General features: G+C 41.0%; 1 protein-coding gene across 1 annotated transcript; it reads right to left on the bottom strand.

Annotated features, from left to right (window-relative positions):
- Positions 1 to 933: 933 nt before the first annotated feature.
- On the bottom strand, positions 934 to 47,467 carry TMEM38B (transmembrane protein 38B; the record flags this gene model as incomplete). The annotated part of the gene is made up of 6 exons (XM_080708650.1): positions 934 to 1,149; positions 13,585 to 13,702; positions 19,276 to 19,363; positions 21,035 to 21,219; positions 29,997 to 30,153; positions 47,356 to 47,467. 6 exons carry the CDS (start codon positions 47,465 to 47,467, stop codon positions 934 to 936), a joined length of 876 nt encoding a protein of 291 aa, XP_080564776.1.
- Positions 47,468 to 72,089: the final 24,622 nt, after the last annotated feature.

Raw genomic sequence — 72,089 nt, forward strand, 5'->3', positions numbered from 1 at the left:
ACTGAAACAAATGTGTTTTAACAAGGGGGGGGGGAATTAAGCTAAGGTCTAAAATTAAAGTTATAAAATATAAGACTACTAGTTTATTACAATTTGTACCCCTGATTTTCTTTTGAGAAAAAAAGAGATTTTTAAACATGAGCATAATAAGACTTCAGATAGAGACTCACATTAATAATACTATGTCTAACTGAAAAATACCACTAAAGATAAAGTTACATTTCAGGTATTTTCCATTTAATATAAGTACAATTATATTTATATATCAAATATAAATTAGTAATTTATTTTCATATATACTATAAAGTATTTTAAGAAAAGTTTACCGTTTATCTGGCAAAAATATGTTAGAGATGTTTAGATTTGCTCGAGAAATCAGACTAGTGCCAAAAATAGATTTGGGGGAGAACTTTAAAGTCTAGAATAGTTCAAAACATTCCAGAAATTTACAAGTCAATTATTTTATATCATAAATATAAAACAAATCAAATCTCAGTACTCAAAATTTAAAAAGGAACTGTTTTTCCATACCTAGGGATTATAATGGTAATGTAAAAAGTCTAATTTTGCTAAACTAAAGCTCAAACAGATTACAATTTTTTATTTAAAGTTTTGAATTTTTGTGATTTTTCAATGAGTTTATTTTATCTAATATATGAAAATCATCTTTTATCAAAATAAAACTATTCAAATAATTACAAGAGAATATTTTATACCAGAAAAATAAAATCACATGATAAACTCATGGCACTCAAGAATTACAATTAAAAAAAACAAAAACTGGTGGTCTCCCTGAAACAGAAAGAATTTCTTTCTTCTTGTCACCTCCTTTCCTTACATATAATCTTTATTTCACATCATTTACATAGCAATATTTATCACAATCTGATAGGTAGAAAAGAAAATCGTTTGCCTTCTAGAGCTCAAGTAAGTTTACTCAGTCTTCTTAGTATGTTTCTTTTTAATGTTATCTGAAGCTTCAGCCATGGGTTTTGAGGCTGATGAACCGGTTCCATTGGAAGAGGGTTTTGTTTCATTTTTCTTTTCACAAGTTGAAAACTGTTGCTGCCAGCCAAACAGCATCCGACTCAAGGTATCCTCAAAAGGAGCAAAGGTGACAGTCGAAGACTCTGTGATCATCATGGATATCTAGAAGAAACAGTTCAATTTTGAATTTATAAATGCTTTGTCTCTCAAAACTGTGAGGGAAAAGTAAACAAAAAAGAAAAAGATGATTCAAAATACATTCCTAATTTGCAATAGAAACAAACCAAACTAAATTCTCTATGGATAAAAACAGGATTCACTAAAAATAATACAAAGTACCATATTTTAGAGTGCCAAATGAGTAGTATAACCATTTCCACAAAAAGAGTACTCAAAGGAAAAAGATAATAGTCTATATCAACAAACAATACTCCTAGGTACTGTGCCAGAATGTGAAAAACACTTGCCATTCTTATTCCCTTTCAACTTAATCCAACAACTAACTACTCGTATTGCCTTCACCGTAGACATTTATTTTTATTTATTTATTTTTTATTTTTTGGTGGTACTGGGTGTGGAACCCAGAGGCTTTCTACCTCCGGGCTATACTCCCAGACCTTTTTTATATATTATTTGGAAACAGGGTCTCACTAAGTTGCTGAGAGCCTCACTAAGTAGCTGGGGCTGGCCTCGAACCTGTGCGCTCCTCCTGTCTCCGCCTCCCAAGCGCGGGGATTACAAGCGTGCGCCACCACGCCCGGCTTCACCGTAGAGATTTAGAGCAAGGCGCTGAGAAGTTAATTTGCCCAAAATCACAAAGCTAATAGAGTTTGTAAAACTCAGATTTTAAGTTTAATGACTAAATATACTATCACTATCAAACGTCACAGACTTTTAGTGAATTGCAGAATACTGATCCTAAGAGGGACTGTAGAAAGCTTCTACTATTCCATTCTCTCTCTCTCTCTCTCTCTCTCTCTCTCTCTCTCTCTCTCTCTCTCTCTCTCTCTGTGTGTGTGTGTGTGTGTGTGTGTGTGTGTGTGTGTGTGTGTGTCCATCCCCAAGACAGAGTGGAGAGTGCTTCTAATCTTATCTGGCAAAAATGTAGTATTCGGAGATGTCTAGATCCTCCAGAAAGTATGCTGGTGACAAAACAGATCTGGTAAAAGAACTTTAAGGTCTAGAATAGTTCCAAAATGGCCAGGAATTTACAGAAGCCAATTACTCCAGATTACAAAAATGAATCAAACTAGTAATTTTTGAAATCGTATTTCACCAAAAGGCCCCTACATCATCCACTTATTTGAAGGAAAAGCCATCAAGAATCAATTCTTGCTGGGTATGGTGGCACATGCCCATAATCCCAGTACTTGGAAGGCTGAGACAAGAGGATCTCAGACTTGAGATCAGCCAGCCTCAACAATTTAGTGAGATCCTGTTTCAAAATAACAAATGAAATATTGCTGGGAACATAGCTTAAAGGTAAAATGTCCCTACGTTCAAGCCCTAATACTATAATAAATAAGTAAATTAATAAACAAATAAGTAAAATTCATATTGTCTGCAACTTAATCTAGGGCATGGGAAGTTGCAAAAATAGATTTCCATCACAAAAGGAATTTATATGAAATACATACTATGCAACAGTTAAAAGTAATAAAAATAATGGAAAATTCTTATATTTATCATGGCAAAGTTAGGTAGAATAAAATTATACTATGTACACTATCATTTATATAAATTAAAAACTCTTTCATATACAACATTGTAAATATACTAAATACCACTGGAATGGATACTTTGAAATAGCTAATTTCATTATAAGAATTTGATACCAATAAAAATAGCAGTTTTGTGGGGGGGTTACTGGGGATTGAATCCAGGGACATTCTACCTTTGAACTACACCCCCAGCCCTATTTTTTTTTTTTTTTTGGAAACAGGGTCACACTAAGTTAATGAGAGTCTCACTACTTGCTGAGGCTGTCCTCAAACCCACCATCCTCCTGTCTCAGCCTCCCAAGTACCGAGATTACAGGAATGCACCACCACACTCAGAAAAAGTAAGCAATTTTTTAAATGCATGTACATGAATTTCAGGCCAGCTATGACTACATACCTTATGCCAGAATTAGTTTCTCACCAAAATCAATATAAAAGACAGAAATGCATAAAACAACAGCTAAAGGCACTTGAAGAGAATTCACAAACCTAGCAGGGCACAACTGCTGAGAAGCCAGGACTGAGCAGACCTTTCAGCAGCCAAGCTACCTGATGCTGGGAAGGCAGGGTGGAGTTCAAGGTCAGCTAGGGCGCACTGTCCAGAAATACACCTCAAGCTTAAATTGATACCCTCAAAGGTTATATTCTGGAAAAGCAAACCTGAAATTGAATAGCACTAACAAGGTCTAAAACCAAGCATCAATGGGATTAAAATAATTCATTTGTGCATTACACCTGGCTGCCAGAAGACTGCTGAATGTCATCTCTGTCCTCAAGGACCTTATAGACCAATCAGAGAAGGCAAGTAAGTCAGTACCTAGAAAACCATAAAGAATAAGTGCAGTAATAGAAGTTTACCCAGAAACATTTTAAGGATAGAGATGTGGAAGCCACTACCATAGAAGTAAAAGTTAAAAGCATAAATATAAATGTGCTTACTTGGAGAGAATATACAACGAAAGGAGTCTAAATACAATGCCAGCAGCCAAGTTTATGCTACTGTTGAGTAAAATCCAAGAACTTTCTTATGCTAAATTATTCTTTATTAGAATAAATGGCTATAATGAGATATATTAACATAGTACGTTGGTCATAGCTTGGCTTAATGGACTGCTAATAAAAGGTAATAGAATTCAGATCAAAAACAAATGTTAGGAAAATAGCAATGTCTTTTTATAAAATCCAAAAGAGGAAAGTGTCAGGATTTAAAGTATTTCCTGAGAACATAAACTAATAAGTATTTTTCAAAGTCGGGTGTTTTTTTAATAGAATTTCTGCTCCCTATAGACTCATTGCTCAGCTAAGAAGTATTGCTAGCACCAGAAATTACTGCTGAGATAGACTTATGAAGTTCAAGGACAGACTTCTGTGAATTCAGCCTCTTATCGAGCCTCGTTTGGCAAGGTAATGGAAATAAAATCGTGACAAACATAATCTTTTACAAATAAATGACAAAACTGTCTCCTAACTTCGTAAACTATTTTTTAAAAATTCTACCTAACTAAATAGCCGTTGTCTTTGTGGTCTCTTGTTCAAAAAAGAAAAGAAACAAAAGCAAAATAATCCCTAAAGACAATTTGGCATTCTCAACAGATGATAAAATATAAGTAATTTCAGGTAAAAAAAAAATTGTTTAAAGCTATCTGCCATGTTCTTTATATAATATCTCAAGTTTTATCATTTCAAACTGCCCAGAAAAAATGTGATATAAAATATAACTTTTCTTAAAGCACAACTGGTACATAAGTCCACTGACTGGATAAAAGTAACACAAGAGTAAGTCAAAGATGGATACAATATATGTATATAAGTGACATTTGCATAAGTAATCTTCTCCACCCAAAACACATTTCTTTCCATCTCTGCCTGCCCAAATCCAAACAATCCTTTGTAGAGTAAGTCAAGGGTTACCAGGGGTCTACTCCACTACACTTTCAGTGATGTTTTCCAATGAGTCAGCTCCAATGAAAGTCACCCAGACAGTATGTGGCAGAGAGTCGACGAGATTTTCTGATTATTCTATGCTTTTTCCATAGGTAATGTCATTCACTCAGACATCAATCATTATTAAGCTGAATAACTAGAATAAATTCTTAGTGTTTATACATTTATACATGCCCTTTTTAAGAAACTGAGTAAATAAACTGTTCATTTCTCATGTATATCCTCAGCCTGCAATCCCAGTATGTAGACGGCTGAGACAGAAGAAATCACAAGTTTGAGAACAAGCTCAGCAACATAAGGAGACGCTCAGCAACCCAGAGAAACCCTGTTTCTAAACAAAAATAAATAAATAAAAAGGGGCTAGAGTGTAGATTAGAGGTAGAATGCTTCTGAGTTTAAGCTCTAGTATTACAATAACAGAAAAAAAAAACAAACAAGAAAGAAAATAGTTGTAGTGTAACAGAGAGGTAGAATACTCCTGGGTTCAATCCCCCAGTACCACCAAAACCAAATCAAAACAACAACAAAGAGAGACAGAGAGAGAGAGACCTGTGAAAGAGCACTTTGGTCATGTATCAATGAGTCGAGCCAGGCATGGTGGCTCACACTTGTAATCCCAATACTTGGGAGGCTGAGACAGGAGGATCGCAGATTTGCAGCCAGTCTCAGCTCCTTAGTGAAGCCCTCTTCAACTCAGCGAGATCCCGTTTCAAAATAAAGAATAAAAATAGGGTTGGGGTTGTAGCTTGGAGGCAGAATGCCCATTCAATCCCCACACAAAAAAAGGACTACATGTGCCAGTACTGCTAGAGGCGCAGTAATGAATAAAAAATAAAAAATAAAAAAATAAAAAAATAAGCTTAGTTCTTATTCTCATAAAGTTTAAACAAAGAGTACACGTGTTTCATTATTTCTTTTTAGACTAGCACCATAAAGGCACGGTTGGATTTTATCCGCAAAAGAGCCTAAGCACAGTGCCCCACATGTACTCAACAGCTGGTGTCTGAGCACACCTCGCAATGGCACTCAGCACAACTGACAGACCACGCTTCTGAGCACCATCTCCTCATTTTCCTTCAAGTTTCCCATTCTAAACCATCCTTCTCTAAACAGTAGAGATTTCATGGCTCTATCCTTATTCCTGCTTTTCTCCCTACATAACTGCTCCTCAAATTAATTTACAAGTTTTTATGGAATTAAATGAATTACTATTAAAGTTCACCTCAATACACAAGAATAACTAAAAACAAAATGAGAAATAAAAACAAACATTTAAGAAACCCAGAAAACACTAAAAAATAAAAATCATCATACTTAATGGTAGAAAGCTAAACGTTTTCTCACTGAGCTCAACAGCAAGACAAAGGTATTCATTCTGACTACTTCTATTCAGCACTGCATGAGAAGTTGAAGCCAATATAAGAAGCCAAGAAAAAGAAGAAATGTCATCCATATTAAAAAGGGAAAAGGCTGAGGCAGGAGGATTGCAGGTTTGCAACCAACCTCAGCAACTTACTTAGGGAAGCCCCAGTAGCTTAGTGAGACCTTATTTCAAAATTATAAAATAGCTGGACGTGGTAGTGCATACTTGTAATCCCAGCACTTGGGAGGCTGAGACAGGAGGATCGCACAGGTTCAAAGCCAACCTCAGCTACTTAGTAAGGATCACAGCAATTTAGTGAGACCCTGTTTCCAAATAAAATATAAAAGTGGTCTGGGAATGTAGCCCGGAGGTAGAAAGCCCCTGGATTCCATGCCCAGTACTACCAAAAAAAAAATTTTTTTAGATAAAAATAGGACTGATTTTTATTTTTATTCTCCCTGTATACACAATGGAATTTTACTCAGCCATAAAGAACAAAATTACATCATTTGCAGAGAAATGAATAGAACTGGAGAACATTATGCTAACTGAGATTATTCAGTCACAAAAAGTAAAGAGTCAGATGTTCTCCATTAATATGAGGAAGCTAGGGAGAAAAACGGTCATAAAAAGGTCATAGGAGGAACTCTAGACAAAGAAGGAAAAACCACAGAAGACCAAATAAGGCAATCTAACTGGAGGGGATGAGAGAGGGAAATTCCGTAATGTATATGATATACATTCACAAACATCAATCACTAAGCCAAACATGATGAGGGAGGAGGAAAGGAATGGGGTGGGAATTAAGGAAGGGCTAAATGAGTGATGTGTGCATGCATGCCTCTACCTGCCATCTTGTACCCCATTAAGACATATGACTATAATGCACCAATAAAAATAAAATGAAAATTAAAAATGTTTATAAAGCTCAGAGGTATAATGTCCCTGGATTCAATCCCCAGTACCAAAAGAAAAGGAGAGAAAAGAAAAACTATCTTTATCATAAACAAGATCATATATGTAGACATGCTAAGGAATCTATACAAAAGCTGCCAGAACCACATAGTGAACGTAACAAAGAACCAGGATAGAAAAACAATGTACAAGAATCAACTGTATATTTACATATAAGCAATATAAAAATTTAAACGGAAATTTTAAAAAGTAGTATTTATAAGGCATTCAAAAATATGAACTACTATAGGATAAATTTAAATTTAATAAGACATATGTACAACAATAAAAACCACAAAACACTACTCTAAAAACTAAAGAAAACCTAAATAAAGAGATATACTTTGCTCATGGACCAACAGACTAAATATTAAGATGCCATTTCTCCCTCAATAGGTTTATCTATGGATATAACAAGATTTAAGTCAAAATTCCAAAATACTCACACACACATTTTTTTTTTTTTTTTTTTTTTTTTTTTTTTTTGGTGGTACTGGGGATGGAACCCTTCTACCTCCGGGCTACACTCCCAGCCTATTTTATATTTTATTTGGAAACAGGGTCTCTTAAGCCAGCAAGGCTGGCTTCGAACCTGTGCAATCCTCCTGTCTCCGCTCCCAAGCACGGGTATTACAAGCGTGCACCACCATGCCTGGCCCACCCCCCTTTTTTTTATGACAGAATCTCTCTATCCTCAGATTCTTGGACTAAACGGCTCTTTATAAATGAGCCTCTGGAGTAGCTGGGACAACAGGCATCTGCCACTGCACACACTGGGCTTACCGCTAGAGCACCCAAGTGACAGACCACCAAGGCTTACCACAGACCCACTTCAACTGACTGAGGGTGACACAGAGCTGCTAGAGGCTGAGCAATGCGGGGAGACATTTGTTTTCTGTTTCTCCTATAGGAATTACTATTTTTATAAACATTAGCTGTCTGTATACATGTCATACTTGAGGTAGATAATCTCTTTGAGAATTTATTATCATCTGTGTACATACCAAAACACTGATTATTATCCAAAACAAACATTCAGTACAAATTTTCTGACTATATAAATAATACAGGAAAAGAAAGAGCAAATTGAAGTTTTTTCTGTATATTCCTGTTGCAGACACACACACACACACACACACACACACACACACACACACACACGAAATGAGACACTATAGGAGCTCATCAGATAAACTTAAATGATTAACTGATAACCCTTTGTTTTCAGTGTTGGGGACTGAACACAGAGACTTTCTACCTCTAAGCTACATCCCCCAGCCCTACATTATTTTTATTTTGAAACAGGATCTCTGTTATAGTCAGATATAAAATGTCCCCTCAAGAGCTAATTTGTTAATGTTTGAAGCTGATGTAATTGGGCCATGGTGACCCAAGCCGGTAGGTGTGAGTGGAAGTGGGGCCCTGGCGGGTGCAGCCTTGAGGATTATATAAGTGATTCCTCCTCCCAGCACCCTCTCTCTCTTGTTTCCATCCTCCCTAATGTGATCACAGCCCTCTATCCACTTCCTGCTGCTGCCATGCCCTGAGACCGGTGGTCCCAGCCTCACATGGACTAAACCCCAAACCGTTAAGAAAATAAATCTTTTTTCCTCTAAGTTACATGGTCAGTCTTTTAGATTATAGCTGTAAGAATGCTTACCAAAACAAAAAATGGAACCAGGGAAGTAAAATTGCTGCTATATCTAAGTGTGGCCATGTGGATAATGACTCTGGAAGTGGTTTGGGAGAGAAAATTGGAAGGGCCAGAATGTGGATAAAAAGGCAGACAGTAGAGACTGTGCTAAGATTTTGTAGGGAAAGGAAGACTCCATGGGAAAATGGAGTAGAGGCCATGTGTGTTACACTTTGGCAGAGAATTTATCCATATTTTGCCCATGTCCTAAAACTTGGTATGGGCTGAATAAACAGGTGGAGGAAATATCAAAACTGCAAAATATTCAAACTGTATTGTGGATTTGATATTCACATTCAATAAACTGTACACCAAATTTCAGGACCAGAAAGTAAAGCAGAGAAACTTTATAGATTTGCAGTTTGGCTGGAAAGGCATATTTAGAGCTAAGACTCAGAGATGATATCATGGAAGGAAGTAGGATGGCTCAAAGGAAGCAGGAAGTGGTGACCATGCTAGAGACAGAGCCAACAAGGATGAGGCAGGAGATGGGCTTGGAGCCAGGGTGGCCCAGGTGATCTGTGGGGCCTGTGATGGCCTGGATGAGGCAGGCTCAGCAACTGTGATTAAATAGGCCCCAGTGGCAACAATTAAGGAGGGCATCACTACCTTTTCTACTGGCAGCCCATCTCAGAGCCCACATAATGCTGGTTTTGCTAGGAAAGGGAGGCCATGGAGGCTTCTCCCAGATTTTAAAGGGAGGCCTGGCAAGCCAGGCAATGTGTGGCAGGGTCAGGATCTCAGCAAGCAGGCCCAAATGGGGCACTATGTGAAGCTATAGGGTGAAGCCAAAGTTACAAGAAAAAAATTCAAGATTTAGAAATACCACAAACATGGAACAACCACAAGGAAGGGCTGCTAGCCATGAGCTATGGAGCCAGGATGGTAGAGGCAGTAAACCACCCAATGCAATCATCAGATGGAGTTGGGGCCAGGGGTGTTGGAGATCACATCCCACCGCCAAGAGCCCTGGAGGCCACAATGGAGCTGCAGGATCAAATAACTGCTCTGTCACATTGTGTTACTGCTTTGGTCCCATCCCTTCTTTCTGGGGCCCCATTCCTCCCTTTGGGAATGCAAATGTTTACTCTTTGTCTTTATATGTTAGATGCATGTAACTTGCTTTTTAGTTTAATCTTCACTTTTACAGGAGCTCACAAGAGTTCATCTTGAGTCTCCAAGGAGACCTTAAACTTGGAGACATTTTAGCAATGCTGGAATTCTTAAGACTGTAAGAACTCTTGGAGAAGACTACATGCATTTTGCATTCTGAGCTGGGCATGAACTCATTAGGGGCCAGGAGCAGAATGTTACATTTAAAATAAAAAATGTCCCGCGGAGCATGGTGGCGCATGTTTGTAATCCCCATGCTTAGGAGGCTGAGACAGGAGGATCGCGCAGGTTCAAAGCCAGCCTCAGCTACTTAGTGAGGCTCTCAGAAACTTAGTGAGACCCTGTTTCCAAATAAAATATAAAATAGGCCTGGGAGTGTAGCCCAGAGGTAGAAAGCCTCTGGGTTCCACCCCCAGTACCACCAAAAATAAATAAATAAATAAAAAATAAAAATGTCCCCTAAAGAGCCAATTTTTTTAGTCTTTAGAGCTGATGTAATTGAGTCATGAGGGTGATAATCCAACAGTTGTCCATTAAATCCATTTTAATGGATTTATCTGGATGGTGATCCAGGCCAGTAGGGTGTGGCTGGAAGTGGGGCCCTGGAGGGAGTGCAGCCTTGGGGATTATATAAGAAGTTTCTCCTCATTCCATTCTCTCTCTTGCTTCCAGCCTCCATAACAAAATAAATATTTCTTTCCTCTAAGTTACGTGGTCAATCTTTTAAATTAGAGCTGCAAGAATGCTAACCAAAACAGTCTTGCTAGGTTGCTGAGGCTAGCCTCAAACCTTCAATCCTCTTGTTTTACCCTCCTGAATACTTGGATTACAGTTGTAGACCATTGTAGCAGCAAACACAGAAATGTCAGTCAAAAACACAATAAGATGCCACTTCCCACCCACTAGGAGGACTATAATAAAAGCCAGATGTTACACATACTAGTGGGGATATGTGAAATTAGACTCATATCCTGCATATGGGAATATAAAATAATGACACTACTTTGGAAAACAGCCTGTCCATTCCTCAGAAAGTTAAACATAGAATTACAATCTGATCTAACAATTCTATTACTAGATGATATACCCAAGAGAAATGCGTTTCCACACAAAAACTTGTATGTGAATGTTCATAGCTCATTATACCTACTAGTGAAAAAGAGAAACCACCAAAATGTCCAGCAACTGATGAACGGGTAAATAAAATGGCCTACAGTTGAAAGTGCTGGGTAAAATATAAAATAACTGCTACTAGTTTCTTGTTGGAGTGAAACAATGTTCTAATAATGATTATGATGATAACTGAACAACTCGGGGAATATACTAAAAACCATTCAACTTATACTTTTCAGGGACTTTCTACCTCCGGGCTATGCTCCCAGACCTATTCTATATTTTATTTGGAAACAGGGTCTAACTAAGTTACTGAGAGCCTAAGTAGCTGAGGCTGGCTTCGAACCTGTGTGATCCTCCTGTCTCAGCCTTCCAAGCGCTGGAATTATAAGCATGCGTCACTATGCCCGGCTCAAATTATACTTTATTTTTATTATTATTATTTTTTTTTTTTTTTTTGGTGGTACTGGGGGTGGAACCCAGGGGCTTTTCTACCTCCAGCTATATTCCCAGACCTATTTTATACTTTATTTGGAAACAGGGTCTCACTAAGTTGCTGAGAGCCTCACTAAGTAGCTGAGGCTGGTGATCCTCCTGTCTCAGCCTCCCAAGCGCTGGAATTACAAGCATGTGCCACCACGCCCAGCCTTCAACTTATACTTTAATTGTATAAATTCTCTGATATAGAAGTCATATGCTATAAAGTTGTTAAAAGCTTTATAGTTCAAAATTTGAGGACCAAAAGACACAAGTACATGTTAAAAAATTCTGTCTCCAATATTTAACTATTACTTATAACCACAGACCATTCTCCCATCGCAGAAATAATGAAACAAAAATAAATTATCCCTTTAATGACTTGGTTCTAAGATACTAATATATATAATTTTTTATGGTAACAGGAATTGAACCCAGGGGTATTCTACCTCCAAGCTACCCCCTCCAAGCCCTTTTCTTTTATTTTAAAACAAGGTTTTTGGCTGGGCGTGATGGTGCAGGCTTGTAATCCCAGCACTTGGGAGGCTGAGACAGGAGGATCGCACAGATTCAAAGCCAGCCTCAGCTACTTAGTGAGGCTCTCAGCAACTTAAGTGTGACCCTGTTTCCAAATGAAGTATAAAAAAGGTCTAGGAGTATAGCGGGAGGTAGAAAAGCCCCTGTGTTCCACTCCAGTACCAAAAACAAACCAAAAAAAAGGGTATTATTGGGTTAATGAGAGTTTCACTACTAGCTGAGGCTGTCCTTGAATCTAAGGTCCCTATGTTTCAGCCTCCCAACTACTAGGCTTACAGATGTGTATACCCCATCATGCCTGGCCAAATTTATATATTATATACTATCTTCCTTTTGAGAATCCTGTAGGTAAGTTTTTAACCAAAAATATCTAGTCTGGAATGGAGCTAGCCATATGACTTCTCTAGGCTAAATAGTAATGTTATTCTAAAATCAACTGTCTATTTGTGAACAGGAAACAACAGACAATAATGGTAAGATAATAATAATAAAGAATACTAGGAATACAGCTCAGTGGTGGGACAGCTGCCCAACATGTGTGAGCCCTGGGTTCAATCCCCAGAAGGAGGGGAGAAAGGGGAGAAAGCAGAACAATCAAAGCTGGGCGCAGTAGCACAGGCCTGTGATCCCAGTACTTGGGGGCTGAGACAGGAGTATCACAGGTTAGAAGCCAGCTTTAGCTTAGCAATCTGCCTACTTAGTTGCTAAGCAATTTAGTGAAACCCTGTTTCCCAATAAAAAGTAAAACAGGGCTGGTGGTACAGCTTAGAGGCAGAATGTCTCTGGTTCCAATCCCCAGCACCAAAAAATTAAATTAAATAATCAGAATTAGCTTCATCATGCCAGCAATGTTGGTGCACACTTGGAATCCCAGTACTTGGAAGGCAGAGACAAGAGGTTCATAGGCTCGCGGCCAGCCTCAGTAACCTAGGCCCTCTGAAACTCAGTGAGACCCTGTTTCAAAATTTAAAAAATAAAATAAAATGAGGCTGAGGATGTAGCTCTGAGCTGGAATGCCCCTGGGTTCAATCCTAGCAACACAAACCTGTGTCAGACACAGTGACAGAATGACATGTATCATCTTCAATCCTCTCAACAAGGGCACAGTGAAGAGGAGGAAACAGATCCAGAGACATCAGGCAATCTGCCTACTTAGGGGTTAGAAGGCAACTCTAAAATTTGAACACTAGGCTGTCTGTCTCTAAAACCTATAATCTTATACCACGCTACCTCCTATCTTCAAGAAGGACAAAGCTATTAACCAGGCAATAAAAATAGAAGAGAATGACCATAAACCTATCCTAATATAAAATCTTGAGATTTTAGAGCTTAAAGAAACTCAGAGAACACCTACTGCAAGCACCTCATTTATACATGAGGAAGGACTGTCTTTGTGGTCTCTAATCAGCTGTGGCTATCCCCTACTCTCCAGCTTCCAATATATTAACAGAATCTCTGCAGTGTTTCCTGATAGCCTTGGCATAAAGCAAATGAGGAATCACAGAAAAGCTATGTTTTAGAAAGTCATATATGTGCTGAATAAACTCCTGCAAATGCACCTTTTTATATTTCAGAACAATGAAAATTAAATGTTCTTGTTCCTGGCTCGGTATGTAGAATTCTACGATGGACAGGTTACACAGGATTTGTAATACTAATTTGTAGGTCCTTGGAACTCTTACCTTTGTGGTCACAATAAAGATGGTATAAAGAAACATAAGGTTATGCTTCGATATTGCCAGATGCTTAGTGTGCTGGAATGTGAAGATAACTGATCCCAGCAAGGTTACCTTGGAAGGGCTGGAAATAAAATATATTTTGTCAGTAAGGGTAAACATTTTATCTTTCTCAAAAAGTATACTGTAGAGTACTCATTTAATGGAATAATGGATATTAAGATAAAAATGAGTTTTATAAATATAAAATATTGGAAATGTTAAGTTATACCAAGTTAAATCTCTTTCTTTACAACATAAGTATTAGAGATTTTAGAATGATTGTATATATCATGATTCTGACAAAGTATGTTTCTATAATGCAATATTTCTAAAACATATTTGTCCATATTAATACTTTTTTAAAAAGGTCCTGAAAGGGCCAGTGTGGCCGGGATCGGAGCCTGCTGTGAGGCAAGGCCAATGCTGGGGCCGACGGCCAGCATCGGAGCCTTCCATGAGGCAAGGCCATTATTGAGGCCTCCGAGGCCAGGATCAGAGCATGCCAAGGGGTTAGACCGGTGCTGGGGCCAGCGAGGCCAGGATCGGAGCCTGCCAGCAAGGCAAGACCAATACTGGGGCCTCCAAGGCTGGGATCAGAGCCTGCTGAGGGGCTAGGCCGGTGCCGGGGCCACTGGCCAGCATCGGAGCCTTCCGTGAGGCAAGGCCGCTACTGAGGCCTCTGAGGCCTGGATCGAAGCCTGCCGAGGGGTTAGGCCAATGCTGGGGCCATCGGCTAACATCAGAGCCTGCCTTGAGGAAGGCCGGTGCTGGGGCCTCCGAGGCCGGGATCAGAGCCAGCTGAGGGGTTAGGCCAGTGTCGGGGCCAGCAAGGCCAGAACCGGGGCCTCCCATGAGGCAAGGCCGCTGTTTGAGCCAGCAAGGTCTGGATCAGTCCACCAGGTAGCCAGGCCACAACTGGGGCCGTCAAGAGTGGGATCGGTATTTGCAACTCGGCATGCACCGAGAAATATCGCAGAAAATTAAAATCAGATGCTTCCCCTAATCAGCAATAACTAGGAGGAAATGGGCAACAGGAACTGGTCGAGCTATAGAAAGGGCCCTATAGTGAAGCAATTAAGGTGACCAATCAGAGGGTATGGAACAGGGGAGGATGAAGCCTCTTTAAAAAGCAGGAGGTAGCCGGGCGTGGTGGCGCACGCTTGTAATCCCCGCGCTTGGGAGGCAGAGACAGGAGGATCGCGCAGGTTCGAAGCCAGTCACGAGCGCTGGCTTAGGAGACCCTGTTTCCAAATAAAAATGTAAAAATAGGTCTGGGAGTGTAGCCCGGAGGTAGAAGGGCTTCCAGGAACCCCAGTACCACCAAAAAAAAAAAAAAAAAAAAAGCAGGAAGTACATAAACATATGTATCAAAGTTAATCACCAAACAAGCATGGGATCCAGGGAGGGGAAGGGAATGGGATGGGGACTGGATGAGGGCTAATTGGATGATGTGTGCTTGTATATCCTCTCAAGTCTTATATTCCAATGTGATGTATGATTACAATGCACCAATAAAAATTAAAAAAAACAAAGGTCCTGAAAATCTCATGTTTTACAGCATAATTAGAATTAGTCTTAATAAACTTTCAGCATTAGGTGTCCATCAAGAGAGGAATAAACTTTAAACAATGGAATTTTACTCAAAAAAGAGGAGAAATTCCAGAGACTGGTGAGGTCTAGGGAAGAACGGGTAAACAATTCTAATAATTCTATGTATGTAGATGGAATTATCAATGCCAACCTCAACAGCCTGTATGGGAAGGGCGTGGGGAGCGAGGTGAAATCCAGAGGGAAACACACCAAGTGCTGTGTGCATACATGTCCCAGTCACTCCGAACCTCATTTTGGTGTATAATTACAATGCACCAATAAAATATTTTCTTAAAAAATCCTTCGGTGGAGCCGGTTGTGGTGGCGCAAGCTTGTAATCCCCACACTTGGGAGGTGAAGACAGGAGGATCACGCAGGTTCGTAGCCAGCCTCGCTGGCTTAAGACACCCTGTTTCCAAATAAAAATATAAAAATAGGTCTGGGAGTGTAGCCCATAAAAGGGTTTCCAGGAACCCTAGTACCACCAAAAAAAAAAAGAAATCCTTCAGTGCTAAATAAGCTCTCAGGGTGAGTAAGAGAAAAATACAGACCTGATTTATAGCACTTTGCCATTTCCATGATGTAAATATTCCCATCGTGGCAAATTTCAGACTGCTACATGGAATGGAGAAAGATACACACATTGGCTCTCATGCGCGCGCGCGCACACACACACACACACACACACACACACACACACACACACACACAACCAGTATGAGCCTACTCCAGCACATCACTTAGCAAGCTCCAGCGAAGCCTATTGGATTTTCTAACATCTTAATATATTTTAATGCTGAAATTACAAAGTCTATAATAAAATGCTAATATACCAAATAAGAATGATTACTTCCATGTTATATACTGCCACATATTTAAAATATACCTCAGTAATAGATCATTGTCTAGCTTCTCTATGTGTACCAGTAAAGAAAGATAATCTCAGAATGCCATATTACAATATGAAAATATATAATTTTTGTGTGTGGTACTAGGTATTGAACTTAGGGGATGGGGAACTCTGAGCTATACCTGAGTGTCTGTCTGTCTGTCTGTCTGTCTCTCTCTCGTGTGTGTGTGTGTGTGTGTGTGTGTGTGTGTGTGTGTAATATATATATATATATATTTTTTTTTTTTTGGGGGGGTGGTGGTGGTACTGGGGGTGGAACCCAGAGGCTTTCTTCCCTCCAGGCTATACTCCCAGACTTTGAAAACCGGGTCTCATTAAGTTGCTGAGAGCCTCACTAAGAAGCTGAGGCTGGCTTCAAACCTGTGCAATCCTCCTGTCTCAGCCTTCCAAGTGCAGGGATTACAATCATGCGCCACCACGTCTGGATATATATACATATATATATATATATATATATGTATGTATGTATATGTATATATATATATATATATATAATTTTTTTAAACACGGTCTCACTAAGCTGCTAAAGATCTTAATAAGTTGCTGAGGTTGGCCGCAAATCTATAATATCTCAGCCTCTCAAGTACTAAGATTACAGATGTGTGCCACTATTCCCAGATGCAATAAGACAAATGTAAAACTCCCTATAAGCCATTTTATTGATTGTTTATTTAATTATTATAATAAATAGGGTTAGGCAAGAGGGGTTTGAACTTTCCTTAACATAATTCAGTAACATTCATGTTTTAGAATAGTGATCTCTAAAATTGTTATTATACATCCCTACTCGTTTTTTAAATGTTTTAAAATATTCCCTATTACATGTTATCAATTTATATTTATATATATAATTATAAAATCAAATTTTTAGAAAGAGATAAAAACAGCATTAGATTTCTCTTGACGTTTTGCTGCTCTGCTAGTTTGAATTCTGCACTGCGGTGCTCACTAGAGGTATGTCTTGGCATACACATCTTCCACTTTAAGTCTTGTTCTCTTAAAGGTTGACTCTGAAGAATAAGGCTTTGTAGATAATATATGAGAGCACGATATTAGAGAATGGCTGGGATTTAGGAAAAATTAAGTGTTAATCAGAGTGTGAGATGTTAGAATATTGGGGTGCATTAGGAATTTCTAGTACTTATATTCATTTCCTATGAAACTAGAAGACAAGTTATCTGCTTCCAAATGGTAGAAAGGCACTAGATAACAGGTAACAGGCATTCCCAGGCTGAGACAGGAGGATCTCGGGTTTGTAGCCAGCCCCACCTACTTAGTGAGGCCCTCCTCAACTTAGTGAGACCCTGTTTCAAAATAAAGAATAAAAATAGAGCTGGGGTATAGCTTGGAGGTAGAATGCTCTTGGGTTCAATCCCCAGTACTGCAAAAATACATACATACATACATACATACATACATACATAGGCATTCCCATTCCAAAAAGGAGAAAATAAAAGGAAGAAGATCACTGGACTCAGACAATTTCAAAATCTACCAGGGCAAACCCCGTGAGATTTCAAGGTCTTGGACTAATCCTCTGTGGCTCCAGGCTCCATCTTGACTCTGGAGCTTCAATCTCTACACTTATGTCTTTGGCTTCTGCACCTGACTCCAGAATGTGGTGCTAGCCTCAGTCCTCAAGGACTATAGCTCCCACCATGAACTTATTACACCTTTACCTTGAAGGGTAGCACACACTTGCAGCTGAGCAGTTTTATTTATATAATTAAATATTCCCCTATTTTATCTGGGGAATCTGACAGCCTGAAATGAAATCTTTCATATCATTCTGTCTCCAGTTTTTCAGTTCAAGTTAGCAGTATTTCCACTGATTTAACATTTTCAAAGCCCTTCTGGAGCCGGGTGTGGTGGCACACGCTTCCCAGCATCCGGGAGGCTGAGACCGGGGGATAGGAGGTCCACAGACAGCCTCAGCTATTTAGTGAGGCCCTTTGCAACTCAGTGAGACCCAGTTTCAAAAATAAAAAGACTAAAAAGTGGGTTGGGAGCCGGGCGTGGTGGCGCACGCTTGTAATCCCCGCGCTTGGGAGGCGGAGACAGGAGGATCGCGCAGGTTCGAAGCCAGCCATGCTGGTGTAAGAGACCCTGTTTCAAAAATATAAAATAGGTCTGGGAGTGTAGCCCGGAGGAAGAAGGGCTTCCAGGAACCCCAGTACCACCAAAAAAAAAAAAAAAGTGGGTTGGGAGTGTAGCTCAGAGGTAAGTGGGTTGGGAGAGTAGCTCAGAGGTAGAATGCCCCTGGGGTTCCATCCTCTGTACCACAAAAAAAAAAAAAAAAAAAAAAACCTTCCAGATCTTCTGGGATCCATGCCATTAGCCAAGACAGTACCTTCCAGATCTTTCATGAATCTCTATTCCTAACTTTTATTATGATGTTTGAATGAATCTATGAGTCTCCTGCCTAATCCCTTCAACATCATCAAGACTGTGTCGTTATCCATTGACCTTTGCTCTAGAACAAACCTTTCCTAAACATGAATCTAATTTTATTATCTTTTATAAAGTGCACAAGCTGAGAGTATCCCAAATCCTCAAGCCTGTGAGCCCAATACTTGGGAGGCTGACAGAGAATTGAGGTAAGCCAGATGCAATGGCACACACCTGTGAGCCCAATACTTGGGAGGCTGAGACAGGAGGATCATAGATTCAAAACCAGCCTTTGTAACAAGACCCTCAACAACGTAGTGAGACCCTGTTTCAAAAGTTAAAAATAATAATAATGATGATGATGATAAGCCGGGCATGGTGGCGCACGCTTGTAATCCCAGCATTTGGGAGGCTGAGACATGGAGGATCGCGGTTTGCAGATAGCCTCAACTACTTAGTGAGGCCCTCTGCAACTCAGTGAGAACCTGTTTCAAAATAAAGTATAAAAAATTGGGAAGGGTCTGTAGCTCAGAGGTCAAATGCCTCTGGGTTCCAACCCCAAACCCGCAAAAAAGTAAATTAATAATAATAATAATAATAATAATAATAATAATAATAATAATAATAATAATAAACTAGAATGCAGGTGTAGTTCAGAGGTAGAAAGCCCCTGGCTTCAATCCCCAGCACCAAAAAAAAAAAAGAAAGAAGTTGAATAAGATCTAATGATAAAAACCCAGATCTCAGTATAATATATAGCAACTTACTAGGACATCTTCATCCATTCATCACCTTCTGGTTTCCAATCTCCTTTTACCAACTGCTCAAAATTTGTGATAATAGTACCACCTGCACCTAAAAATAAGAAAATAAAATTAAATATTTAGCCAATTTTCCTAGGAAAATATTTAAGGGGAGCCATAATTATAACACCTGACTTAAAATCTAAGAGGACTCCCAAAATGGAATTCTTGAAAAAAAGGGCAAAGTTGGCTTGTATATTTAGGGTACTGAAATAACTCTAATTCTCCCCTTTGACCATTATGGTTATTGCCTATTTTACTGTTATTGAAATTAAAATCAAGGCCTCAGCCAGGCATGGTGGCACACGCTTATAATCCCCGTGCTTAGAAGCTGAGACAGGAGGATCACACAGGTTCAAAGCCAGCCTCAGCTACTTAGTGAGGCTCTCAGAAACTTAGTGAGACCCTGTTTCCAAATAAAATATAAAATAGGTCTGGGAGTATAGCCTGGAGGTATAAAGGCCATGGGTTCTATCTTCAGTACCACTAAAATTAATTAATTAATTAAAAAATTAAAATCAGGGCCTCAGCCAGGCATGGTGACACACACCTGTGATTCCAGTACTTGGGAGGCTGAGAAAGGAGGATTCAAGGCCAGTCTCAGGAAGCGAGATTCTGTTTAAAAATAATAAAAAGGACGGGGGGGGGGGGGGTGTAGCCTGAAGGTTGAATGCCCCTTAGTTCCAGTCTCAGCATATATATATTGTGTATATATATATACATACACATACACACATATATATATTGGAGTTGGGTGTGCTGGCACATGTCTTTAATACCAGTACTTGGGGGGCTGAGGCAAGAGTATTGCAGTTTTGAGGCCAACATCAGCAATTTAGCAAACCCCTCAGCAACTTACTGACACACTGTTTCAAACTAAAAACTCTTAAAATGCTGAGGTGTATCTCAGGGGTAAAATACCCCTGGATTCAATCCCCAGTACCAAAAAATATATAAAAAATAAAAATAGCCGGGTGTCTGACGCATACTTATAATCCCGGCATTTGGGAGGCTGAGACAGGAAGATTGCCGTTTGCAGACAGCCTCAGCTACTTAATGAGGCCCTTTGCAACTCAGTGAGACCGTGTTTCAAAAGAAAAAAAGAAAAAATAAGGGTGGGGGGCGGGTAACTCAGAGGTAGAAAGCCCTTGGGTTCAATCCCCAGTACCGCAAAAATAAATAAATAAATAAATAAAAAATAAATAAATACTGTTTTATCATTTCTTTTCCTGACAGGATTAGTTTAAGGTTCATTATACTATAACAAGAGATTAGAGAAATTTGTTTAATACCTACATGTGAAAGAATAAAAGCAATTGATAAAATTGAACCCAAATCAATCACATTTACTCTTACAAGTAGTTCAGATTAAATGGAAAAACAAAAAATAGAGCAATGTCTTTTAATTTTAATTAAATAATTAGTATATAATTTCTTACATAAACTTAGTTTACTTATGGTTAAATCAGTATACATCACCCTGGTTCAGAAACCGATCATAAAAATTTTAGGTCATAAGGCAGTCAGGCCCAAAATAATGGATGAGGGCCAGTACTAATAAAAAGTATTAGTTTTTAACTTTGTAGCCAGTGAAGACAAGGTTTCCACTTTTCCAAAAGACTCTTGTTAAAGTATGTGATCTACATTAGTGTAACTAGAGAATTATTCAGAGTTATATTACATCAATAACAGAATATTTATGAACACATATTGTTGATATTACCTCGGGCCCATCCAATAACTATCATGACTAGCCAGCCATTTCTGTAATAGCTATTAGCATGTGTGACTCCACCTATTATTTTCCAAGTTCTGGTCACTTCCTTCATTCCCGCAGCCAGGAGTTGAACAGGTAAGAATGAATAGCCCTGGGAAACTAGGTCATATGGGCAAAAAAATATAATATACCTGAAATTAAAATTTAAACATTTTAATATGAATAGAATCAGAAGGACAAAAACAAAATCTAACCTATCAGTACTACAAAAAACAACAAATGAAATTATCCATATAAACTTGGAATAGGAAATCAAGAAACACAGAGATTGGGTGGTAGGAAAGTAACCTTTTTTTTTTTTTTTTTTTTTTTTTGCAGTACTTGGGATAGAACCCAGGAACATTCAACCTCCAAGCTGCACCCCCAGCCCTATTTTTTATTCTTTATTTTGAAACAGGATCTCACTGAGTTGCAAAGGGCCCCACTAAGTAGTAGCTGAGGCTGTCCTCAAACTGCAATCCTCCTGTCTCAGCCTCCCAAATGCTGGGATTCCAAGCATGTGCCACCACGCCCGGCTAGAAAGTAAATTTTTTTAATTACATGAAACATATCTGTCAAAATGTCATTAATCAGAGAGGAATGTAAACTTTGGACTTCTAAATATAGATGTATAAAGTATCTACTGAGTACCTAATTTGTACCTATACTGTGCCAAAAGCTAAGTGTTGGATCGACTAACAAAAAAGCAAATATAATCTCTATGCTCTGTGAAAATAGACAAAAAAGACCTCTGGTCACTGAGCAAGGGCTAGATTTCAATCAGCACTTATGTCTTTTCCATAAAAGCATTTTATGTCTGTGCCCCTTTGCGCAGAGCATAGGCTGAATTTATACAAAGAGAGCTGTTAGCTCACAAGGAAGCAGGTGTGTGTTATGGAAAAATATATTTTTATACAACTGAAAAAAATATGAATATAACTCTTTAATTAAACTGAGTAAACAGTTTTAACCAAGTAAATTATTAATTTAAGTATAATTCACCTCATCTCTGATTAATTATATTTTAACTTTATTGTTCTAAGTATATTTCAAACACTACCAATAATGTTTAGTGGAAAACACTACTTTTTTCCCTCTCCGTACCTAAAATCCTCCGAATAGACAATTTTGTGCTTACAGTAGAACATAACCTTCTTTCTAATGGGGTGATATGGGGTACTTGTCATGAAAGAGGTATCGTATCTTTTTTAAGCAGTTATTAATTTTATTGCCACTCAAAGTTAGAAGTATCAGATGTATTCACAGAAATATGAAATATTTGACAAAACATTATTTCAGAGACTTACTGCAAGATGCAGTGGTTAGTTCCACCTAACCACTTTCTCCTTTACTGCTTTCTAATCCCTCCCCACTCTTCCAAGTCCCATTCAACTACTCCCACACTCACTGACTCTGGAGGCTTCGTTTTTATCTCAGCCCAGACTAATAGTGGCTCTGCACAACTAAAGCAGTTGATTCCTATGCCTCAAAACAGCTTTGTACATCTCTTTATAATATAAAGGCTATAATGCTTTTAATAAATTATAATAGTACTTAACAAATCATTCTGAATCCCCTCTAACCTAAAACTCAGCATGATGAAAAGTAGCTCTGAATTAAGTAATTTATTAACAGTCAATGTGAAGGCAAAATACATCAAATCAAAGAACCAGTTGATAATTAGGGAGTTTGAGAGAAAAGAACAAAACCAGGCACCGTGGCATATTCCTGTAATCCCCATACTTGACAGACTGAGACAAGAGGGTTGCCAGGTAAAGACCAGCCTCAGCAACTTAGCAAGATCCTGTTTCAGAAATTTAAAAAGTGCTGGAGATGTACCGCAGAGGTAGAATGCCCCTGGGTTCAATCCCTAGTACAAATAAATAAATAAAATTAATAAACTGAGAGTAAAAGATTTCTGAAAACAGCTGATATTTGAAAGTCTCTGTATTCTTATAGAACTAATTCCCAGGAAGATTGTTAGGTAATAGGAGGAGGAGGAAGGAGTACGTATATTACATTTTTCTTACTTTTTTTTTTTTTTTTGAGGTACTGCGGATTGAACCCAAGGGCATCCTACCTCTGCGTTATACCCCTAGCTCTAGTTTTATTATTTTTTATTTTGAAGCAGGGTCTCACTAAGATGAGGAGGGCCTCACTAAGTAGCTGAGGCTGTCCGGGAACTGCAATTCTCCTGTTCAGTCTCCCAAGTACACTGCAATTCTCCTGTTCAGTCTCCCAAGTACTAGGATTATAAGTGTGTGCCACCACGCCTAGCTGAGTACATACATTTAAAGAACAAATTTTACATGCATTTTAATAAAGTAAAAAATAGTTTAAGCTGGGCACAGTGGTAGACGCTTATAATCCCAGCATTTGAGAGGCTGAGACTGGAGGATAGTGATTCAAGGACAGCCTCAGCTACTTAGTGAGGCCCTTTGCAACTCAGTGAGACCCGGTTTCAAAATAAAGAATAAAAAATAGGGCTTGGAGCGGGTGTGGTGGCACACGATTGTAATCCCAGCACTTGGGCAGCTGAGACAGGAGGATAGCACAGGTTCAAAGCCAGCCTCTGCTACGTAAGTGAGGATCTCATCAACTTAGTAAGACCCTGTTTCCAAATTTTAACATAAAATAGGTCTGGGAGTATAGCCCGGAGGTAGAAACCCCTGGGTTCCACCCCCAGAACTGCAAAAATAATAATTATTATTATAATTATTATTATATAATTATTATATATACAGTAGATTAGATTAAGATTTGGAGCCAGGCAGGGTGGTATACACCCTTAATTGGGAGGCTAGATAGGAGAATCACAGGTTCAAGGATAGCATCAGCAGTGTAGCAAGACTCCCAGCAACCTAGCAAGACCATGTTCCAAAACAAAACAAAAAAGGGCTAGGGGTGTAGGTCAGAGGTAGAATGCTCCTGGTTCAATCCCAAGTAATACATACACACACACACACACACACACACACACACACACACACACACACACGATTTGGTTTCATTTCAGCAGAAATGACTGCTTAAAAGTAAAATACTCAAAGGAACAACAAAAACAATATTACAAACGACCACATTTTCAATCTCTACACTATGAGATTCTTTAACATGAGTTAAAAGTTTAAACTGTTACAACAGCATCTTAGTCTTTTCACATTCAACTATGTGGCACTTTGGCATATGGTCTAAAATGTTACAATTATTGCTATTTCTGAATATGTCTTCAGACATTTCTAAAATATACCAACAATAAGCTAACACATTATAAAAACTATTCTCTTATGAACTTATAAGTAAATATATCAGACCAATGCCTCCCAAAACAACCATTCCTAACCTATAATTTATGTTATCTTTTTAAAATTCCATTAATGACATATGCCTGTAATCCTAATACTTGGGAGGCTAAGACAGGAGGATCACAGGTTCAAGACCAGTCTCAGCAAGTAGTGAGACTCTCATCAACCTAATGGGACCCTGTTTCAAAATAAAAATAAACTGGGCTAGGGATGTAGCTTGAAAGTAGAATATCCCTGGGTTCAACCCCCAGTGCCACATACACCCAAAAAAAAAAAAAATCCAGTAATGAACCACTCAACCAGTACTCATTAAGTAATTACCATGTCCTTCCTCCTATAAAGATTATCATTTTATCTTTAACTAAATTTATAACATCTAAGATACTTTTAACTTGTAAAGTTCCTAAAGAAGATAATAAAGAAGTTTTCTCCTACATTCTTTAGAGAAAAAAATGACCAAAAAAACAGAAATTAACCTAAAACAGAACACAAACAAGATTCTAGGCCACCAACAAACAAAAGCTAAGCCACTTTAAGTAGGAGAGACAGAAGTGAAACTTCCCAGGGTATGTCACTGTGGTCTCTGTTTTCACTCTATCAACAGTTCCACTCCTTGGTCAAAGATATCATCACTAGTCAATTAAGCCAAAACACAATAAACACGGTTCATGTTAGTTCAATATGACAGCACTACTCTTAATACTACAACAAATAATTTTATGTATGTGCTTTGAAAAAGATTGACAAGATGACACCTATAAAACTCTGCCTCTTCTTGTATTTGTCCTTACTAAAATGCAATGTCAGCTATGCAAATGTACAATGTATACGGTAAGTTACACTTACTATAACACTTACTAAAACATTTTGACATAAAAAATGGTGAAAATTTATCAAATATTTCCACCAGAAACACCTTTTCTTTGTTTTTTATTATGCCAACAGTAGTATATGTTCTAATAGTTTTCAGAATATAAGATGCATAGCTTTTTAGAATTAAAAAAAAGTGTTTTAAGTTCAGGTACATGCTGTAGGACACTTGGTTAAAGAACAAGCAATCTGTGTCTTTGATGACCACCATATAAGGGTGGCTGACTTCATAGTATAACTAGAAAAGAGACATGGAGATAGATGATTATGTCATGGCACATGACATTCTGATAGAAAATTAAATAGAACCCAGCATACAGTTGCAAGTACTGCTTCTTGGCCAAGTAAAAACTGCCTAAGAAACATTAATGTGCAGAAACATCTATTTATTTTATTTTTTTCAGTACTGAGGATGGAACCCAGGGACATTCTATCTTCAAGCTACATCCTTGGCCCTATTTTGAATCTTTATTTTGAAACAGGGTCTCAATGAGTTGCAAAGAGCCCAACTAAGTAGCTGAGACTGTCCCTGAACCCCTGTCTTCGCCTCTCAAATGCTGGAATTACAAGCATGAGCGACCATAACTGGCTCAGAAATACCTTTTCAAAAAGAAAAATCCTAGCCAGGCATGGTGGCGCATGCTTGTAATACCAGCATTTGGAAAGCAGAGACCAGATGATCCTGGTTCACGGACAGCCTCGGGTACTTAGCAAAGCCCTTCACAACTCAGTGAGACTCTGTTTCAGAAACGAAAGACTAAAAATGAGGGTTGAAGGTGTAGCTTGAAGGTACAATGCCCCTGGGTTCCATTCCCAGTACCACAAACACACACACACACACACACACACACACACACACACACACACACACCCTATGAAAGTATACTCTGTCTTCCAAACAATAATTATTATATCATGACATAACCAGGTCATTGTTTCTGTTCACCGGTAGATGGTGCTAATCTCCAGATGTGTACATTATCAGCTACTATAACTAAAGATCACTTCACTTGCTAGAGTTTATAATACAACCCAAACATCATTTTAATTCTCAAAATAAAGTCAAATTTAGCCAGGCATGGTGGTGCACGCTTGTAATCCCAGTACTTGGGAGGCTGAGATAGGATGATCACAGGTTCATGAACAGCCTCAGCTACTTACTGAGAATGCCTCAGGGTTCCATCCCTAGTACTGAAAAAAAAAAAGAAGAGAAGACATACCAGAACACACAGAGATAAATAAACACAATAGCTAATGCCTTCAAAGTAACAAGAAGTCAAAGGGGAAAATATTTCAATTTAAAAAAGACAGATAAAAGGACTCATTGAAAAAATATAAAAAAGAGCTAATATGCCAATAATAGGAGTTCCTTAGAGAAAACTAATCCAAGGAGGAGTACAAATACCAAAACAACTTTATAAACTAAAAGAAAATTGTATATACTAAAAAAAATACCACATACCTGAGAATACTGACACAGAACAATCAACTAGGACATATTTTGATAAATTATTAGGCTTTAATGAAACAAAATCTTTTCAGCAGAAAAAAGAGCATATGGCTTAAAGAAAATTAAAAGACCATCAGACTATTTCACAGGAAGGCATTATACAAAAAAAAAGAAATATTCAAGGACGAAACAAGGAATGGTGGCACACACATCATCCCAATACTAGAGAAGCTGAGACAAGAGGATCACAGATTTAAGAACAGTCTCAGAAGTAGTGAGACTCTCATCAATCCAGTGAGACTTTTTCAAAATAAAAAAATAAAATACACAAGGCGTGGTGGCCCACGCTTGTAATCCCAGTACTTGGGAGGCTGAGATAGAAGGATTGCAGGTTCACAGCCAGCCTCAGCTACTTAATAAGGCCCTCTGCAACTTAGACCTTGTTTCAAAATGAAGAATAAAAAATAGGGATGGGGGTGTAGCTTGGAGATAGAATGCCCCTGGGTTCAATCTACAGTACCACACACACAAAAAAATTCAAGGACACAAAGTGTAAGCCAATGATTTTATATTCAGTAAAATTGGCTTTCAAATATAAAAGATACAAACTTATCATTTTGTGAGCACTCAGGAACTATTGTTCTTTATGTATTTACTAGAGAATATGCTTCAAACAACCAAAATAAACCGAGAGATAAAGTTATAAGAACCAGAGTGGTGGGGCATAATGGCACACACACTTGTAATCCCAGCATTTGGAGGCTGAGACAGGAGGATCGTGGTTTATGGACATCGTCAGCTACTTAGGCCCTTTGCGACTCAGTGAGACCCTGTTTCACAATAAGGTATAAAAAATACAGCTGGGGGTAGCTCGAAGGTGGAATGCCCCTGGGTTCCATCTCCAGTACCAAAAGAAAAAAGAACCAGTGATGCAGAGTGGCAATGATAAGAAGTCAACAATAATAAATGCTGCTGAGTATGTGGGGAAATTGGAACTCTTCTATACTGTTGATGGGATTGCAAATTTGCCCAACCACTCTGGAGATCAGTGTGGAGATTTCTCAGAAAACTGGGAATGGATCTACCATATGATTCAGCTATAGCACTCCTGGGTATCTTTCCAAAGGGAATGAAATCAGAGAACTACAGTAATATGTGCATGTCCATATTCATAGCAGTACAATTCATAATAGCCAAATTATGAAACCAACCTAGGTGTCCATCAACAGATGGGTTACAAAATTATGAGATAGCCACATAATGAAATTCTACTCAACAATTAAGAAGAACAAAATTATGTCATTTGCAAGAAGATGGAAAGGCTTGAAGAACATTATGTTAAGTGAGATTAGCCAGTCACAGAAAGTGAAGGATCTCTCATGCAAGAACTAGGGAGAAATATGGATACCAAAGGGACTTTAGATAATGAAGAAGACCTCCAGGAAAGCAAGGGAGGCAATCTGGGGGAAGGGAAGAGGGAAGAGTGAGGATCAATGAAGGAATTACTACCATCGGCTCTATCTACGTACGTGAGAATGCCAATGCCAGTCTGTATGGGAAAGAGGGGGAAGCCAGAGGAAGCCCAAGCGCTGTGTGCATGCTTGTCACTACCAACATGATTTACATTATCTGCGACTACAATGCACCAATAAAAGTATATTTAGAAAACTGACGATAACCAATTAAGTATTAAGTTAGCTAAAAAAAGACTGAATGAAAACTGAAGAGGAAGTATAGCATATAATGGCTATAAAACTATTACAGTGTAGAATGCTACATTTGTTTTTAAAATGGGAGAAGAGTAAAATGTATATATGCAAAAAATTTATGTTTCCAGTAATCCTATTGGTGATAATCTTACTACTATGAGACTACTGTGTTGCCAGGTAATGTAGTACATGCTTGTAATCCCAGTCTTTGGGAGGCTAAAATAGGAGGATCATAGGTTTGAGACCAGCCTCAGCAATTATCAAGACCCTGTTTCAAAATTAAAAATAAGCCGGGCGTGGTGGCTCACACTTGTAAAACCCGCGCTTGGGAGGCGGAGACAGGAGGATCGCGCAGGTTCGAAGCCAGCCGCGCTGGCGTAAGAGACCCTGTTTCAAAAATATAAAATAGGTCTGGGAGTGTAGCCCGGAGGAAGAAGGGCTTCCAGGAACCCCAGTACCACCAAAATAAATAAATAAATAAATAAATAAATAAATAAATAAATAAATAAATATAAAAATAAAAGCTGGGGCTATCACTTGAAGGTAGAGACCCCTAGGTTCAATTACAAATACTACACACACAAAAAAAAGACTGCTATGTGCTTAAAATAGACTAAAATAAATTAGTACTGTCAAAATATTTTAATTCTATCACATCTTATTCCTTTAAATACAAATTACTAGTAGTGAAGAAAGAAAATATATAGATAATAGAGACAAGTAAAATAAAAGCTCTAGTCTTCAATTTGAATTAGAAATATCAGTATGAGCATTTGAGTAATTTCATCTTTATTTTTCCTAGTTCTATTCACTGAAATGGTTTACAAACAATGATGAACTCAGTAAAATGAACATAAATGCTATTTCTCACTAAAAGAAACTATAGCTTCTTAAACATATTAGGAATTCTAAGAGAAAAGTACAAGGTAATTCATCACACCAAGGGCAAGGAAGCTAGCAGAAAGTCTCCGGAGCAATTTGAAGGGGTTCCCACCAGCCAAAGATGAGAAAACTTGAGTTCAACATGGCCAAAAATTGTAATTTATTGAATCCCACAAAATATGCTTAAATTCCCAAGTTCATGATTATTGTTTTTTAAAACCTGGACATCTAGCTGCATGTGGTGGTGTGTGCCTATAATCCTAGTGTTTGTAAGGCTGAGAAAGGAGGATCACGGGTTTGAAGCCAGAACACAGTAACTTAGTGGGATCCTGTTGGCAAAATAAAAAATAAGTCGGGCACGGTGGCATATACCTGTAATGCCAGTACTTGGGAGGCTGAGACAGGAGCATCACAGGTTCAAGGCCAGCCTCGGCAATTTAGCTAGATCCTCAGCAACTTAGTGAGAAAATAGGGCTGGGGGCGGGGGGGGGGGGGTACAGCTTAGAGGTAGAATGTCCCTGGGTTCCATCCTCCAGTATCAAATAAATAAATATAATAGGGATGAGGAGGTGCCTCAGAGGTAAAAACAAGCCTGGGTTTACTCACCAGTACCACACACGCACACACAAACAAAAATTCCATTTTACGAATACTTTACAAAACGATTCTTCGAACGTCTCACAGTTTACCGTAATGCTACAACAGCAGCCTACCAGATTGAAGATGCCAGTAAAATATTAGTGTGGTTCGCAAGAAACCTCAGTGGAGGCTCTGCAAGCAGGATGCAGGATAAAATCCCTCCACCAAAGCAATGGAGCATAGCAGTAAACCAGCTTGAAATAGGATTCCTCCAGGCCACCGCCGCTGCTCCTGAAATGAGAAGGTGAAGGCGTGGTGAGACAGTTGTATGTTTATTAAACAAGCCCCAAGCACCCACTGAACTAGAGAAATAAACTCCTCAAATTCACAATTTTCATATTCTTATTTATAACTATGCCAATCACAATCGTTAAAAACCATATCACTTGTTTTCTAATGCAGGAATGAAAATATTTTTAAATAATTGATTTTGGGCACCTTTAAAATATTCTTGTTCAATTTCTTATTGCCACTTTCCTAATAGTAGATGATTTATAAACAATCTTCCCAATTATTGTGTCCTTTTACCCCAAATCTTAGTGTAAGTACTCCCACATAATATGTCAAAGTAATATATTAAATTTATAATCTTAAGTACATTAGAAAATAAGAGGCTAAAGTAAACAAACTAAGCTTTTAACATGTCAAGCTAAAAATAACAAACACAAAGGTAAAAGGTTGCTGAGGAATCAATATTCACACCGCCTCAAAATGATTCCTCATAGCCGTGTATGGTGGCACACACTTGTGACCCCAGTGCTTGGGAGGCTGAGACAGAAGGATCGCAGGTTCACAGCCAGCCTCAGCTACTTAGTGAGGTACTCCGCAACTTAGTGAGACCACATTTCAAAAAAAAAGAATAAAAAATAGGGCTGGGAGTATAGCTGAGATGTAGAATGACATTGAGTCCTAAGAAAATACTTATTCATTGCAGAAAAAAATGATAAATTTTAGAGTGGCGAAACCTTGTGGTTGATCATCAATGTAAATATCAAGTGACTCCACTATGATGCCTTTGATTAATCTAATCAAACAAATCCAAATTAAAGGTTATTACAGGGGGTAAAAAACTAGTCTACACAAAAATGTCCAGGCCAAGAAACACTAAAAATACTAATGAAAGCTGCAGATTAAATGACACTGACAGACATCAACTGGGGGCGGAGGAGCAGCTCAGGGGGAGGCACTCGCCAAACACACATGAGGCCTGGTAGATGCCCAGCTCCAGAAATTCTTTTAAGAACATGTAGAAAACTAAACATACAAATAACTACAAGAAAGCTCTATGGGACAAAGGTCTAGCTTAAAAAAACATGTTAAACCTTGATAAGTTTATGGACAACTTTTACCAAATACTTTTGTATTATGCATTCTTATGCTATAGAACCATTACAGAGTAAAGGAGAAAAACTTGAATCAGTCTGGGAGTATAGTGAGGTAGTAGAATCCTCTAGGTTCAATTCCCAGTACCATAAAATACACACACACGCACACACACACACACGCACACGCGCACACACACACAAAAAAAACTATACAAATGTGTGTATGGTTAAGAAGAACATCAACATACTTGTATTTAACATGGAAATTTATCTATAAGCATTCAGAAAAAAACAAAATTTTTAATTGTCAAACCACCATTCCATAAAATAAATTGTGCCTAGGAATGAATATGAGTTGGTAGATGAGAATCTTCTGGGGTGCGCATATTCTGTCAAGTGAAGTGATGCAGAGGTTTACTGATATGTATCTGGTGATAAAATGGTGGCCTGTTTCTACCTGTAAGAAAAATCAACCAGGCACGGTGGTGCACGCTTGTAATCTCAGAATTTGGGAGGCTGAGCCTGGAGGATCGCAGTTCGCGGACAGCCTCAGGTACTTAGTAAGGCCCTCTGCAACTTAGCAAGACCCTGTTTCAAGATAAAGGATAAAAGCAGGGCGTGGTGGCACACGCTTGTAATCCCAGCATTTGGGAGGCTGAGACCGGAGGATCGTGGTTCGTGGACAGCCTCAGCTACTGAGTGAGGCCCTCTGCAAGTCAGTGAGACCCGGTTTCAAAATAAAGAATAAAAAATAGGGCAGGAGGTGTAGCTCGGAGGTCGAATTCCCTTGGGTTCCACCCCCAGACCCACAAATAAATAAATAAATAAATAATAAAATAGGGCTGAGGGTGTGCCTCGGACCTCAAATATCCCTGGGTTCCATCCCTAGACCCACAAAAAAAAAGAAAAAGAAAAAGAAAAAAAGAAAAGAAAAATCAGAGCTGGGTATGGTGGTATACTCCTGTAATCCCAGTAACTGGGAGGCTGAGACAGAAAGACCACACATTCAAGGACAGCCTCAGCAAGTAGTGAGACTCTCATCAACCTAGAGAGACCCTGTTTCAAAATAAAAATAAAATAGGGCTGGGGGTTATAGCTCAGAGGTGGAATACCTGGGTTCAAAACCCCAGTACCATCACACACACACTAAAAGGAAAACAAGTTGTTACATACACATGTTATATGTCTATATGAATCATTTGATAGGCAGATATAATTATCTATCTAAACACATGTATAGATGCTGCTCAGGAATGCCCCATATAAGCCCCTATGACTGCTTATCATACTGGTCAATCAGCACAATAAATCAGTATGATCTCTAAGCATTTCCCTTTAGTCAATGAGCACTTGCTAAACAGTGTACAATGCCGTACTGAGCCATCACCCTCAGGTTGAAAAGTAACGAGAGTGCTTACGAATGGGGACTCCAGAACTTAACCGCTCCAAATACTGGCTCTAGCACTTCCTTTTTGTGTTAACAAGTTAATTGCTTCCCACTTGTATATAATAGCGATCACACACACAAACACACAAACATACACACACCTCTACCAAAAATAAAAAAGCAGGAGAGCCAAGAGTAGTGCTGCATGCCTGTAATACCAGTATTCCAGAGGCTGAAACAGGAGGATCAGAGGTTCAAGGTTAGGGCACAGTAATTATTAAGACACTGTTTCAAAATTTTAAAAAAAAAAAAAAAAGGGGCTAGGGGTAGAGATCAGTGGCAAAGAGTACCTGGGTTCATTCCTAAATACCAGAAAAAAAGAAAAGAAAAAAGGAACACACCTCACACAGCATATCTGTAAGAAATGGTTCAAGGACTTAGAGTGGAGCATGGCACATGGTAGGTAAAGGCACTGGCAATCATCACAGAAGTAAACAGGGGAAAAGCAAAATTTTCCCTTCCTCTCTACTCCAACCATTTAATCCCACTCTTCTCCTGGGGGTGACAGTTTCCTACCCCTCCCATCTCTTTCCTCTTTCCCCACCTTGCAAACTGTACACATATGTGTCTGTCTGTTTTTTTGGTTAGCAATGGGGCCACATATTCAAAATGAGCTCAAACTGAACGATGGGTCTAATGGTCCCATCACAGCACAGCACACTCACTCTAAAGATACATTCTCAAGGTGGCTGGTTACATCTGACAAATAGGCGATCGGGATACTGGCTGGTCTCTCGTCTTCTACATTCCTTACGAATACTGTAATAGAAGATTTAGCATTACCTTTATCCAGTGCTTACTACTCACTAAGCCAAATCCACACACCCAGGCTTTCCTTTGACCACTAAAACCCACCCAAAAATCAAATTTCCTAAATGCTTTTATATGAAGTGTTCATTAAGGAAGTATTCATTTCTTTTGTGTGTGTGTGATACTAGGGATTGAACCCAAGAGCATTCTACCTCCATGCTACACTCCTAGCCCGCGTGTGTGTGTGTGTGTGTGTGTGTGTGTGAGAGAGAGAGAGAGAGAGAGAGAGAGAGAGAGAGAGAGAGACAGAGAGAGAGAGACAGAGACAGAGAGACAGAGAGAGAGAGACAGAGACTGAGAATTGAACATAGAAGCATTCTACCTCCAAGCTACAGACTGATAGTATTTCTTATTTGGAAACAAGGTCTCACAAGGTTGCTGAGAGCCTCATTAAATTGCTGAGGCTGAGCTGGGCCTGGTGGCGCACCCTTGTAATCCCCGCGCTTGGGAGGCTGAGACAGGAGGATCGCGCAGGTTCGAAGCCAGCCTCAGCTACTTAGTGAGGCTCTCAGCAACTTAGTGAGACCCTGTTTCCAAATAAAATATAAAATGGGTCTGGGAATATAGCCCGGAGGTAAAAAGCCTCTGGTTTCCACCCCCAGTACCACCAAAAGAAAAAAAAATTGCTGAGGCTGTCCTCTAACCTGTGATCCTCTTGTCTCAACCTCCCAAGTACTAGGATTACAAGTGTGCATTACCACACCCTGCTTTATTCTTTATTTTGAAATGATATAATTTGCAAGGGGGCCCCACTAATTAGCTGAGGCTGGCTGCGAACCCCCATCCTCCTGTCTCAGACTCTCAAGTACTAGAATTATAAGCATGTGCCACCATTGCCTGGCAGAAATATTCTTTTCTGATTAATTCTATCAAAATAACTTTTTTTGGTACTGGGGATTTAATCCAGAGGCATTCTACCTCCAAGCTACACCCCTGGCCCAATTTTATTTTTTATTTGGAAACAGAGCCTTACTAGCTTGCTGAGAGCTTCACTAAATTGCTGATGCTGACTTTGAACCTGTGATCCTTTTGCCTGAGGCTTCCAAGTACTGGAATCACGGGTGTGCACCACCACGCCTGGATTCAAAATAACTTTTCTTTCCCCTCAACTTTCACTTATTTTATTCATTCTTCTGAAATGTCACAATCTAGATTTTGTTCACAAGTCATACCTACATTATAAAACTGTTAACCCTTGAGATTCTAGGGAGACTTTTAGCATGAAGTAGGTGCTTTACACATGTTTCCCATATGATGGATTCATATATGTGAAATACTTCAAAAAGTTTAAGCATGCTGGGTGTGGTGGTATGTACTTACAATTTTAGTACTTGGGAGGCTGAGACAGGAGGGTCACAGGTTCAAGACCAGCCTCAGAAACCTAAGCAAGACCCTCAGAAACTTAGTGAGACCCTATTTCAAAGTAAAAAGGAAGCCGGGTGTGGTGGCGCATATTTGTAATCCCAGCATTCGGGAGACTGAGAATGTAGGATTGCGGTTCGTGGACAGCCTCAGCTACTTAGTGAGGCCCTCTGCAACTCAGTGAGACCCGGTTTCAAAATAAAGAATAAAACATAGGGCAGGGAGTGTAGGTCGGAGGTCGAATGCCCCTGGGTTCCATCCCCAGACCTGCAAAAAATAATAAATAAATAAATAAATAATAAAAAGGACTGGAGGGGGGTATAGCTCAGAAGTAGAATGTCCCTGGGTTCAGTCCCCAGTACCAAATAAATAAATAAATAAATAAATAAATAAATAAGTATGTATGTATGTATACATGCACATTCATACACACACGCACGTGCGCGCGTGCACACACACACACACACACACACACACATTTAAGTATTAACAATTTACTACCATTGGATGCCTATGTTTAATCCCCACTACCAAAAAAATTTTTTTACTACCATCAATCTCCCCTTCCTATGACTGTCACAAGTCAGACAAGTAACTATGATTGCTTATTAGTTTTGTAACCTCTGGGTAGGGCCTCCTAATCTCTCTTGGATTAAACTTCATCTTTCATGAAATGGAAATAATGCATACCTTATGAGGATTTAAAATGAGAGAACATAACATAAAAGACATTTTTATGCCTAGTACATGGCAGATACTTTACAGATTGATTTATCTTTGGAAAAGCTTCATCACTGATAACAGAGAGAAAAGGCAGGCCAAGTGGAACCCTTGGACTGCTTCTGACTCAATTCTCTAAACTCTAAATATGATTCCTTCAGCTCTTACTGGAAGGCTGGGATGAGGATGACAGATCATGGCACTGAAAGGGTACGCATAAGCCCAACAGTTTTATATCAATGAAACTGAGATTTTACTAGGCAAAAAGAGTCAGGGGAAGAAAAATTGGGCGTCTCCCTCACATCAGTCCCAATTGTCGAGTTTTCAAAATTATGTCAGCAAGAAAATTTCTGCCAAATTATTTTCTTTTTAATTTACTGGCATTTACAAGAAAAAAGAAAAACCTGTGTCTTGAGTTAAGATGTTTGAAATATGCTATCAATAGAATTATTTCCCCCAAATTTCTTAGCAAAAGTTGTCACACTGAAACTTGAATCTAATTCCAAGTATAAAACATAAATAATCACAAATGGATTTTAATATCAAAATACTTTAAGTGAGAGTAAGTGAGCTGTGTGGACAGCTGAGGAAAGAGCACAGCGGGGATCAAATTGGAAGTTCAGAAGTGCTGCTGACCCCAGGCCTCCCAGGGCGGGATGAGAGCAGGGAGGTGGGTGTGTGCCCAGGCGGAGCAGAAGGGGCAGAGACCTGGAGGGAAGCCAGGGAATCCACGGCAGGGCCTTTGTAGATCAGTGAGAACTGGGGTTTTTTACTCAAATCAGGAGCTGGTAAACTTTTTCCATAATGGGACAGAGTAAGTACTTCAGATTTTGTGGGCCAGACGTCTCTATTCAATTGTTTACCTCCACCATTATAGCAGGAAAGCAGCCATAAATAATATGTAAACAAATGATGGTGTGTTCCAATGAAAATTTTATTTCATTATGAAATGAAAGCTAAACATAAAATCACAATCTAGTCCTGTAACTCACTTAAATCACACTACAAGCCCGGCATGGTGGCGCACACTTGTAATCCCCGCACTTGGGAGGCTGAGACAGGAGGATCACACACTTTTGAAGACAGCCTTAGCTACTTAGTGAGGCTCTCAGCAACTTAGTGAGACCCTGTTTCCAAATAAAATATAAAATAGGTCTGGGAGTATAGCCCAGAGGTAGAAAGCCTTTGGGTTCTACCCCCAGTACCACCAAAAATAAAATAAAATCACACTACAGCCAGGTGTGGGGGCGCACAATTGTAATCCCAGCATTTGGGAGGCTGAGAAAGGAGGATCTGGATTCACCCGACAGCCTCAGCTACTTAGTGAGGCCCAAATAGAGCTGGGGGTGTAGCTCGAAGATAGAATGCCCCTGGGTTCCATTTCCAGTACCATACACACACACAAAAAAATCATACTACAGCTGGTAGAGCGCGCTTATAATCCCAGTACTTGGGAGGCTGAGACAGGAGGATCACAGGTTCCTAGTGAGGTCCTCTGCAACTTAGTGAGACCCTTTTTTCAAAATAAAGAATAAAAAATAGGGCTGGAGGGTGTAGCTTGGAGGTAGAATGCCCCTGGGTTCAATCCCCAGTACTATAAAAAATAAATAAATAAATATCATTATAAAATAATATACTCTGGCCAAAATAAATCATTAAACTATGTTTAAATTAGTTTTATTAGCTGAGTTAGAATAAAGTTTGTGAAGAAGCCTGGCATGGTGATGCAAGCCTGTAATCTCAGTACTTGGGAGGCTTGAGACAGGAGGACCAAAGGTTCAAGGTCCTCCTGTCTCAAGCCTCACAACTTAGCGAAGCTCTCAGCAACCTAAAAAACTCTGAAATAAAAAAGAGCTAAGGGTATATCTTAGAGATAGAATGTCCCTGAGTTTAATTCCCAGTACCACAAAAAAAAAAAAAAATCAAAAAAGCTTGGAGAGATTTTTAATGTATGATAAACATGGCTTATTTAGTTTGTCCTACTCAGTCTAATTTAGTTCAACACTAAGTTTCTATTTTTAAGAGATATTGCATTGTAGCTATTTTCAAAAAAATTAACAACCAGCTACCTAATGGCTGATATGACTTCCAAGAAGGAACATGAGAATATTCTAGCCTTCTTAAAGTCTCGCTCTAGATTTTAAATATTTTAATTATGTATTAATATACTTATACATTGATCTTCTTAAAAGTAGAGAGAGGGGCCAGGCCTAATGGCACACAACTGTAATCACAATATTTGGGAAGTTGCAACAGGTTTGAGGCCAGCCTCAGCAACAGACCTGAAGCAACCTAAGGAGACCCTGTTCCAAAAACAAACAAAAGAAACAGAACCAGGCATAGTGGTGAATGCCTATAATCCCAGTACTTGAGAGGCTAACAGAAGGATCGCAGGTTTAAGGCCAGCCTCAGCAACTTTGTAAGGCCTTCCACTACTTAGTGTGACTCTATTTCAAAATAAAAAATACAGAGTTGAAAATGTAGCTCAGAGGTAGAATACCCCTGGGTTCAATCCCCAGTATCACACACACACACACACACACACACACACACACACACACAACTAGAGAACTAGGGAAAGAAAAAAATAGGCAGCATAATGTATATCGTATGCCTCAAGCATGCTTTTTTTTTATCAGTATTATTTTTTAAATAATCATGTAAGCCGGGCATGGTGACACACACTTGTAATCCCAGCATTTGGGAGACTGAGACTGGAGGATCATGTTTCGTGGACAGTCTCAGCTACTTAGTGAGGCCCTCCGCAACTCAGTGAGACCCTGTTTCAAAATAAAGAAACAGGGGGTATAGCTTGGAGGTCAAATGCCTTTGGATTCCATCCCCAGACCCGCAAAAAATAAATAAATAAATAAATAAATAAATAATAAATAAAATAATCATTTAGACAGTAAATGTTTACAGAGTACCAGTGACATAATTCAAGGAGTTGAGATCAAATCTGAATCATAGTGAGCCAAGTACAGACCCACCCTGTGGTTACTTCTCCAGTTCCTTTATGTTTAACTAGCTTAGAAATGCTTGGTAACTAGTATAATCCCCATACTGAGTCTCTGATCCATTGGAGGAAGAACTGTTATAGTAGGTGGATCAAGTCGAAATCCATAGAGATTCCTTTCCTCACCAACACAGGAAACAAAAGATAGTGCAGAAATTGATGCCATAACCAAAGACTTGAAAGATAAACAGATGGCGACAGCTTAACGATGCAGTCTGCTTCAGGTCTGTGTTAATTCTGATGAATTCCAACATAGTCCAGAAATTGTGATCCTCTCGTGAGTCCACACAGCATCATACTGGCCTGCTACACTGATGCCATCTACTGATTAGACCCCATGATCAGCAAACAGCAAGTACTTTAGATATCTTAATAAAGTACAAGCAAACCAGAAAGTGGGAAGTTAAATTCTACTCCTAGGTTTCAGAGTCCAGCCAGGAGGCAGAACATACATGGCTATTTTAACAGAGAAAATTTATTATGAAGAACTAAAAAGGTACAAACCTGTTATCCAGGTGTCTGAAGAGGCAAAAAGTAAATACTATGTTATCACAGAGGTAAAAGCTACAGAAAGCATTTACCACTCTGGGAAAACAAGGATAAGATGAAATTATTAAACTGTACAAGCTTGGAGGAAAAGCTCTTGAGGGCCAAAACAGACCCCTAGGGAGAGGACACTCTTCAGCTGGTATTCTTGCCCAGCCCATTCACATTAAATGGGCCTTCAAAGAGAAAGCACGGAATGGTTGAGAGTTTGGAATTAGCCAGATCTAAAGGCAAGCACTTGCTCTATAACTTATTAGACTATGTGAGTTTTAAGTTCTTATTCCTAGCTACTCAGCCCATTATGGGTAGAGTCTAAACTAGACATGGCCTCCAGAATGACTTTATGAGATCATTCTACCCAAGACTTCCTGACCAGTGGGTTTTGGTTTTTTTGTTTGTTTGTTTTTGTTTGTTTGTTTGTTTGCAGTACTGGGGACTGAATCCAGGGGCATTCTAACCTGTGAGCTACACTCACAGCCCTATTTTTTTTATTGTTTATTTTGAAACAGGGTCTCACTAAGTTGCAAACGGCCTCATTAAGTAGCTGAGACTAGCTACAAACCTAAAATCCTCCAGTCTCAGCCTCCCAACTACTGGGATCACAGGCGTGTACATACCGGCTCTAACTCTCCTTTCACATGTAAAAAAATTTAAATATATTCAAGTATAATCTATAAATTCACAATAGTAAACTATGGACTATCATTCCTTTCCTACCCTATCCTAGGTTAAACTTATTCTGGTTTTTAAATCATATAACAAAGGGGACTGTGGGGCCTAGTCAGGTGGCATATACTTGCAATCTCAGTACTTGGGAGGCTGAGAAAAGAGGATCACAGGTTTGAAATCAGCCTCAGAAATTTAGCCAGCCTCTCAGCAATCTAGTGAGATCCTGTTTCAAAACAAATAAAAAGGCTGGGAGTGTAGCTTGGAAGTAGAATGTCCCTGGGTTCAATTACCAGTTACCAAGGGCCTCCGAGGCCAGGATTGGAACCTGCCGAAGGGTGAGGCCGGTGCCAGGGCCAGCAAGGCCAGGATCGGGGTCTTCCGTGAGGCAAGGCTGGTGCTGGGGCCTCCAAGGCCAGGATCGGAACCTGCCGAGGGGTGAGGCCAGTGTCAGGACTAACGAAGCTGGGATCAGAGCCTACCATGAGGCAAGGTCGGTGCCAGGGCCAGTGAGGCCGGGATCAGAGCCTGCCATGAGGCAACGCCAGTGCCGGGGCCTCAGAGGCTGGGACCAGAGCCTGACAAGGGGGGAGGCCAGTGCTGGGGTCAGCAAGGCCAGGATCGGTGCCTGCCATTTGTTGAGGCTGTAGCTGGAGCCAGCGAGGCCAAGATGGGAGCTAGCCTAAAGACAAGGCCGGTGCTGGGGCCCCTGAGGCTGGGATCGGAGCCTGCTATGAGACAAGGCTGGTATTCGAGCCAGTGAGGCCGGGAGCAGAGTCTACTGGTTGGCCAGGCCGGTGCTGGGGCCTTCAAGAGTGGGATTGGAACTTGCAAAGTGGCATACACAAAGAAATATCACAGAAAAAAAAAAAAAATCAGATGCTCTCCCTAATAAGCAAAACTAGGAAGAAATGGGTAATAAGAGGGAATCTAATGAAAGAAGGGGCCCTATGGAGGAGCAATTAAGGTGACCAATCACAGAGGATGGGATGGGGGAAGATGGGATCTCTTTAAAGCACATGATGTACGTAAATAAATATATCAATATTAAACACTAAATCAAGCATGGGATTGAGGGAATAGGAGGGAGTGGGATGGGGATTGGATAAAGGTTGATTGGGACAATGTGTACTTGGATATCCTAACAAGTCTTGTATTCCAATGTAATGTTTGACTATAATGCACCAATAAAAATATATTTTAAAAAAAAAACCAATTCCCAGCACCATGAAACAAAACAGGAGTAGAGGCACTTGGAAGATCATGAATGTGATCACTCTGAAAACTCACTCAGCTATTCCTTTTATGATTTAGGCACTCTTCTGTATTTTATAATGGCATTCTCAAAAACTGCAAAACCGTACAGCCACCAGCAGTGCCACCTGTCCAGGATACCCAAACTGACAAATTCTTAACTTCTTTTTAATTGTGGGGGAGTAACTGGAAATTGAAGCCAGGGGTATTATACCTCGGAGCTATATCCCCAGCCCTATTTTATTTTCTTTTTTGAAACAGGGTCTTACTAAGTTGCTAGGGGTATTGCTAAGTGGCTGAGACTGGCCTCAAACCTGTGATCCTATGGTCTCAGCCTCCCAAGTACTAGGAACACAGTACTAGCTGTACTGGTGCTGTGTGCACCACCACACCCTGGCATTTCCTAACTTGTTAATCCTTTCATCGCCCACAAGTTAAGGAGGAACGAAGACAAACTTTGTTTTGGAATTTAATTCCTAAAACAAAGGAAGAAGTGGTTGTGGTATGGAAATGACAGAAATCATGGGAGAACTATAATCATGTCAAACGACAGTTCATTGAGAAATTGTAAGCATCAAGAAAGCAGGAACATGAAATGAGCCTGCAAAGAAAAGGCACAGAAAAAGTTCAGAAATAACAAGATTTGAAGGCAAAAACTTGCTCTATAATTTATTAAATTATTAAGTCAGGAAGGTTATTTTATTCCCCTAAAACTATCACTCACCTGTCACATAAGTTCAACAATACCTAACAAAAACGTGTGGGGATTATAATTATACTGAAATATTTTGCCTATATCTGAAATCAATAGTTAACTATTATTGTTGTGTAAGAATGACAGAGAAAACTTATGAGATACTATCAAAAAATAAAAAAAAAAGAAGCAGAAGAGCCAGGTTTGGTGACACACATTTTAGTCCCAGTACTTGGGAGGCTGAGACAGGAGGAGCACAGGTTCACGGCCAGCCTCAGCTACTTAGTGAGGTGCTCTGCAACTTAATAAAATCTGTCTCAAAACAAAGAATAAAAAATAGGGCTGGGGTGCAGCTCCAAAGCAGAATGCCCCTGGGTTCAATCTCCAGTACTACAAAAGAAGAAAGAAAGAAAGAAAGAAAGAAAGAAAGAAAGAAAGAAAGAAAGAAAGAAAGAGGAAGGGAGGATGAGCAAACGAGCACTTGGGGCTATAAAAGTACCTTTCATTTTGGTATCTTCAACATCTAATAATATTACCTGGTATAAAACAAATGTTTCAATAAATATTTGCTTAACTGAACTATATATGATTTGAGTAAGGATGGCAAAACAGTGGTGGTAGAATTTTTTAGAGTAAAGTAATAGGTTTCATGGGAAAAAGAAATAATTGTAGATTAAATTTTCAGAAGTCATAAAAGATGGCAATTAAAAATGAATATAGTTTTGAAGCAGTATTTTTTTTTAAGTTGGTCGTAGTGGCACATGCTTGTAATCCCAGTATTTGGGAGGCTAGGAAATAGAAGGATTGCAGGTTCAAGGACAACCTCAGCAATGTAGGGAGAATCTTAGCAACCTAGCAAGAACCTGTTGCAAAAAAATAAAATAGGGTTGGGGCATAGCTTGGAGGTAGACTGCCCTCAGGTTCAATTTCTTTCACAAAAAAAAAAAAAAAAATGAAGTATGTTTTTTTGAGCCAGGTATGATGGCACACGCTTGTTATTCCAGTACTTGGGAGGCTGAAAACAAAAGAATCCAAAATTCAAGGTCAGTCGTGAGACTCTCAGCAATCTACCAAATCTCTGTTTCAAAACAAAAACTAAAATAGGGCTAGGGGTATAGCTCCGAGGCAGAAGGCCTGGGGGTTCAATCCCTAGTACTACAAAAAAAAAAAAAAAAAAAAAGCTTGGCATGGTAGCACATGCTTATAATGCCAGTACTTGGAAGGCTGAGACAGGAGAATCCTATAAGGTTCAAAGCCATCCTCAACTACTTAGTGAGGCTCTCAACAACTTAGTGAGACCCTGTTTCCAAAAAGAATATAAAATAGGTCTGGGAGTGTAGCCCAGAGGTAGAATGTCCCTGGGTTCCATCCCCAGTATCACAAAAATATATAGGTAGATAGATAAAATATAGAGAGATATAGAGAGACATTTTGTTGTTGTTGTTGTTGTTATTTTGTTGTTGTTGTTTTGGCACTGGGGCCTGAACCCAAGGGCATTCTACTTCCAAGCTACCTCCAGCTCTTTTTATTTACTATTTTGAAACAGAGTCTTGCTAAGTTGCTAAGGGCCTCACTAACCACACAAGTCCTAGAATTACAAGCATGCACCAGCCACATCCAGCTTTAGACAGATTTAATCATGAAATTCTTTAAACCTTTGCTATAAAAGACAATATAAACAAAGTTAAATGCAAAAGATAAGAAAAATAAAGCTGGGTGTGGTGGCACAAGCTTGTAATCTCAGCATTTGGGAGCCTGAGACTGGAGGATTGTGGTTCCGGTCAGCCTCAGCTACTTAGACTCTCTGCAACTTCATGAGACCCTGTCTCAAAATAAAGAATAAAAAATAGGGCGGGAGATGTAGCTTGGAGGTCAAATGTCTCTGGTTTCCATCCCCAGATCCACAAAAAAAAAAGGAAAAAAAAAGAAAAATAGCTTTACCACAAATAAACAGAATTAACATCCATGGATATCAAGAAAATAAGACAATCTACAGGCTACAGGCCCTTCATCCCCATCAAAATTTATATATATATATTTCAGCCATGGCTGAAATAGGAGGATCGCATGTTCATGGCCAATCTCAGCAACTTAGCAAGACCCTGTTTCAAAATAAACAATAAAATGGTGCTAAGGGTGCAGCTCTGCACATGCCCACACAGGTGTGTGCACAAATACACACAGAGAGATTAAGCAATATATAGAAATGAAATACAAGTGTCCAATACACCTAAGATGCACAAACTCATTAGTAACCCTGACAAATGTAATTGTAAACTATTTTCTGATAATGAAATGACAAGATATTGAGGACTGAAAATAGTCAATACTATCTAAGAAAATAGGCAGTCTAACACACTTGTTATATAAGCTTAAATGGCTACACTGATAAAAATTCTATCATCTTACCCCTTTACAAGTACTGGTACTGGGAAAAAATATTTTTCACTCCATGTATACTGCCATATTAGCAATCAAGTAATCAAGTGATTCTCAAATTTGGGGGTTTCTGAACTCCTCTACATCCCTAAAAGAAAGTGAGCAGATGAACGGTTGCCATGAATTGAAGGACTGACTACAAAGGGAATTTGGGGTGGGTTAGCAAACTGTTCTATACCTTGACTTGTGATGGCGGTTTATATTTATAGGACTGTTTGTTCAAAACCATAAAACTTGAAATTAAAAACAGTAAACAGTTGGACATAGTGGCACATGCCTGTAATGCCAGGCATGTGAGATACTCCTGTCTCAGTTTTCCAAGTACTGGGATTATAGAACTGCACCCACACACCTGACAGTTATACCTTTAAAAAAATAAACCCTTAGAGGGCGTGGTGGCACATGCTTGTAATCCCAGCATTCAGGAGACCGGAGGATCGCGGTTCGCAGACAGCCTCAGCTACTTGGTGAGGCCCTCCGCAACTTAGTGGGACCTTGTTTCAAAAATAAAGAATAAAAAATAGGGCAGGAGGTGTAGCTCAAAGGCCAAATGCCCCTGGGTTCTATCCCCAGACCCGCAAAAATAAATAAATATATAAAGCCTTAACTTGAAAATATTTCTTGGAGACCCCAAAGAGCTTTTGTTTATGGAAATTATAAGTATTAATACTTAGTATTAAATGATAACTGAATTTGTAGATAGTTCTTTATGTTTTCTGTTTTGATGCTGATAATGGTAGTACTGGGGATTTAACCCAGAGGCATTCTACCTCCAAGCTACACCCCAGCCCTTTTTTATTTTTTGTTTTGAAACAGGGTCTAAGTTACTGAGGGCTGGCCTCAAACCTGCAATCCTCCTGTCTCAGCCTCCCTAGTACTGGGAATAATGGCATGGGCAACCACATCCAGCCATCTTGTGTTCGTTTTAAAAACAATAAATGGTCAAGTATGGTGGCCCAGGCCTATAATCCCAGAACTTGGAAGGCTGAGACATCAGGATTACAGATTTGAAGCCAGCCTCCAAAATTTAGACCCTCAGCAATTTATCTAGACACTGTTGCAAACCAGGCAAGGCAGCACATGCCTGTAATCTCAGTACTTGGGAAGCTGTGACAAGAGGATCCCAAGTTTGTGGCCAGAGTTAGCAACTTAGTGAGGCCACCTGCAAGTTAGTAAGACCCTGTTCAAAATAAAGAATAAAATAGGGCTGAGGGTATAACTCAGAAGTAGAATGCCCCTTGGTTCCATCCTGAGTACCACAAAAAAAGAAATATATCTGTTGCAAAATAAAATAGATATGAGGGTGTAGCTCAGACATAGAATGTACCTGAGTTGAATATCTAGTACCACAAAAACAAAATACTGATAAATAAATAAATAAAATGCACAAAATGTTAACATTTGGATTCTTTAGGAAAAAATAAAAATATAAACTGATTCATGGTGGCACAAGCCTGTAATCCCAATATTTGGGAGGCTGAGATAGAAGGATCTCAGTTTTGAGGCAAGTCTCAGCAACTTAGCAAAGCCCTCTGCAACTTAGGAAGACCCTGTTTCTAAAAAATAAAATAGGGCTGGGGGTACAGCTCAGAGGTAGAATGACCCTGAATCCAATCCTCAATACCACAATAAATAAATAAATAAATAAATATAGAAAATCCCCTTAATGTCTAGCTTCAAATAAAAAACAGCTGGCTGGATTCTCAAATCTGCTTCAGTCTCTTACAGTATTACAAGTCATGCAACCTCTGGAAAACTTCCTAAGAAAATGAAGCTGGGCATAGTGGTGCACACTTGTAATCCCAGCATTTGAAAGGTTGAGACAGCAAGATCGCTGTTCGAGGGCAGCCTCAGATACTTAGTGAGGTCTTTTGCAACTCATTGAGACCCTGTTTACAAAATAAAGAATAAAAAATTGGGCTGGGGGTATAACTCGGGAGGTAGAATGTTTCTGAATTCCATCCCTAGTACCACAAAAAAAAGAAAGAAAATGAAAGTGAACCTGGGTATGGCGACACACACCTGTAATCCCAGTACTTCTGAGGCTGAGACAGGAGATACCACAGGTTCAAGGACAGCCTCAGCAACAGCAAACACCTTTGTTTCAACAAAGCAAAAAATTAAAAAGGAAGGCTGGGATGCGGCTCAGAGGTAGAATACTCCTGGGTTCAATCCTCTGTCCCGAAAAAGATAATGAGAAATATCTGAATATTATGAAAATAATTTTAACCTGGAAGTGTTAGGAAACCCCCCCCCCCCACACACACACACACACCAACAGGTTCCTAAAGACACTTTGAAAACTATGCAAAAAAGGATCCGATTTTGAGTATGGAGTAGTTAAAAAAAATATACTTCTTTTCAAACCAAGGAAGCAGTTATCTTAAAATAGCAGTATCTGTATCTTATGCAGATTATCTGTCCTTGTTTAATGCAGTAATACTCCTTTTATCCAGGTGGAGATCTCCAGCAAACAATGATCAAGACTGAGCTACAACTCCAGTGTAAGAAAAAAAAAAAAAAAGTTTCTGCAGTCCGAGGATGTAATTGGTCCCTCAGGGGGTACAGCCCCATCTTCAGTGCGCTTTACTGTCAACTACCTGCAGGACGAGGCAGATGAAAAGGCAAGAACAGAGAAAAGAAGCCGGGGAAATGCCTCAAAGAGGAGATGCAGGATTAGTGACAAATAAAAGGCGGAAGAACTACAAAAGTCAAATAAGACAGGAGAGAACATCGTGAATGGAAAATGCACGGAAGCACAAAGCTTGCTCCTGGATCGCACAGTTAACAGAACGGCGGACGACCATCCCACCCCACGGAGGGAGGGACTGGGCCCAAAGGCTCTGCCCCGCAGAGTGTCACTCGTGGCCATGGAAACGGGGCCCCGGGGGCTCATGGCGCTCCGTGCGGCTCACGCCGAGCCCGGCGGCGGGATCGGGGCCACCAGGTGGGGCGTTCGGCTCACGTGTACGCACAACTTTCATAACTGGCAAGTAGCACCTGTCACCAAGACCAGAGACCAAGTGAGAGGCCGGCTGTCCCTCTTCGGAACAGCATCAGCCCCCCCTGCCTCCCCGGCCTCAGTTTCCCCTCTGTACTCGCGCGGCCAGGCAGGCCGAGCCGCCGCCCCTCGGCCGCCGCGCCCCGCACTCACCTGGCCGGTTCTTCAGCGCCATCACGGACACTAGGTAGTGGGCGATGTCAAAGAAGGGGAACATGGACGTGCGGGAGAAGGCCTGCGTCAGGTCATCCCACGGAGACTCCATGGCCACGACCGACCGCGGCGGCCGTGGCTGCCGCGGCGACGGGTTCCCCTCCGGCCCGGCCGCCCCTCCCCCCTCCGCCGCGCCGGCTCCACCCTGCGCATGCGCCCGGGCGCCCGGGAGCCTCGGGGGCGGGGCGGGGCGTGGTGTGGGTGGGGCGGGGCCTGCGGGGGCGGGGCGTACAGAGTACGGGTGTCTCCAGGTCGGGGTTCGAGTTCTCCTAATAAGGGTCCAGCGTGTTCTCCGTACTGGGCGTTGTGCCAGGCCTGGGCAGAAAAGCAAAACACCATCCTCCAGAGGCCAATGCTCAGAGCCAGATTTCTTTTTGTAAACTGGTGTCATTCACCTTTTATTAAGCAACCACAGTGCAAGTCACCTTGTGACTTATTGGGAATGTTTTAAAAAGGAATAACCAGAGCCGAGCGTGGTGGCGCACGCTTGTAATCCCAGCGCTTGGGAGGCTGAGACTGGAGGATCGCAGAGGTTAGAAGCCAGCCTCAGCTACTGAGTGAGGCTCTCAGCAACTTAGTGAGACTCTATTTCCAAATAAAATATAAAGTAGGTCTGGGAGTATAGCCCGGAGATAGAAAAGCCTGGATTCCACCTCCAGTACCACGCAAAAAAAAAGTAATAACCACAAATGAAAAATGTTTTAACAAGTCTACTCTTCACTGGTAACTAATGAAATGTGGAAACTTACAGTAAATGCAATCCTAGCCATTTCTTTCCTGCAGTACCCCTTCCTATCCACTAAGCGGCATGCATTTCACTTTGGGAAACCACTAACAACTTTGTAAAATTGATACCAGAGTCCAAGATTAGAAAGTTTCATGTTAAAGGGACCAATTGTGCTTCTAAACTTTAGTATTCTGGTTAGCCTTTTCATTATAAAATTATTTTGATAGGGCTTTGATAACTGTACTGTAGCAAATTATATTGTAATTTGTGGCATATATGACAAAATATGTGTGCTTTGAATTAATCTGTTTTAATGTTCAGGATTATCACCTATAGAGCACCCATTACCCTCAAAATATCCACTACACTTATTACATACAATGAGATACTGTCTCATGGGGTTTAAGTGATAAACAATTCTAGCACACTCAACTCTTTAGACTCAGGCACTAATAATAGTGCCTTTGACATTATGTCTTAGCAAATAAGACTTTGCTCACGTATTCCTTATGAGACTGAGTTTCTACCAGTTCTTGTCTTACGGAGTTGAAGAATGAAGTCCGCAGACACCAGGAAAGTAAAACTGGGAAATTTATTTTAAAGGGACAAGCAAGCAGAAAGGCAGGTTATCCCTAGGGGCCTTGGCAGACTCCAGAGTCCAGCAGGGCCTTCTGGCACTCCCAAGTGTAGCCCGGGCCTCTCACCGACAATTGTACACCACCTTGCCCCAGGTCTACTTGATCCACCAAAAGAAGCAGGGTTAAAGCTCCCATGCAGCGGAAGGCTCCTGAGAGGGTAACCAATATTAGTGCTGAGCATAGGGCTTTTATATATTAGAAGCCCCTATGTATAGACATTAACCAATGAAGAAAGTCTACGTTTTTCATCTTGCGTTTCTTGACTTAGTTAATCTGTTATCTATGGCCTTTAATTCCCTGAAGTCATGTGTCCATTTGTTCTGCAAGTTTGTTTCCTGGTCTAGAGGTAGTAACAGTCCATGAGTCTAAGGTTGGTGCACATAGATTTTTGGTTCCTGACATCTTGGCTTACTCTTCTACATTTAGTTATTTGTGTTTAGATCTGATGAACAACAGGAAAATGCCTTTCTTCTTGAGGGGAGGGATCTGGATTTTGTTTTTCCTAACCCTTACCTCCTGGGAGTCCTCATTGTCTACCCAATGCCTAACTCCTTCATTTTCTAGAAATATCAAGCAGCCAGGCATGGTGGCACACACCTGTAATTGTAGTACTTGAGAGGCTGAGCCAGGAAGATTACAGCTTCACAGCCAGCCTGCACAATTTAACAAGACTCTATTTCAAAATGGAAAAAATAAAAAAGGTCTAGGCTGAATATAGCTCAGAGGTAAAATGCCCCTGGGTTCAATCCCTAGTACAAATGAATAAATGGATGTTAATCATATGTCTAATATAAACTACTAAACTAAAAATGTTCTCAGTGCACAAGTGCAAGGTTACCTAATTTAAACCCTGATGTTATCACCGGGCGTGGTGGCGCATGCTTGTAATCCCTGTGCTTGGGAGACGGAGACAGGAGGATCATGCCTGTTCGTAGCCAGGCTCGCTGGTTTAGGAGACCCTGATTCCAAAAAAATATATATAAAAAAAAAATAGGTCTGGAAGTGTAGCCCGGAAGTAGAAGGATTTCCAGGAACCCCAGTACCACCAAAAAAATAAAAAAATAAAAAGTAAATAAAAAAAAATAAACCCTGATGTTATCAAGCCGAGTATCTCTCATTTGTATCAGCATAAGGACTGCCAAATCTGCAGTCACTCACCAATACCATAGCTGCCAGTTGTCTGTGGTTAGCAACACTAGCAGTTACAGTATCTCTGTTCAAGTGTAACAGGTATCCAAGAGGTGTCCAGTGTAATCATGTTCTGTAATCCATTTCTTTTTTATTTTTTTTTCCTTTTTTTTTTTTTCCTGGTGGTACTGGGGATGGAACCCAGGGGCTTTCTACCTCCGGGCTATACTCCCAGACCTATTTTATACTTTATTTGGAAACAGGGTCTCACAAAGTTTCTGAGAGCCTCACTAAGTAGCTGAGGCTGGCTTCGAACCTGTGTGATCCTCCTGTTTCAGCCTCCCAAGTGCTGTGATTACAAGTGTGCGCCACCATGCCCGGCGTAATCCATTTCTTTTAAAGTAGGAAACTAATGGCCAGAAAGAAGTCACAAAGGCAGTCAGTGACAGATTGGAATAATTGAAATAGTGAACAGAATGATCAGTGTACAATAAAGAAGGGAGAAGTTCAGTACAATTGTCTACGGCACTCCAAAAAAGATGTGGGCATTTTTCTTTTCTTTTTTACGTGTGTGTGTGTGTGTGTGTGTGTGTGTGTGTGTGGTGCTGGGGATTGAACCCAGGGGCATTCAACATCCAATTTTAGCCTGATTTTTTTTTTTTTTATTTGAAACAGGGTGTCACTGCTTTACTAAGTAGCTGAGGCTGGCCATGAACCCAGGTCCTCTTGACTTAGCCTCCCAAGTACTGGGATTCCAAGCGTGAGCCACCATGCCCAGCATTTTTTCACCATTTGTGTGTGTGTGATACTGGGGATCGAACCGAGGGGCATTCTACCTCCAAGCAATACCCCAGCCCTTTATTTGTTTTTATTATTTATCTATTTGTTTTTGGTACTAGAGATCGAACCCAGAAGCATTCTACTTCGAAGCTACACCTTTAGCCTTAATTTATTTATTTTTAATATTTATGTATTTATTTATTTACTTGATTACTTTTTTGTGTGTTACTGGGGATTGGACCCAGGGGAATCCTACCTCTGAGCTACACCTCCAGCCCTATTTTATTTTTATTTTGAAACAAGGCCTCACAGGTTGATGGGAATCTCACTACTTGCCAAGGCTGTCATCAAACCTGTGATCCTCCTGTCTCAGTCTCCTAAATCCTGGGATAATAGGTGTGTGTGTGTGTGTGTGTGTGTGTGTGTGTGTGTGTGTCTGCGCACGCGCACGTGCAAAAACACCCAGCTTGTTTTGTTTTCTCTTTCTTTCTTTCTTTCTTTCTTTCTTTGGCCCCTGGGGATGGAACCCAGGGGCATTCTACCTACAGGCTACACCCCCAGTCCTATTTTTTAGTCTTTTTATTTTTGGAACAGGGTCTCACTGAGTTGCGAAGGACCTCACCATGTAGCTGAGGCTGTCCGCGAACCGCGATCCTCTGGTCTCAGCCTCCCAAATGCTTGGATTACAAGCGTGCGCCACCACGCCCGGCTTTCATTTTCTTTTTTCTGTTCTACCTACTAATAAAATGTATGCCCCAATAGAAAAAGCAATAATGTTCCCGGCTAGAGGAGAACGATGATGTTGCTATGATGAAAACCATGTTCCGAGCTTTTCTATTTCTCTTTTCATATTCTCTCAGCTAGAAATCATTTCTGCCTTTTTGAAATGTATTTATTTTAATATACTTTTACTGGTACATTATAGTCTCATAATATAAATCATGTTGATAGTAACATACTTGGACACAGCATGTGGTGGGCTTTCCAGCTAGAGACCATTTCTGTTGAGATATAACTAGTTCAGTGCAGAAAACTCTTTGGCAGGGCCTCTGAGCCTCTCAAGGCTCCCTAGTTTGAGAAGCCAAAGTGAACAAAGGGCCAGCCAGGGTGTGTTCTAAATAAGGGAACGTTCCCTACCCCTCTGAGCTTAGGACAGCTGGGCCGACAGTTGTTGCAAACCCACAACCAAAAGAAAGGTTGAGGGTAAAATTAGATATAGGGAGGTGCAGCCTGGCTCATTAGAGTGGGTGGATGAAGAGTTTGGTAAGTTAGGTCATAGGTAATACCAAGAAATCCAACCTAAGAACAGATGGGGCAGAGTCAGCTGGCTCAGCCAGAACAAAGTCAAATGCTACTTGGGCAGAAAGGCCGGTGAGAAAAAGTCAGCCCAATAAAGTAAAAAGGCACCTCAGCAACAAGGTTTAGATGACCAGCCACATAAAACTACTGATGCTGACACTTGGCAGGAGCCAAAGAAGGATCCCCCAGATGGGTTAAAGTTTTGCCAAAAAAGATCTGCTATCCAAAAAGACACATTCTCATAAAAACTTGAACCATAGAAAAAAAAAGTGATTAATAAATTACATTTAAATTAAGTTTCTAATTACTAAAGATACTATTAAGACAGTAAAAAAGATATACTATCGGCAGCATGGTGGCACATACCTAGATTCTTAGTACTTGGGAGGGGTAACAGGAGGATCACAGGTTCAAGGGCAGTCTCGGCAACACAGATTCTCAGCAACTTAGCAAAACAAAAAATATATATTTTTTATTTAAAGGGCCAACAGTGTAGCTCAAAGGTAGAATGCCCCTGGGTTCAATGTTCAATTCTCAGAAACACACAGAGATACACAGATACACACACACACACACACACACACACACACACACATACACACGATAAAGTGTTCCACTTCGTACTTATATTTTTACTTTCTCTCTCTATATGGGTGTGTGCATGTATTCCCTTCAACAAAGGACTCTTACCCAGAAAATATAAATCAATAGATAAAAGACAGTCAATTTTTAAAAGAAATCTCAGTACAGAAATGAGCAAACTCAGCTGGCATGGTGGGACACGCCTGTAGTCCCAGTACTTGTAAGGCTGAGATGGAAGATTCACAGGGTAACAGCCACCAGCCTCAACAACCTAAAGAGGCCCTCTGCAACTTAGACCCTGTTTCAAAAATAGTAAAGAGCCAGGCATGGCGACATTTAGGTAAGTAGGGGGATGAGTGTATTTAGGAAGACTAGAAAACGTTCTAGTCAGTAAAGAGGTCTACAAAATGGCGTATCTTCACAAGATAAGGTCACTTTTGTATACGACGCTAAGAATGGGGTCTCCTAGGTGCTGAAAGTCTTACCTCTTACTGAGGCTGTTTTTGAACCTGTGATCCTCCTGTCTCAGCCTCCCAAGTACTAAGATTACAGGCACACACCACCAGGCCAGGCTGAGAAGAGCTTTCCTAACAAAGTTACTAAGTGGTTTCACCCTGCCTAGATTTTCTGTCTCCTTCCAGAAGAGGCCTGAGGGTATCATAGTGAGCTCGAGGATAAGAACCTATCCTGGCTCATGTGTAAGCATTTGTAATCCAATCAAAGGCATTATAATGTCATCAGTTCAGTCATATTTCATCTGGAACCCTGAGACATAACAGCTAAGATGCAGGGAATTTCTTCAGTTCTGTACTCACCTGGAGTCTGTTTCTCAAAGAATCCTCTCCAGAGCAAAAGAGTCATAATAATCATTATGGAATTCAGCTTTAGGTGCCAGTAATTTAAGTCTTTAGGAATGATCAGCTCTTAATGTCAATTACTTTTTATTTTTTTATTTTTTTTATTGGTGCACTGTATTCATACATCATAATGGGATAAAAAAAATACTTTTGTAGACATACATGCACACATCACCCAGTTAGCCCCTACCCGATCCCCACCCCGTTCCCTCCCCATTCCTCCTTCCAATGCTTGCCTTAGTGGTTGACATCTAGTATTATAGCAATTTATCCAATATTAACGATGATAATCTCACATGTTACATTTGTCTGATACCAAGCTTTTGATGACTTAAAGATAACATAACTACAAAGAAGAAATAGGTAACACACACCAGAACCAGAGAAACAAGATTTTTCATCCAATAGACAACTAAGATTATTTTTTTAATCTCATAGGCTGTTAAAAAGTAGAGGCGGAAGCCGGGCGTGGTGGCGCAAGTTTGTAATCCCAGCATTCGGGAGGCTGAGACCTGGAGGATCGCAGTTCGCGGACAGCCTCAGCTACTTAGTGAGGCCTTCTGCAACTCAGTGAGACCTGGTTTCAAAATAAAGAATAAAAAGTAGGACAGGGGGTGTAGCTCGGAGATCAAATGCCCCTGGGTTCCATCCCCAGACCCGCAAAAAATAAAAATAAAAAATAAAAATAAAAAAGTAGAGTCGGTAGCAAAGTCAGTATCAATAGTGAGGTTCCCTCAATTATATGCCTCTGCATACAACAAGGAGGGCTCTCCTCTTCTTCCTGAAAGTAGCAGTAAGATTCTTTTTTTTTTTTTTTTTTGGTGTGTGTGTGTGTGTGTGTGTGTGTGTGTGTGTGTGTGGTACTGGGGATGGAACCCTTCTACCTCCGGGCTACACTCCCAGACCTATTTTATATTTTATTTGGAAACCAGGTTCTCTTAAACCAGCAAGGCTGTCTTCGAACCTGTGCAATCCTGTCTCTGCATCCCAAGCGCGGGGATTACAAGCGTGCATCACCCAGCATCAGCAGTAAGATTCTTCTCTGGTGGTAAACATGTAATTTGAGCTCCAGAGACATCTGGAAGTGCCTGGCTCGAAATTCATTGAACAGTTATTCTCCACTGGCCACTAGATCATGAGAGCCAGTGAGGGTACAGATGAGAAGACATCAATTCCCCCTGGGAACTGCCATTTAGGAGAAGGGGAACGGCAAAGAGTTTGGTTTCATTATATGAAAAAAGTGACCACCACCATCACTGCCTACCTTAGACGCTTGTGAGATACTTGTGAGGAAATTCCAACAGGCTGATTCATGCATCTAATCAACCTTATGTCTAGATGAAGAATACCTCTACCTCTAGGCTCTTGGAGATCTTTGCTCTAGTGTACAGACAAAGACCACAGAGCATAGCAAATGCTTGAACAGCTGGAAGGACAAGGCAGTGTAGGAGCTGTTGGAAGTTGAACTGCAAATTAAGCCACAGAGATTAAGAGAGCCTGGGTGGCCGGACATGGTGGTGCATGCCTGTAATCCCAGTACTTGGGAGGCTGAGACAGGAGGATTGCAGGTTCGAGGACAGCCTCAGCAAGTAGCAAGACTCTCGTCAACCTAGCGAGACCCTGCCTCAAGATAAAAATAAAATAGCCCTGGAGTTATAGCTCAGAAATAGAATAGCCCTGGGTTCAATTCCCAGTACCATAAAAAAATGAGAAAGTCCGGGAAATAGCTCTCTGGCCAACGGAATAGAGTCATAACACCATTTTATATTCTGCAGTGGTTTGCTGCCCCGCCTGGATTTAAAGCAGGAATTTCTTTCTGGAGGCTCTTAGAGAATTGCATGGCAGCAAATCTGGCCACTAAATGGTGAACAATTTCCTAGATCTTAATTCATAGTGTTCCTGCTCCCAGCTGAATGAAGAGAGTCAGAAGCTGGCCAGGTCTCTGGTCTACAAATCTTGTAACAAATGTCTCCCAATAGCCAGGTCCAGCTGGGTGTGGTGACACATGCTTAAAATTCCAGTTTTGAGGAGGCTGAGACAGGAGGATTGCAGGTTTGATGCCAGCCTCAGCAACTTAGTGAAACCCAGTTTCAAAATAAAAGATATTAAATGAGCCAGGGATATAGCTTGGAGCTAGAATGCCCCTGGGTTTAATCCCCCAGTACAAGGAAAAAACAAAAACTGATACAATTAATAAGATAAAAATAATACAACCAAAAAAAAAAATGTAAAAATGGTTGTCTTGAAGGCAAGGTAGCCATTATTTGATGAGTTATTCCATAGAGCAATCTACTTCTCATGCCCCTGCTTGTGTATCTAGGTACAGGAGCCTGACTCCGCACGCCCATACCTGCCTTCCCCAGCATCACGTTAGGAGGCTCGCTGCTATGTCCACAGGGACATCATGGGGCCCTTTGTCCACGGCATGCATCTGCCCAAGGCCTGGCCCAAAAAGCAGATTATCATTTCCATTCTTCAGAGTGGTGAAAAGCTCAAGGACTCCCACTGGTCTCAGGGCAATTGCAGCGTGGAATAGATGATGCCTGGGTCGGGGGGGGGGGGGGGATCGAGGAAATGGTCAAAGGTCGAAACTGAAAAGTTCCTGCCAAATTCCGCACTACCTCAGACACATGATCTTCTTCCACAGCCACCTTCCCACAAAGCCCAAAGATCAGTCGCTACGCGGGGGACCGGAGAACTGGCATGGGGTTGGAGAAAAGAAAGCCACGGAGGGACGCTGGTGTTACACATCTGTTCTGAGAGTTGGGTCTTCGTGAATAATGAAGGGCAGTCACAGAGAGGGCCCCATGTCTCTATAAGAAACCCAAATATACTAGAGGAGCAGAAAGGCCTGATATCTTTCTTTACCCAGCATGGTGGCCCTCTTACAACGAAGGACAAGTGAACAAGAGAAATGTGTCAGCAATTTAATAGAGTTTTATGTGGCATGAGAACTTTCAGAGACAAAACCTAGGGAAAACCTTTTTTATGCTCATGGTTAATGAAGAATGGTTAGCCGTGCAGAAATGTGATTGGACAAAAGAGTGTGACCTGATGGTAACAGACAGAGCAGGGGAAAATCCAGCAAAGCCAGTCCCTTCTGGCTCTTGACTTTCTGTGTAACATTCCTTCCTCTCCAGGGTATGAGTAGGATCCTTCTGGAATAGGAGTCTTCTAGGGGGGAAGGAGAAGAGAGAGAGTGTGGCCATTCTGGGTTTTATGACTTGCGTTAGGGCAGAAGGGGTCTAAGTTTCTATGAAACTTAAGTTTCCTTGGGAAGAATTCTGGTTTCTATGATCCACTTCAGAAAAAAAGAAAGGCAAGCGACAGGAGAAGGGCCAGTCTGTTTTAGTTCAACACCAAACCTCAGGATCTGGTAACCTTGTGGCCCTTTCTGTTTGTCGGCTTCTCTGGCTTTCATCCCAGATGTGACAATGTATTTTGATTCTTACATTGCCTTTGCACTTGGTAATTTCTGTTAGGATGCTCTAGAAATTGATCCTAGGCAAACCACTCAAAGCTATTTGGACTTGGCATTTGGCCTCCCTCCTATTCTCTTGTTTCTTTGGTTTTTTGTTTTGTTTGTTTTTGTTGTTGTTGTTTTTTGGCCCGGGGGGGATGAATTCAGGGGCATTCTACCCCTGGACAGAATGAGCAATACTCCCGGCCCTTTTTGAAACAGGGTCTCACTAAGTTGCTGAGGCTGGTCTAGAACCTGTGATTCTAGCTCAGGCTCCCAAGTACTAGTATGTATTCATCACCAACTCCAACAGTGTCCTGTCCTTTTTTTTTTTTTTTTTCACCTTTTTTTAAAATTTTTATTTATTTATTTGAGGTACTGGGGATGGAACCCAGGGGCATTCTACTTCTGAGCTACACCCCCAGACCTATTTTTTAGTCTTTATTTTGAAACAAGGTCTCACTGAGTTGCAGAGGGCCTCACTAAGTAGCTGAGGCTATCCCCGAACTGTGATCCTCTGGTCTCAGCCTCCCGAATGCTGGGATTACAAGTGTGCGCCACCACGCCCGGCCAGTGTCCTGTCTATTCTAACATGATATGTAACTCTTTCCCATTCTTGTCTTTAGTATGCTCATCTCAGTGGTAGCTGCTCTTAGAGACTGCACTCTCTTGTATAACTGGGGTGGTAAGGATCATTCACCTCCTAGTCTACATTCAAGGATCACTGGGTTCTGACTTTGAGGAATCCTGTGGTATACAAAAGACAAAAGGGAATAAACTGCCAGCATAAATTTAGTGACATTTTTTCCTACCATAATATTAACATCTAATAGGAGGCCCTATCAAGCCAGACTTTTTAATTTATTTTTTTTTTGACACTAGGAGTGGAACCCAGAGGCATTCAATACCCTCTGCAACTCAGTGAGATCCGGTTTCAAAATAAAGAATAAAAAATAGGGCAGGAGGTATAGCTCGGATGTCAAATGCCCCTGGGTTCCACCCCCAGACCCGCAAAAAAAAAAAAAAAAAAAAAAAAAAAATACCTCCAAGCTGACTAGCCAGGCATGGTGGCACATGCTTGTTATCTCAGTATTTGGGAGGCTGATGAGGAGATAGAAAGGAAATAGGCAGATAGGGAAAAGGCCTCAGGTAGAAAAAACCTTAATTTCCTGAGGGGTGATGAATACTAATTAACTTCTAAGGCTCCTAAAAGAGAGCAGCTCTTCCAAGGTTCAGAGATAAGAAGGACCAAAGCTTCACAAAACCATCTGTTTACTAATCAACAAACTCAGGAGACATCACTGGAGCAAGACTGACACTCCTACTGAAAGGAGACTCTTCAAAGGACATGCAAATACCCTATGCAAATTCTGAGAGCTGCTTCCCATAATCCCCAGAATCCCAAACTCCAACCACAAGCAACAGAGGACATGCAGATATATATAAACCCCTAGCACAGTCACCAAGACGGTTTTTCCCTCTCTGGGAACCCCTCCCCTTTGGGGAGCTTTTCTCTCTCTCTTGCAGGTCGTGTTAGCCTTGAGAAAAGGCGGAGTGCAACTGAAGGCATTTGGCCCGGGCAGCACTCGGGTAGTGACCTGAAGGCCTCTGCTGGACATCAAAGCTGACCAGGGCCCCTAGGGGTGACCTGCACCTCTTTTCTGGCAGATCGCATGGACTCTGGGAGAAAGCAGTTTGCTTGGGCTACACTCGGGTAGTGACCTGAAGGCAGCTACTGGACACCAGAGCCCCAACAGCCCTAGAAGTGTTCTGCCACTTTCCCTATTCCTTTCTGGTAGATCTCATGGACTTTGGGAGAAATCAGCTTGCAACTGAAGGCATTTGGCTTGGGCTACCCTCAAGCTTTTCTCTATTCCCTGCTGCTTCCAATAAACCTTTTACTCCCCTTCCTGCGGTCTATGGCCTCACTGTAGACATGAACCTGGTAAGGAAACACCGAGTTTCTTCTCAAGAAACACCCCGTTTCACTGAGACAGGAGGATCACAGTTCACGGACAGCCTCAGGTACTTAGTGAGGCTCTTTGCAACTCAGTGAGACCCTGTTTCAAAATAAGAAATAAAAAAATGGGGCTGGGGGGTGTCACTTGGAGGTAGAATGCCCCTGAGTTCCGTCCCCAGTACTGCAAAAAAAAGAAAAAAAAGAAAGAAAGAAAGAAAGAAAGAAAGAAAGAAAGAAAGACCTCCAAGCTATGTCCCCAGCCCAATTCCATTTTTTATTTGGAAACAGCGTCTCACTAGACTGCTGAGAGCCTCAATAAATTGCCAAGGCTGACTTTGAACCTGCAATCCTCATGTCTCAGTCTCCCAAGTACTAGGATTACAAGCATGTGCCACCATACCTGCCTCTTTTTAATCTTTTAAATTTAAAAATGTGTATCACTACCGTTCTCATTAAAAAGTCATCTTTCTCACAGATCCGTGTCTGTGATAATTGATTTGAACACAGTCAAGCCAGTTACCCTGACACTTCCAAGGAGGCAGCAAACTCCTCGCTCTTAGTTTATGAAGAGAATTGGACAAAAGGATATGGACAGAACACTATAAACCTCACAGGGCAGCATTACTCAACAAAGGAAAGCAAAAGTCACACTAAGGAGACGGTGTTTAAATATACATTATTGTTTAGATTACTGTATATTAAACTAGTGGCAAAAGAAAGTCTGAAGCTGGCCCATAATAGTCAAACATCTGAACAGGCGTGGCGGCACACACTTGTAATCCCAGCATCTGGGAGGCTGAGACAGGAGGATCCTGGTTTGCAGACAGCCTCAGCTACTTAGTGAAGCCCTTTGCATCTCAGTGAGACCCTGTTTCAAAATAAAGAATAAAAAATAGTTCTAGGGGTGTTTCTTAGAGGTAGAATGCCCCTGGGTTCCCACCCCCAGTAACACACACACACACACACACACACACACACACACACACACACTTGTCAATCATCTAAGGAAATTAATTTAAAAGTACTAGTGGAAAATTTCTAGACCAAAAGCTTTCCCAAATGAATTGTTAAGTTGACTAAGGACATTTTAATGTTAAGAAATTATTTAGGTTCATCTAAAATCTTCTGCTTCCACTGGGCATGGTGGTGCACGCTTATAATTCCAGCTTTTGGGAGGCTGAGACAGAAGGATCCAGGTTTGTGACCAGCCTCAGCTACTTAGTGAGGCCCTTTGCATCTCAGTGAGACCTTGTTTCAAAATAAAGAATACAAGTTAGGGCTGGGGGTGTAGCTCAGAGGTAGAATTCCCTGGATTCCATCCCCAATACACATAAACACACACATATAAAAATACTTTTCTTTCAATTCTCTGCAATCCCACTCCTCATCCCAATCTTGATCTGAGTCTATGAGATTCTAAGAATATTCTCTAACTTTAAAAAGGAGGGCAGGGGAGCCAGGCATGCTGGTACATGTCTGTAATCCCAGTACTTGGGAGGCTGAGGCAGGAGGATTGCAGGTTTTAGGCCAGCCTCAGCAATTTCATGAGAAACTCAGCAACTTAGTGAGATCCTATTTGAAAATAAAAAGGACTGGGGCAGGGGGTGGTAATGCCATGGTAGGATTTCCAAGGTTCAATCCCCAGTACAAAAAGCGGGAAGGGAAATAAAAGAATAAATATGTCTTTTTTTTTCTTCTGATGGAAACTAGTTGTCCCTACATGTATGTTGCTGCTCATTTAACCTATTTGGGGAGGGAGGGAGGGAGCTGGGGGAATGGAGACAGCCTGGATCACTTATTAGTTTCAGGATGGCTAATCTTTTCCTTCCTATAAATGAACTATGAATTGTTGTGGCAGACTGGAAAAATACTAAGCACACCTCCTGGAGGCCTACGTGACCTTTCGAGAAGCAATATAGATCAACTGTCCCAGGAAGGAGCCTGCAGCTGTAACAGCAAGAATTTTTACAACACTGTTGCCTCCCTCCCCTCCTTCCTTCCTTCCTTCTTTTACTCTCCATATAAACTGCCGCTTATCATCAATAAAGCAGACCTTGATAGGATTATCTACTTGGTCTCGTCTCTCTTTCTCACCCATGTTTATTTACAGATCGGGATCCCCCTCGCCCCCCGAATTACTTGTCCTGTGGGACGGGACACGTGGCGCCCAACGTGGGCTCGAGGCACGGACCCCCATCGAACGACCCCTCATCAGATGAATGCAGCTGCGCCCCATTCTCGTGAAAGATGGCCTCATCGCTCGTGGGACCAATATCTTTCTGGTAAGTCTTTTCGTCGTTCCATTTATCAAAATGGGCCATACTTTGTCTAAAGAAGCAGTCTTTATCAGAGACTTAAAATGTTCTCTGAGAGAAAGAGGGATTAGAGTTAAGAAAAAGGATCTTATACAATTCTTTTTGTTTATTGATAAGACATGTCCATGGTTTGTTATTGATGGCCCTGAAATTCATTATAAAAAATGGCAAAAGGTTGGCCAAGAATTAAATGAAAAATTATGTACAGAAGGCCCAGAGGCCATCCCTACCTCGATCTTTTCTTATTGGGGCATTATTCGTGATGTTATTGATGATCCCGATAAGCAACATCTATTATCTGTAGCAGAATACTGTTTGCGACCCAATTCCAGTCAGGAATTTATACAATCCCTACCTCCTTCTAGACCCCCTTTGGTTATTATTAATATCCCAGATACAAAATCCGTTTCTGGCCCTAAAAAAGCCCTTTATCCCACCCTACCGCCACCATCACCACCGTCACCCACTGCGCCTAGTGCCCCCTTAATAAATCCTGTTTTTAAACAGCTGTCCTTAGAAGAGCCTCTAGATCCTGGAGATGCGGCTACTCTGGAGGATCGAGCAGCTCATTATAATGACCCTCCACATAAAGTTCAAACCTTTCCGTCTATATCTCAGCCTCCCACTCATTTATCATCTCAGACCATGCTAAATCTTCCCCCCTCACTTACGCAGCCTTTGCTTGCTGCCAAAAATCAATTGCAGGCCCAAATAAAACAACTCCAAGATGTGATATCCTTACAAAAAGAATTAAATCAACTTAACATAGACCTTAAGACATTGCAGAAAACACTAATACCAACTCCCACAAAAAAGACCCCCCATTTGTCTTTAAAATCTAAAACCCTCGCATTCCCCATTATCACCCGATCTCAAATACCCCCCGCCCCTGATTCGGCAACAGATCCCAACCATAATGAATGAAATAATGATCAAATCATAACCCCCCCCGCTCCACCCATAGATACAGATAGTAGTGAGGGAGAAGACACCAAAAACCCTGCCCAAGACCCTATTCCGAATAATCCGGATATTGAGGCTCCTACCCTTGCCACCACATACTATAAAAGACTTAAATTTAAAGACATTAAAGAGCTCCACTCAGCAGTCAAAAATTATGGCCCTACTGCCCCTTTTACAGTAGCTATTCTTGAAGGACTTTCTAGAGGAGGATATTTAACTCCAAGCGAATGGACTCAGGTAATACAATCTGTCCTCTCCAGAAGCGCCTTTCTCAGCTGGAAAGCTGAATTTTTTGATAGATGCCAAACCATAGCCGCCCGCAATTTACATAACTCTCGGGATGCTGCCCACAACTGGACAGCTGACAAACTTACAGGTACTGGAAAATATGCTGCCGAAACTAGACAGCGAACTCTCCCATTAGGTATTCTGGCCCAAACAGCTGAGGCAGCCCTAGGAGCTTGGAGGGCGATCCCTTCCAAAGGATCAATTACCGCTCCATTAACTAAAATTTCCCAAGGCCCTAATGAGCCCTTCACTGATTTTGTTGCTAGACTCCAGGAATCGGCAGAAAGAATCTTTGGACCAGAAGACAGAGATAATAAATTAGTTAAACAATTGGCTTTTGAGAATGCCAACTCTGCCTGTAGGGCTGTCCTCCGTGGCCATACGAAAGGCTGTACGCTTAATGATATGATTCACAGATGTAATGATACTGATTCCTTTACTCATCAAGTCTCTAAGGCAGTAAGTTTAGCCATAGGAGCAGTGGTCCAATCTAATCAACCCAGAGGAGAAGCTCGCCTCTGCTTCCACTGCAAACAATCTGGCCGTTTTGCAAAACAATGCCCGCAACTACTCTCTTCCCAAACTCCTACAGCAAAGCCTTCATTACCCACTACCCTCTGCCCCCTTTGTAAGAGAGGAAAACATTGGGCCAATACATGCAGATCCCAAACTGATATTATGGGAAATCCCTTGCCTCCCCTTTCGGGAAACGGGGTGAGGGGCCAGCCCCGGGCCCCAGTAACTTTTCAGCCGGCCTCGGGGAACAGCCAGCCAAACATGCCTACAAACCAATCCGAGCCACTCCCGGCAGCGCAGGCGTGGACTTGTGTGCCACCGCCCAACACAATATTAACCCCAGAGGAAGGAATCCAAATTCTAGTTACTAGAATTTTTGGCCCACCTCCACCAAACACCTTCTTTTTAATAATAGGACGAGCCTCCACTACCCTTTCAGGCCTAATTATCCACCCCTCTTTAATAGATAATGATTATTCAGGGGAAATAAAAATCCTTGCCAGCTCTTCTAAGGGACCCATTACAATTAGCAAGGGACAACGCCTAGCTCAAGCACTCCCCCTCCCATTAAATACTTCTTTTCCCGCAATTAGTAAAATCCGGGGCTCCTCCCAACCAGGATTCTCTGATACTTACTGGATCCAAGCTATCACCAAGGAATGCCCCATGCTCTCACTTAAGATTAATGGAAAAATTTTTGAGGGCCTTCTAGATTCGGGTGCTGATTCCACAGTCATATCTCAAAACTCCTGGCCATCGGCTTGGCCCCTACAACCTACCCTTACTAATCTACAGGGAATAGGACAATCCATGAATACCCTTCAAAGTTCACAGGTACTGACCTGGGAAGATGCCGAGGGAAATATGGGCACTATCCAACCTTTTGTAGTTCCACAGCTTCCCATCAATCTGTGGGGGCGTGATATTCTTTCTCAAATGAAAAGTCTCATGTGCAGCCCTAATGATGTTGTTGCGCATCAAATGCTATCTCAGGATTAGGTAAAAAAAGGACAAGGATCCCCAACGCCCATCTCTACACCTCCAAAATTAGACAGAACAGGACTTGGATATGACTCCCATTTTTTCTAAGGGTCACTGCTCCTCTTGCATCCCAGGCAGACAAAATCACCTGGAAAAATGATACCCCAGTCTGGGTGGATCAATGGCCCCTTCCTACTAAAAAATTGACCGCGGCTATTGAGTTAGTGCAGGAACAATTTACTGCGGGTCATGTTGAATACTCCACATCACCGTGGAATACACCCATTTTTGTTATACAAAAGAAATCAGGAAAATGGCGATTACTCCACGACCTCAGGGCAATCAATAAAACTATGGTCCCCATGGGGGCATTACAGCCAGGCCTCCCTACACCAGTAGCCATACCTAAAGGATTTTTTAAAATAATAATTGATCTTAAAGACTGCTTCTTCTCAATTCCTTTATATCCAGATGATTACAAACGGTTTGCGTTCAGTTTGCCTGTCACTAATTGCATAGGACCAGCCCCCCGTTTTCAATGGAAGGTCTTGCCACAGGGCATGACTAATAGTCCCACACTTTGCCAAAAATATGTGGCCCAAACAATAGATCCCTTTAGAATACAATATTCTTCCCTATATATTATACACTATATGGATGATATTCTCATTGCGGGCCCTAATCATAATCAACTACAACAAGCTGCCCAGCAAATAATAACAGCATTACAAGATAGAGGCCTCCATATATCACCCGATAAAGTCCAGCTCACTCCTCCACAGTTTTTTCTAGGATTTGAACTTCTCCCAAACAATATTCTCTCCCAAAGATTTCAAATACGCAGAGATTCCCTATGCACTTTAAATGACTTCCAACGTTTATTGGGAGACATTAATTGGCTACGCCCATACCTCAAACTTACAATGGGAGAATTAAAACCTCTTTTTGACATTCTTAAAGGACCCCTCCTCACCTTGATGTCTTACCCCAGAATCCCTAAAGTAGAAAAGGCCATAGCCAATCAATTTATAAATTATTATTCCCCACAAGAATCCCTAAAATATGTTATTTTACCTACATCGTTTTCTCCCACTGGTCTTTTCTGGCAAACAGGGCCCCTTATCTGGACCCACTTACCTGCCACACCTACTAAACTTCTGCCGACCTACCCCTACCTTATAAGCCAGTTAATTCGCATAGGCAGAGAAATGGCTGTAAAAATCTTTGGTAGAGACCCAGATGCTATAATTGTGCCATATAACTCTGCACAATTACAATGGCTTATAGCAAATGAAGATACCTGGACAATCAATCTCATTTCCTATCAAGGGATTATAGATAATCATTACCCTGCAGATAAATTAATACAATTTCTTCATAAGACTCCAATTATATTCCCTAAAATTACAAAAACCTCCCCCATACCTAAAGCCCTCACAATCTTCACTGACGGATCCTCTTCAGGATTAGCCGCTTTTAATGTACAACAAAAAATTACTCAAATTCAAACTCCCTTTTCTTCCGCTCAATTAGTGGAACTAGTGGCCATAATAGAGGCCTTTAAAACCCATGCCGATATTTCTTTTAATTTATATACTGATAGTTCATACCTCGCGATGTCCATACCCCTTTTAGAAACAGTCCCATATATCCGGCCCACCACCAATGCCTCTCCCTTATTTGCTGTATTACAAAAATTAATACTTACCAGAGATCAGCCCTTTTTCATAGGACATATTCGTGCTCATTCCAACCTACCCGGACCCTTAACCAAAGGCAATGAGCTCGCTGATCGAGCCACCCAAATCATTGTGTATAACTCTGAAAAACCTTCCCTTGAAAAGGCACAAGCAGCTCATGCCCTTCACCATCTTAATGCTAATACTCTACGTCTAAAATTTGCCATCACTAGAGAACAAGCACGACAAATTGTTAAAAATTGCAAGGGATGTTTAACATTTTTACCTGAACCACATTTAGGAGTCAACCCTCAGGGACTAATACCTGAGGAATATTGGCAAATGGATGTTACACATTATCCGCCCTTTGGAAAATTAAAATACATACATGTATCCATAGATACTTTTAGTGGCTTTCTTTGCGCTACCTTACAAACAGGAGAAGCAACAAAACATATAATTAATCATGTTCTTTCCTGCCTAGCTTATATTCCCCTCCCAAAAACTATTAAGACAGATAATGGACCCGGATATACTAGTCAAAAATTCAAACAATTTTGTGCCCAAATGAACATTAAACATATAACAGGTATTCCTTATAACCCACAAGGACAAGGCATTGTCGAACGTGCTCATCAAACCTTAAAAAATATGATTTATAAGCTCCTCACCGGACATCAATCCATTTATATTGCCAATACAAATCCTAAACTATTATTAAATCATGCACTTTTTGTATTAAATCTTTTAACAGTAGACCAAAATAATAAATCTGCAGCAGATTGCTTTTGGCATCCTACCACTTCACAAACTTATGCACAAGCCTTATGGAAGGACCCTCTGTCACACAATTGGCAGGGACCCGATCCTGTGCTAATCTGGGGCAAAAGATATGCATGCATATATGACTCCAAAAATCAAAAAATGCCTCTTTTATCTACCATATCTCCTGAGGTCACTCCTATTTTCCAGCCAACCCTGCCCCAGGGATCCCCATCTTCTGCTCTTTTAATTATAGAAATGGTTAATGTCTCTATTCGAACTCTACATCAGTCCAATCTCTCCCAATTTACTACATGCTGGGTCTGCTATTCCTCCCAGCCACACTTTTATGAAGGATTTGCCCTTTTCGTAACCCCTAATAAAACCTCCAATGCTGATGATCTCAGATGGGCCCCTAGACAACAAGGTATCACATTAAGCAGGGTGACTGGAATAGGCACGTGCCTCCTAGGACCCAATATGCTCCCTCCAAAAGAATTAGTACCTATATGTAATGATACTATAATTGTAGAGACCAATTATACTTATTATACTACTCCTACAGGAACCTTTTTAGCCTGTGCTAGTGGATTGACCACATATATTGTTTCTGCTACCTTCTTAGCCCATAAAGAATATTGTGTCATAATACAATTGCTCCCCAAACTTACTATACATCAACCTGAGGATCTCTTAGGATTCTGGGAAAAAGGCACCCTGTTACCCAGACATAAAAGAGAACCCCTTACCGCTATAACCTTAGCAGTGGTTCTTGGCCTAGAGGCTGCCGGAGCAGGAACAGGCATTGCCTCCCTCATTACCTCTCAACAATACGCTCAACTCAGCCTAGCTATCGATAAAGACATCCAAGAATTACAAAAAGGGCTAGAAAATCTTAAAGATTCCCTCGTCTCTTTATCTGAAGTAGTGCTACAAAATAGACGAGGCTTAGATTTACTTTTTTTACAAGAAGGAGGGCTTTGCGCTGCTCTTAAAGAAGAATGCTGTTTCTATGCAGATAAAACAGGCTGAGTTCAAGATAGCATCGAAAAGGTTAAAGAAAGCCTAGAAAAAAGAAAAAGAGAACGCGAAAAACAAGAATCTTGGTACCAAAACTGGTTTTCTTCCTCTCCTTGGCTTTCTACCTTGCTGCCCAGTCTTCTAGGCCCCCTCATGGGTATTTTTTTACTTTTATCATTTGGACCCTGGGCCTTCAATCGTCTAACACGCTTTGTTAAGTCACAGGTCGATTCAGCCTTTAAAAACACCGTCTCCGTGCATTATCACCAAATAGCCACCCAAGAAGAGGATGATCATACCCCGACCCCGGTCACGACTCATGGCCTACAATTTTCAAAACTTACCTCTGCCAGATCACCCTTCTGGTCACGATGGGCTTACAATATAAAAACTGGAGGCCATAAGCTGTGAAGTTGCCAATGACGGGATTTTTGTGGTACCAAGGATCAGAGGCATGTCGCTAGGTGCTACAGAGTTACACAATGACGGGAATAGAATGAGGCCGAGATCCAGAGTCCCACCGTTTATGGTGCTGGAATCGGGGGCACCTCATTTAGCCTAAGACAGGGGCTCTGTCACTAGTCGACACTGACCTTGGATGCATACCACATAGCCTAAGACAGGTGCTTCACCGACCTCCCCTTTCCCACCCTCCATTAATGAAAAAACAGAGGGGGAAATGTGGCAGACTGGAAAAATACTAAGCAGACCTCCTGGAGGCCTACGTGACCTTTCGAGAAGCGATATAGATCAACTGTCCCAGGAAGGAGCCTGCAGCTGTAACAGCAAGAATTTTTACAACACTGTTGCCTCCCTCCCCTCCTTCCTTCCTTCCTTCTTTTACTCTCCATATAAACTGCCGCTTATCATCAATAAAGCAGACCTTGATAGGATTATCTACTTGGTCTCGTCTCTCTTTCTCGCCCATGTTTATTTACAGATCGGGGTCCCCCTCGCCCCCCCGAATTACTTGTCCCGCGGGATGGGACAAATTGTGAGTGTCTCTCAGATCAGAAACAGGAACTCAGTTGAAGATCCCTGAGAAATGAAGGTTCTGGAAAAGGAGAGAGGCACACTCCTTTGCCAGCTGTGCAGGGACAGGTGTGTGGCAGACAATCTCCAGGGAAGAAGCCTCCAGCTCAGGCTTCCTCACCCAAGGGAATAACCAGCTTAGAAATTGACCAGCAAGAGCCAGGCATGGTGGCGCACGCTTGTAATCCCCACGCTTGGGAGGCTGAGACAGGAGGATTGCACGGGTTCAAAGCCAGCCTCAGCTACTTAGTGAGGCTCTCAGCAACTTAGTGAGACCCTGTTTCCAAATAAAATATTTAAAAAAGGCCTGGGAGTATATCCCAGAGGTAGAAAGTCTCTGGGTTCCACCCCCCAGTACCACCAAAAAAAAAAAAAGAAATTGACCAGCAAAGGGCTGGGTGTACCTCAGTGACCGAGCGCTTGCCTAGGATGTGTGAGGCCCTGGATTCCATCCCAGTACTGCAAAAACTAAAACAGAATGAAAAAGAGGATTTGGCAAAAGGACTGAACATAGATCAGCCAGAGCAGCAAGGCCCTGAGGAAGAGGGCCAGAGTCCAGAAGGGGCGGGAGAGCCAGAATGTGCTGACCAAGAGACAGACTCAGGCCCTGAGTGATGCGGATAACAAACACACCGGGAGAATGACAGGCAAGTTCAGGGCTAGAAGTGAGCTGAGGCCTACCAACACACTTGTCCAGATCACTGCAGTTGAATACTTTCACTCACCCATTTAAAAATTCAAATTAGTTTTTCCAACTTCCCAATGCATGAAAGCCTTTCAAAGGCCATTAGTCTAAAATTTTAACATTTTGCCAACAGTCTTATTCATACCTGAAAGAATGAGGTTGTTGACTTTCTAGGGTTCCCTCCAGCTCTAGCGGGGCATGGGGGAGAAACAGTAGATTTGGAATCAGAAGTCCAGTTATTAACTGAAGGACTCTTCTTGAATGAGCCATTTAACACCTCAGTTTTAATACTTGAAAGTGGCCAGGCACAGTGGCACATGCTTGCAATCCCAGTACTTGGGAGGCTGAGACAGAAGGATCACAGGTTCAAGGACAGCCTTAGCAAGTAGCCTCTCATCAACCTTGTACAACTCTGTTTCAAAATAAAAATAAAATCAGGCTGGGTTTGTAGCTCAGAGGTAGAATGCCTTGAGTTCAATCCCCAGTAAAACACACACACATCATCATCATCATCATCATCATCATCATCATACTTGAAAGTAGAAGTGGAAAATAGTTTTAACATGGGCATGGTGGTACACACCAGTAATTCTGACACTTGGGAGGATGAGACAGGAGGATCACGAGCTGAAGGCCAGACCATAGTAATTTAGGAGATCTTGTTTCAAAATAAAAATGTAGCCAGGTATAGTGGTGTACGCTTGTAATCCCAGTGCCTGGGAGGGTGAGACAGGAGGATCGCAGGTTCACGGCCAGCCTCAGCTACTTAGTGAGGCTGGCAACTTAGTGAGACCCTGTTTCAAAATAAAGAATAAAAAATAGGGCTGGAGTAGCTCAGAAGTAGAATGCCCTTGGGTTCAGTCCCCAGTATTGCAAAATGAATGAATGAATGAAGCTGGTAGGTATAGCGCAGAGGTAGAGTAACACCTGAGTTTCATTCCTAATAACACAGGAAAGAAAGAAAAAAAGAAAAGAAAGAAAAAAGAAAAAAGAAAGATGCCAATTTTATTTATCTGACAATCTGAAAAACTAAGTTATATTGTATAATTTGATCAAATAAAACTTTACTATGAGAGGCTAAGACAGAAAGATCATAGGCTCAAGGCCAGCCTCAGCAATTTATATAGCAAAACCCTTTTTCAAAATTAAAAATAAGCCAGGCATAGTGGCACATGCCTGTAATCTCAGTATGTGGGAGGCTGAGATAAGAGGATTGCAGGTTTGAGGACAGCCTCAGCAAGTAGATTCTCATCAACCTAACAAGACCCTGTTTCAAAATAGAAATAAAATAAGACTGGTTCAGTCCCCAGTAACACACACACACACACACACACACACACACACACACACACAAGCTGGCACACACCTGCAATTTCAGTACTTGGGAGACTGAGACAGAAGGATTTCAGGTTTGAAGCCAGAAGTTTAGCGAGATCTTGTTTCCAAATAAAATAAAATAGGGCTGGGGGTGTAGCCCAGAGGTAGTATAGCCCCTGGGTTCCATCCCCAGTACAACAATCAATCAATCATAAGAAGGGCTAAGGATATAGCTTGGAGGTAGAATGCCCCTAGGTTCAATCCCTAATACCAAATAAATAAATAAAAATAAAATAGATTTGTGGTATAGCTCAGAGATAGAAAGCCCCTGAGTTCAATTTCCAGTACCCTACACACACACACACACACACACACACACACACACACAATCATCTTTAGAGAATTGTAGATGATTGGCAAAGTTGGCCAATACCAGGCAGAGAGAAAAATTACAATCACTTGATCAAGGTGTTTTCCAATCTCTATACCTAGAATATTTTTCTTTACCAGAGTGTAAATCCTGAAGGGGGGGGGGGAGTCCCAGACAGTGTCTTGCATTCCAGGGCACCAACTGTCATCCTCAATGGGCCAATAATTGCCAATAAATATTTGTCAAATTGTACCACCTGGCTGCAGCTTCCAAATTGATTAGGCAAGAGAGTACTGTCAGCAAGCTGGGGAGGGAAGAGGGGAGCCTTCCTTTCTAACAGGGAAAACAGTGCTGTCACTGTGGTCTTGCTGTAACTCCTGCCCCTTCCCGAGGACAGCCTGCTCCTGGACACTAAATTGTCAAGAGCTCCGCAGGCTTCCCGGAGGAGCAGCTTTGTGCAGCTGAACACAGGACCCACATTCTTCCTGCACTTTTTGGGGGGGGGGTCGGTTTACTCACAAAGTCATTGTCCCTCTCTTCTTGGCCTTGGCTCTTTGCAGATCTAATTATACCATTTAGGTTCATGAAGTGCAAATTAGCATAATCCGATTAGATTAGCGGCTAAGGGGCAGGGTTTTTTTGGGGGTGGGGGGATTCTGAAAAGCAGAGAGAAGAAAAGTGTCTCACAAAAGAGCGGAGCCTGGAGGATGGGAGGGGAGACGAGGATTGCTTCCGTGCTGCAGGCGTGAATGCTTGCACCTGCACAAGCCCTCTTGTAAATAAGGACTCTCAGATGGTATTAAACGGTGACTGAGGAGTCCGGGAGGTGAGCGAGGCCCAAAGAAAGGCAAGCCGACAGCTCTGCATCCTATTAATTGATTTATCTGGCTCGGCAAGCAGGGGTGGCTGACAGAAGAGAATGTCTGTTTGATTCCTACTCAGCAATGAGAGTGGTCAGCCCCATAATCTGGTCTATCGAGATAGCATCTTAGAATCTCTGCAAGAGACTGATAAGGGGTTTACTCAGAGGAACAAAGTGCATGGGATGTTTGATTTCAGCACTTTCTCAACTGGGGCTTCTGCAACTTGCCTTTATTTCTGGAAAAGGGGGGGAAAGCTGAGGGGAGTAGGGCTTGGAGGTGGTCATTGTTTCAAGCCTTTGGGTAACTTGTACTTACAACCAGAGAAGACAAGCCCCGCAATCAGCTATTGGGATAGGTGAAGCTAGTGACGTTTTGACAGTGCCCCTATCTCTACTACAGTTTAGGGGTAAGTCTCAAGTTCTCACTATTTTGAAAAATAAGAATAGAACTCT

Source organism: Muscardinus avellanarius (genome assembly GCF_963383645.1).
Source record: "Muscardinus avellanarius genome assembly, chromosome: 13".
NCBI classification, from domain to species: domain Eukaryota; kingdom Metazoa; phylum Chordata; class Mammalia; order Rodentia; family Gliridae; genus Muscardinus; species Muscardinus avellanarius.